Genomic DNA, 72,089 nt, shown 5'->3' on the forward strand with positions numbered 1-72,089 from the left:
TAATAGGACAAGAGAATTGGTGACGCACACTTGTCTCGGAAAAGTGGGAGATTGTTGGAGTATGTGTCCTCGACAATAGTGCGATCACATTATTAAAACTCATAATAAGAATACATAAAGGGATGATTCATTTTTATACATCAAATGATCAACATTAATCGGTAATGATTGGCTAACTAGAGTTTTACATTACTGTCGTTTGACGGTGGTGATCAGTTGATCCCTTAAGGTCACACATAAAGGACAATTCCTTAATAGATAAAATTAATTAGTTGTATAATGATACAGATTAATTAATTCCTTAAAATAGAACATTCACGAATGTGAGTAAGAATATAAATCTTATTGTAATTCGATTTAATGAGATTCGTTTTAGTAATTAAGATGTTATATTACTAAAATTTTGTTTATGAAATAATTAAATTAAGAATGAATAGTTAATTATAATTGAATATGTTGTAGATTATATTAACATGGACCATTTTATTTACATGTAATTGGGAATTACTAGTCAATTATTGTATATAATTGAATTAATATATGTAATGATATTTAATTGTTAAGTATGCATTAATATTATTAATAACATGTGTCACATATTATATGACAAAATGACAAATTGACAAAAATAAAAAGGACTCTATTTTAACTAGGAAAACTGGTTCATGGAGGGTATTAGGAAGAAATGGCTAATTATTTTATTGACCGGAATACACAATGATTACAATTATAGTCTATTCTACACTCTAACAAGTTTTGATAAGGACAATTGCAAGAGAATTTTTTGCATGCATTGGCTCTCCTCCCTCTCTCCTCCCAACCGGTTTTCACACCCCCAATATAATAAGAATTGTTCTTATTTTACATTATATTCATTCTCACACAATTTACTTCTTACTCTTCTCTCCTTATCTCTCTAAAATAAGTTTTAGAAAAGAAAAGAAAATAAATTGTTCTCATCTAATATTATTTAGTTACTAAAGGTAGTAATAAGAAATATTATTAGATTTTTAAGGTTTCTAATTTAATATATCTAGTTAATATTTAAACTAGAATTAAGGGTTTGTCTTGGTGCAATTGAAAGGAGGTTCTCACAATATTGAGACAAGGAGGATCATCTAATTATTTAAGCTCAAGAACAAGTAAGAAAGGAGTTCTTGCTTGTGCCCTATAAACCGTTTTTCCTCAATGTAAGGAACACTTTTCTTAATCTTTGTTTTATTTTGTTATGCATGCATAAGATCATCATATTTAATTAATGAGTAATTAGTTATATAATTAAAGAGTTTAATTTGAGGGTTAATGAATCCTTTCAACCTGTTATTCTAGTTGTCGGTCTCTCTAGTGTGTTATGGAAAGGAAGAGGGATATGAGAGATTAAATTAGAATAACTTAAAAGATGGAATAATTAAAGAAGGGTAGAAATAAGTTGGATTAACCCTTGATAATTTCATATGTAATAATCCATATCTATAAATAATATAAATAGACAATCCAAAGCACCAAAACTCACCATTCTTCTTTTTAATAGAGATTTAGCAAGTCACATAATCACCATCTTTAAAAAAAAAAGTAAAAAGAATTTGGAACATTAAACATAAATGTGTGAGCATAACAAACATTAAATTTTGTCTTCTCATTTTAAGAGTAACTAATTAACAACAATAAAACATAAAAGTAAATGACAAAATTTTAATGTTGAGGTTTTATTTTTTGTTAAAGAATTGAGTTTTAAAATATTCTATTGGTTTTTAAGTTTAGAGTATGTAAATTAAAAATACAATACAAAAGTACAATTATGTTTAGCTAATGTGAATATTGATCCTTGTATTCTCAAGTTTATATAACAATAGTGTTAAAGTTGTTAGACTAAAATTATCAATACAATCACATAATTTCGTACTATTCTTTGTAAAAAAAAAAAAGGACTACAAAAGTGTTGACATTGGCTATACAACTGATGTAGTTAATTTTGTATCACTATTTTAATTTTCAAATAAATAGTTCCATGCAACCCTATATGTAACACCCCCATTTATTTAGGAGCCTTTAGCAAGACATTCCCAATTAAATAGGACTGTTACCATCTCGGTTTCCCGAGGTAGTGAATAACAAAGTACAACAAACCAAAGTACTTTAAATAAAATCTAACGATTACATGTTTATTACAACTTAACTAAACTAAAACTTAATATAATTTAAATACAACTCGCAGCGGAAATAAATAAAGTGATTAATAATTATATGATCTAGACTTCTAGGTAGACTAGCCAAGTCTTCACGCATTCCTATAAGCTCCCCAGTCAGCTAATCTTTAGTACCTATTAAATCTGCTCCCCATTATGGTTCATCACAGGTGTTCACGAATAAACTGTCAACCACGAGGTTGAGTAGGATAAAATACACCATAATAGTAAAGCAACAGTTCAATCTCGCTATAGTCTACATGTCATATCTCGTTATCAACTGTCCACGTTATCCACCAGAGATTAAGCCAGGAGCCTTCTAATCATTCACACACGTTATCCACCAGAGACTAAGCCTGGGGCAGTCCAATAAACCATTCACATTATCCACCAGAGACTAAGCCTAGGGGAGTCCAATAATCACAATCACTCACATGATCCACCAGAGACTAAGCTTGGGGCAGTCGAATACTCATAATTCCATTTCCAGCTCAATATATGCAATACATGAGCTCAATTCAATAATAGTATCTCAACTCAACAATGTTAACTCAAATCATCAATAATATTATAATCCTGAAATAATAGTTCAACTCAACATATGCAACTCAAATCATGATCATCAGAAATCGTCACACAAAGCTTATGTCACAGCACAAACCAACACATTCAAATACCAGTCATATGAGTAGATTATCCTACCTCGTAGCAAATATAAATCCGATAGCAAATCCGAGCAAAACAATCAAAAGTATTCCACCTCGAAACCGTCACCTAAAATGAATAATGATTTATCAAATATTAATTATTTATACTTTATTTATAATTAAATATCAATTATACATTACTTTCTTATTATTAATTATAATATTAAAACCCGAGTCACCCAATCAATATCGTCAACAAAAACCCACAAACACCCATACCCAATCACGGTTTATACCCGTGTCATACACCACGCCAAAACCCGAGTAAAACACCTTCCAATGGCCTCCACTAACACCAACCAGCACAACCACCGCAGCCCTGACCACCTTGCACCCAACTCACCCCCAACCACCAGTCTAACCTGTTAGGATTCATTAATCTCATTTGTTTACATATCCAATATATGAAAGTTTAATTTAGTCATAAAATTAAATCGAATCTTATGCATGCAAAACAATTACAAGTATAAGGAGAAAATCAATTCTTACATTGATGATTTCGGAATATGGGCACTAGTAAGTTCACCTTCTTACTAGTTCTTGAGCTTTCCAAAGGTGGAAGAACAAGATTCAAGTGGAGAATCTCTCCCAAGGAATTATACCCAAAGCAACACCCTTAATAATTATAACTAATATGATCTAGTATTAATTAAAATCTAACTTAAAATTGACACAAAACATTGATTTTGTTCTCTTATATTTCGGTTGAGAGGAGGGGATTTGATGAGTATTTCTTTCTCTAAGTATTTCACAAAATGTAGAGAGTTTTTGTATATCTTTCTAACACTAGAAAAATTGTTACATGAGTGAATAATTATAGAAGAAACCCTTGGCTTCCTCTATATAGAAAAACCGGGTGGGGGTGGGATTTATGGGAGCCAATGCATGCAAAAGTTGCTCTTTTCAAAAGCTATAGGGTTGCATGGTTATAAACAAGAGTAATCATTGTGTTTTCTATTTAAAATAATCAACACAATTAAAAACCCTAACCCTCCCCATTTTCGGTACACACATGTATAAAATGGGGTTCCATTTTATCTTTGTCAATTGTCAATTTTGTCTAATGTCATATGTTACATGACATGTGACAATATTATGTAATTTTTAACATATTAAAAATCAACATATTTAAAATATGTCACATATAAAATTAACTAGTAATTCTTAATTAAATGTACCAAAATGGTTTATATAGTTAAAATCACAACTACTTGTGTTCATAATAAATTATTCATTCTGTTTTAATTGTTTCGTAAACAATAATTTAATCTAAGTAATAAAACGATTCGATTACTTAGACCGTATCTTATTTAATCGAATTAAAATAAGACACGTTAATTTTACTCACAAAATCATCCGTCAATTTTAAGCAATTTAATTAACTCGTATCGGCATACGATTAATTAAATAATCAATTAAGAGCATTACCCTATAGGTATGACCCCAGGGTATCAACTGATCACCGCCGTACGACGGTAATGTCAAAATCTAGTCAGCCAATCATTACCGATATGTGTGGACCAGTTGACAGTAAAGTATTACTTTCCCTCATGTATTCTTAAATATGAGATTTAAACATGTGATCATCATGATCGACAATTGTGATCGCATTATTGTCGGGGACACTTACTCCAACATAACCACCTCCCATGCCCTGCAAAGTCACGCCCTACTCTCACGACACCAACATCAACCCCCTTCAACCCGTGTCCCAAACAGCCCGACACCAACTCTAACCACCTCTAGTCACCACCGTTGTCACCACTGACCCATGGTGGTTCCAGGGGTAGTCCCTCATCCCCTCGACCCAACAATACCACCACAGAAACCTCCCCACATCGGCAGCAACACCAACCACATCTCCTCCCCTGTTTTACGCTAAACGGACCACCACCATCACCAACCACCACCTGCAACCACTAAATCACCTCCACCATGGTCGACCCAAACACTCGGTCCCATTCCCACCATACCCAGGTCAAGCCACGTCCGGTTTAGGGTTTGAATTGGGGTCGAAGTCCCTTGTTCCCCTGTTTCACGTGTTTCCAGCCCTCACCGCCACAAACCACCCTCAACAGCCCCCACGACACCACCACAACGGTCGACCTTCACCCCTGGTCTCAACCCTAGCCTCGGTCAGGTCTGGGTCACACGCAACAAGGGTCAAAAACCCATATAACCTACGGTACAAACACCTTCAAACACCTACACGAAAACCCTTAAAAACACCCCTTCCCTGCCGGTCATTAGTGGTCAAACGGAGGTCCGGCTACTACCTGGTGGTCCACGGTCACATTCACGGTCAAAGAAAGTCCTATAGTGGTCTAAATAACAAGTTATAATGAAGCGAAGTGTATACATGAGACGGTCTTAAGTATTACCTTGAGGCGATAATAAAAGTTAATTCCTTTGCTTTTCTCTTCCTTAATTCTATTCTTCTTTCTTTTAGATCACTTCCTTCTTCTTTTATGAATTATTTTTTAGATATCATGGTATTTATAGTCTAAATTTAGAGAGTATATGAGGCCAATTAGGAAACTATTGCCTTATTCCGATTATTATTAGGAATTACCATATTATTATTATTACCATTATAAATTATATTATTATTATTATTATTATTATTATTATTATTATTATTATTATTATTATTATTATTATTATTATTATTATTATTATTACATATTATATTAGCCTTCCCATAAGTAGAATTACTACATATTTCCTTTACTAATTTTATTATAACCCTAATATTATTTAGGATTATTAATATTATAATTATTATTACCTTTACCTATTATTATTTTCCTCATTAATATTATTATTAAATCCCGAAATAATTCTCGTCCATGCTCATACTAGGCCAAATATAATCGGCCCACTTATCTTATTCACACAGCCCAAGGCCTTATTACTAGCCAAGCCCAATTCTCGACTTGTTTACTTACTTTATTATTCAATTAACGTCTTATTTGCAATTATTATTAGAAATGCCATTAATTAATTATTTAAATTACATAAATTATTCTCATAAATTATTATTAAATTACGGAGTATTATACTATACAATATTATAAAAATTCAAGAATAAATATCTTACTAAGCCATGTGCCATAAAAAAAGTCATTTTCGATTGTCATATGTCACATGAAAATCACAAGTTTGATTGTTTTTGTTCTTTTATTTTTGCTGTATCGTTCATGAATGCGTTATTCGGCTTGTTTGTCTTCTTGCTTATTATCTTGCAAATATGTTGGTAGAATACCTAAGTTAGGCAATAAAGAGGGTCCTGCCACAGTTCCCGAGGATAAGATATATTATATCTAAGGGGGTTTGGTAATTTATTATATTAGAATAGTTGGAACTTGTTGGAAATCGCAAACTCTTTATTGAACAATGACACCAAAACCTATGAATCCCTCATTTTAAAGAACATACAAATGTCCATTCTCTGATTTCGAAGGCTGGTATTACATACTCCCTCCCAGTCACTATATTGTTCCCATTTGATATGGGCACAATACTTAAGGAAAAGTATTAAAATAGGAGTAAAATAGTTGTATGGGGTTGGTGATAGGAGAGATGATGAATTATTAGCAGTTAGATAAAGGATTGTGGGGTCAAAACATAAAGGAAAGTAATAAAATAGGAGTAAAAGAGTTGTGTGGGGTTTGGTGATAGGAGAGAGGAATGAATAAAATAAGAGTAAAAGTTACTAAAAATAGAAAGGGGAATATTAGTTGAATAATCCGTTTCGGGAAAGAGGGAACATTATAGTGACTGGGAGGGAGTATAAATTAAATGGGAAATTGTATTGTCTTGTGTTTCATCAGAGCACTTTAAACAACTTATTCTCAAAGCCTAGAAGCAAAAGTCAACACAAATTATGGGAAAACGTAAAATTACATTCAAACAGTGGAATATTAAGTTTGCAAACTACTCTTATTTTGCTATGGTCCTCATTGTCTTTGTCCTTTTACTGATTGTTGTCTTGTTGTCTTAATCACTGTCGGTCCCCTTTCTGTTTTTGTTCCCAGCTTTTTTTTACGATGTTTAGATTGTCTCTAGAATTCGAGGGCGCTTGGCTTTGTCACGGTGGTTATTCAGTTCATTGAACATTGACGACTTTTGGTATTCTAGTACTTGATATATTGTTTTTAGTGTTGTTTTGGTGCGTTCAAAAAACCTTGGTCCCATTTTTATCCGGCAAAGAAACAAAAGGTTGGACACTTGAACATCTAATTCTATTACTTATTACCTAACGTATTCTAATGAAAAAAGAAGTGTAAAATATAGCAAACGTGTAAAATATATAAATGAATGGATAATAATGATATTTTATAACTGAATTTTACATATTGTCTTTAGTCAATTAGAGACGATATGAATAATGCGTAGAAAGCGCTCTATTAAAATACAACTTATGTTTATCTTACTAATTAGGCTAAAATTACAAGTTTATTTTCTTAAATGCAAAGGAGTTTATTAACCTTTTTCAGCAAATAATACATTTGTAATTCTTGTCGATTTGTCGGTCTTGCAACATCGTCCTTGTAAATTCAATTGATTTCCAACGTATTGGGAAAAATATTATTGAAATGATTTTTGTATAACGAAAGACCTAAGTGATATACTTAAATTATTAGCAAGGAGTTGATGACATGTGACTTATACAAATAAAATATTAGAATAAATACACATTCAATAATATTTAAAATAAATTTTATGTGAGCAATTTCTGAGAGGATACACGAGAAAATGTATCTGTTCAACAATGACATCATTCTAGTTTCATTTCTATATCCGTTGTCAATTAGAGTAATCTCTATATCTCTTGTTTTTGGTGATCTCTTATGTAAGAAGCTTTAACGCCTATCCCAATGAATTCCAAAGAAATAAAGATGCACAATTTGTATTATTATACTTCCATTTTTTTAGTTATCACCTCATTTGCTTGTGCGCAATAATTAAGATTAGGAAAAACTTTGCAATTGGTGGAGTAATGTGATAATTTTACCCTTAAACGATGTCATTTATTTTGTAATTTTTTAAAAAGTTATAAGAAGCATTTGGTAAAAAGCACGCCCCAAAGTATAAATTAAATAAAAAAGAGTGATAATATAAAAATAGACAAAAAAAGAGAGATGGGGTGATAATTAAAAAAATATTCGTAACAATTGATTATGAGAAAAGAAACATATATACAAATCATTACAAAAAAAAATAAACATTTCTTGAACAAATATTGGGAGTGCTAGAATAAAATATTTAATGGAAAACAAAAAATGATTTAAAGACTTGAAAGCATTCAAAGTTGAAACAATGGATTGGAGAATGATCATCGAATTCCAATCAAAACCCATGCAAAATATTTACCTTGATCCGCATTAAAAGATCCAATTTATATCCTTGGAGCATATAACTTCAACACTTCCATTAAGACATTTGATTTTTAATCTGTTTGTCGACTAAGATATTTGATTTATAACCTGATTGGCAAAATACAAGTTGAAGAGTACACGGAAAACTAATAAAGTGCACGAAAGGGTGTAAGACAATTTAGTACAATTTACAAAATTTGTCAATTAATATTCCAAGGGTTGGAATATATAATGTAACAGTCACCAATAATTAGAGATTCATACTAAAATTTGATATTGCGCATACACCATAATACTTAAAAAAAACTCAATAAAAATGAAAAATATATTCAAGTCAAAAGATAATTGCAAAGAAGTTCCATAACCATTATTTCCATACTTCAAACACAACAATAATAATTAAATATGATTCTAACTCTCAATTAATTCAAAACATAATAAGAATAAAAAATTTAAATAATTCGATTGGTTATATATGCTTACTTTACCTACCAACATTTTGGATAAAAATGAAAAAGATGATTGTTGTAATATTTATATAAGAAATTTTTTATAATTAATTAACTAATTAATTTCAAGAATTTATTTGAGAGAAGAAAAATATTTTGTGAACTGGGGGGGGGGGGGATAAATAAAAACATTATGGTGAAATAAATACAAAGTATAATAATAGTGAGAAAAACCAAAAGACCATCTATTAAATAAAAGAAATAAAAATTAAATGAATAGGTAGATTGAAACAAATTTACAGCAACTCTCCTATAGGACCATCTTATAGCATATGATTGACCCAATAGAAGAATAGCCCAAATTTATCATTAGATTATATTTGTATTTTAATTTTATTTTAATAACTCGATATCTTATGAGTAATACTGACACATTTAAATAAGTAAGTTATCAATATAAAATATTAGGTTATCAAAATAAAATATTTTTTAACTAATTTATTAAATAATTTTATTGGGCTTTTTGTAATTGGACTTGTTTTACACATAAAGTGGTCTTATATAATAATTTGTGACAAATTTATTAAAGGAAAATAAAGAGTTTGTATTAATTTTTTTTGTGTTTGCAACTAATATTTTTTAGGGTTATTTAATGGGAATACTCTATACTATGAGTGACCTTCTCAAAATACTCCAAACATCATTTTATTTCAGAATAAAACCAACTATTAACCCGTATTCTCATAATATATCTCGGGTGACCTACTACCTGTTAATCAGGTAATCTTGTAAAACACTCTCTTTAATATCACCTTCATCACCATTAACAACCACACAACATAAAATGGTTTGTAGACCACTAGAGTGTTCTTATCATAATCCCAAAATTAGCAGACAACAATCAATAATGTCATATATTGCACAACTAAAGGCTCAGAACAAAAAAATGGTTTGTAGACCACTAGAGTGTTCTTATCATAATGACATAATCAATACAAAATCATAAGGTTATTATTTGAAGGCTTTGTTTGGTACAATACATATCACGGCTATTAATACAAGTGGCAACAAATTTTGACACCATTATTTGTTCACCATTAACCACCAGTACCAGCAGCACAAAGCCAAAAATCATCAACACCATTACAAATGGCCTATATCGCGACATCCCCGGCTACAGACCAACCTAACATCTTCACCTTGAACCATCTGTTGCGGTGGTGAAGTGGTCAGATCTGGGTTTAGATGAGAAGTAGTTGAAGGGTGGTAGGGTGGGTGCCGTTGGTGGTGGGCTTGGTTTCGGTTGTGGAAATTGAGGGTTAAAAAAAACTACAATTCTATTAGGAGATAAAGGGTGTAATAGTTGAGTATAATGTGAGTTAAATTTTAGTTTGGAGTAATTTGAGAACACCAGCAATACTATGGAGTATTCTCATTAAATAATCATATTTTTAATTTTGTTTGTATTTTATAAGTATGTAACACATGGTATTTAGAGATTACTTTTAGTTAGATAATCAAGTAATTAATATAATTTAATTATTATTAACCAATAGAAAAACTACACGTGGATTAAAATTAAATGCTTTAAGTAGGCTTTTAAGTATATTGTATAGATTTTTTTTTAAAAAAAATATTAGTCGCAACACACACATATTAAACAAAAAAAAAATGGATTATTTAATGGGAATACTCTGAACTATGGGGGTCCTTCTCAAAATACTCTGACCTATGAATTAACTGTACGTGAATATCACCAACTAATGTACCCCTTCCCTTGTAATAGAATTCCCCTATTTTTTACCGGATTCAACAGGTAACCTTTGATGTGAGGTCCAATTTTTTCTTTTTTTTCCCTTTTTATGTGTGTTTTATTTACAGCTCCATCTCCTTCCCCTCACAGCTCCATTTTCTTCCCTATACACAGCTACCTCTTATTTCTCCTCTCTATTTTTTTTATCTTATACAAAATCCCAATTTTGCCTATCTCCTTTTCTCTAAATTCCTTCATAAATTATAACCATCACTCAAATTCCTTCATAAATCAAAGTTTTTTTCCAATTTTCATAACTTATCTGGATTCTCAAAATCTAAATCCAATTTGATTCTATTTCCAAATTAAATCAATGTTTTATCTCAATTCACATACAAACCCATCATTAATTCTAATTAACATTGCAATTAAACTCAATCTTTCACCCCTTACCCTTCATCAATATCAATCTCAAGTACTCCGAACATTCAAAAATTACAATAATTTTCTGAAATTTAATTGATAAAACCCTAAATTTTCAATCTGTATAACTTTTTAAATTGAATTACAAAAAACCCATATCATAAATTCTTCAAACATTCAATTTTTTGTATATTCGAATCGATGATGTCGAATTGTGGCTCGGCAGTTCTGGGTGGCATCAGGTTGCTTGGGTCGGGCCATGGTGGCAGGTCGGAGGTGAGTGTGGGCTTGCCTGGTTATTGTCGCAGCTGTGGTGGTGCGTGAGATGTCGGGTTCGGTTCTGAGCCGAATTTTCAGTGATGCTTGTAGTAATGGTGGTTGGAGGTTGAGGATGGATTGATGAAGCTTCAATTGGTGAATTATGGGTTAGTTTGTGCATCGATGCCGTAACAGAGTCGAAACGTGTATTCCCTGGTGATGATGGCCATGGAGGTTCACGGTTATCCAGGCAGCGACGTGAACAGAGGTAGAAGCTTGGGTGGTTGATTAATTTTGGGCAGAGGAGTCTGACACATGATGGCTAGAAGCAGGTGGTGGTTGACAAGGTGTGGTGAGAGGCAGGATGAATGAGTGAGTGAGTTTGACTGTTTGTGGGAGAAGAGGGTGTTAAATATCTTTTTATATTGATTATATTGTTAATTAAAGTGGCAATAACCTGTGAAGCAGGTAATAGGTCATCTAATTCTATTTTCAGAGAGTATACCCAAAAGTTGGTGATATTCATAGTTAATTCATAGGTCAGAGTATTTTGAGAAGGATCTCCATAGTTCAGAGTATTTCTATTAAATTTTGATGCAAACCTTTTATCTCCCTCTCATAACTTTGGCTATCAGTTTACCTATTTATTTAACTTTATTACCTTTATATAATGATGACCTTTTTGTTTTCTCCTCAGCATTATATAACAATCATAATTCCATTTTAGTAAAAAAAAATTGGTATGCAAAATATACATAGATAAGTAATTAGTTTTTAACTCTTTTTCTTTATTATAGATTGAGTTAATTAGAATCTTATTTATTAGTTTTGTGTTTTTAAATTGCTGGAGGATGAAATATACTCACATATCAATAACACTGCATGAAATTGGTATTAGGGGTATGAATCTTCTTTACATATTTTTGTTTGGTTTGAATGACTTTTTCATTTTTGTCGACTTTTCTTTTTCTATATTGATGTATATGTAATATCAAATGATAGCATGAATTTCAAATAAGTGGTTGACAGTTTACATTATATATTATATATTCTAATCATTGAAATATCAATTGCCAAAAGTTTGTAAATTATACTATATTGTCTTTCACTATTTCACACACTTTAATTCTGTATGTAACACTTCTCTCATATTTTAATTTTGTCTAACAGATTACAAATCAATTTGCTTAGTCAAAGTGTTGAAGTATGATGCAAAGATGATGTCAATTTGACATTTTAATAGTGTTATAAGCGGAGTACATATTTTGCATGATTATTGGTAAAAAAACCGATATTTATTCTCCAATTAGTGTTCCGATTTCCAATGCTTTTAAGCCTTCAAATAATTTTTTGTTTTACATCAAATATATTCTTATGTAATTCACAATAATTCTCAGACAAATGTTTCTTTTAATGATTTGTGTATATTTTCCTTTCTCATTAATTAGGAAATGTAATAGTTCTTACGGAGTATAATAGTATTGTTTTTATTACAATCTCATATTAATAAAGAAGAAACATCTATGTTTGGAATTGTATATGCATAAATCTCTATTTTATTGTAACGTATAGTTAGTTTTGTCCATCTTCTACTACTAATAATAATTACTGGAGTTCCCTTCTAGAATTTTGCTCCTTATAATATAATCTTACTTTTCTCTCAAATCTATTCTTATATGTATCACAGAGTATATTATTAGAACATAAAATGTGACATTTTAAAAATATGTATCCAATTTTCTTGGAATTCATCGGAATAGTTGTTAAAATGGCTCACATAAAAGTTCATCAAGAACATGAGATATATAATTATATTTCATAGTTATATTTATCGAATTCATATTGATTCTAAAAATTTTATTCGTATAAGTCACATGCCCTTAACTCCTTGCTAAGTGTTAAAATATATTATTTAGGTCTTTCGTTATAACCATGTTTTTTTGTATAGAAATGTCGATCCATAAAACTAATAGTGAAGTTGTGAAAATAAACGAGTAAAAGATAAAAGAGCTTGAGAGAGTAACACTATTACTCTCTCCTTATTTTGTTAATGTGCGACACTCGCTTGTGGTAAAACATAATAAGGAGCTAAGTCTGGATACTATAAATTCAATAATGTGTATGTACAAAATTTTAATTTTTATCGACCCTTTTTTAATTCCATAAACAAAAAGGTTGAGACTACATATTTAGCAAATGACATAAATAATTAGAAAATCAAACTTACGAGTAAAGTTGGAACAAAATTAAGATTATAATGGGTATATTACGTGAGTCATTAAGTCGTTAAGTTATATGTAAAATTATGTAATAAAATATCGTTACTATCCATTGATTTAGTTATTACATGACATTATCTTACATTTCTCTTCTCACTAAAGTTGTTATTCAATAAGGAATAGAATTAAATATTCATTCTTTTATTTCTTTGCCAGATAAAATATAAGGCCAAGTATTTTCAAACGCACCAAAACAATATAACATGTACTATAGTAGAAAACTAGCCCGTGCATTGTACGGGTACAAAAACTAGTTTTTACTCCTCCATTCAACTCCACTTTGCAAATTCCTTTTTCGTCCATTCAACTCCACTTTACATGTTTCCTTATTTGGCTAAGAAAATGACCATTATATCCTTATTGAAAATCTATATTTATAAAAAAATGTCATCCATATCCGACACTAATCAACCATAAAACCCCACTTTTATGTTTTTCACAAATTCTCATTATAGATGGACACTATCCGCCTATAATGAAAGTCGGACCAAATACAATATCACTTTCCTAATAAGACAAACAACAAGTGGAGTGGTGGGGGCAAAAAATGTCACCACTTTCATTGTATTTGACCCGTTTATAGCAATAGACGGATATACCCGTCTATAGCAAGACTAATTGTATTTTTTTTTTTTTAATATTTTTAGGGAGTTGATATTTCCTATACAAGCTTTTGCTTAATCTAACACTAATTTTCCGTCTTTCCCAACTTTATCCTTCTTATTTTAACACACAACCAGACAATAATTTAGAATTTAGAATGGAGAGATAAAGAGGACACCATCGTGCGACGATGACAACGCACAGCCACATACCACATGCCTCGGCGCAGGCCCACAGCCCACCGACGACAGCGCCGATCCACGAGACGCGTCGACCTACGAGACACGCCTACCGCAAAACACCAGAGATGGCGATGATATAGGCCTATATACCACAGGCGACGACTAAGGCCGCTGACCACCACCAGTTTGACGCGTGAAATTAGGGAGGGGAGTTTGATCGACGCGTAGGGGCTGGGAACAACGGTGGGTTCGACGATAGTTAGGCCCACAGACCATCGGCGACGACTCGGGTTCGTAGGCCACCGGTTCGACGAGCGAGAATTGCAGAATGAAGTTGGGTAACTGCGCGGGAGTGGGGGGCGACGGTGCGGTCGACGACGCTGGGGTTGAGCACAAGGGCATGGGCCTAGGGGAGGGGTGGTCAGGGGTAGGGCTGAGCAAAAAATCTGATTATTTGAACTGATCCGATATCCGATCTGTTTCCGATCCGAAAAAATGGATATCCGATCCGAAAATGAATTCGGATCGGATATCCGATCCAAAACTTTCGGATACGGATCGGATATCGGATAGTAGGTTGAGAATTTTCGGATTTCCGTATGCGATCCGAAAATCAACAAATATGCATTTTTTAAACATTCTGGACATTGGGCTTGGTTAGCCCATTACATACCCACGTGTTATACATATATATAATGGAAATTTGTTCACTTGAAACCTAAACTTTGCTCATTTCAGCCGCTCCATTATCCTCTTACCTCAACTTCATGGTTTTCTCTCAGTCTCCCATTACATTATACCAAGAATTCTTTTCTTATCTTCATCTCCCCATTTCAAATATTTATATTCGCCATTAGTTTGTTTTTAATCCTAATTTTGTCAGATTATTTGGGTGGGATCTCTTTGATTTCACCATATATTACCAAATTCCAACTCACCTTCTACCCATGAACTCGAAAAAGACAATGGTTAAGACGACGATCTGATAGTGTGTTAAATTTGTTACTTGTGGGCTATGGTCCTTTAAATGTATATTGTAGCTGTAAAAAAAGTATGACAGAAATACAAGATAAACAAACATAAAATAAATAGTTTTTTTTTTTTAAGAAAAACAAGCAATTTATTAAAAACGGGTCGGATAGAGGATATTCGAATATCCGATCCGAAAATTTTGGATACTAAATTTTGGATATCCGAATGATTCGGATCCGATATTGGATAGTGAAAAAATCGAAATTCGGATACGGATATCCGATCCGAAAGTCAGATATCCGATCCGTGCTTTGCCCTAGTCAGGGGAAGGGTGTCGGGGGAAGGGGCTGGGTAATTTTAGGTTTTTTCTTTAAATTTTTTTAAGAGGAAGGGTAGGAATGGAAAAAATTGACAAAGTGTGTAGGATATAGTAAAAGCTTGTGTTAGCAATTACATATTTTTGACCTCTCAATTCACTATTTTTATGTAATTTTAATAGTTTTTTTAATTCGCTCCTTAATACCCCGTATACAAAAATAAACTTGCAAAGTAGAGTTGAATTGAGGGTGTATTTGTTTGGTTATAAATCAAAGCGTTCAACGTTGAGATTTGCACCGGTCAAGTTGTTCCCAAGTGAAGGGAAAACAAATTTTAGTTGCTCATTCATGGACGGGATTTACTCTTTCATGTACTTTTTTTCATTATTTTTCCATAATATGCCTTTTACCTAATTCTCTCTAAGTCTCTAATTCTCCCCTCATGGAATTAATCAAATCTACAAAATTAATTAAATTCCGTCAAATTACACAATTATATATGCTAATTCTCGTACGATCAAATAATAATTCTAATTTATAATTCTAATAATTATATTATATCAAGTTAAGGAATTGTATTTCACTAATTTAATTAGTGTTTGTTTAAATTGGCGTCGACGTTGGGGTGAAGGCTGACGGCCGTTGCCGACGTTGGGTAGAGGCACGACGTCCGTCGTTTGTTGTGGCGGTTACGCTAGTGTTGGCAAGATAGGGGGTAGCGCAGGGATGTACGTTCTTTTTGGTTTGCAGTGACGGACGTCCGACATTGGATTGAGGGGTGGTGTGGCCCGCCGGCAATGGCACCTGGGTTGTAGTCGGCCTGATGGTGGTGGCATGGTAGGGGTGTGGGTAGTGGTTGTAACACCCACGAATTTTCCGTGTTGGCATTTATAATTTAATTAGCCATTTTATTATTTTATTTGTATTTTAAAACCGTTTTTATAAAAATGCGGCTTTACATGTAAAATAATATTAATGTTGATAAAAAAAATATTCGTCTTAAGTTTGTAGTAGGTCCGGGTTGTATTTTAGGGTAAAATCGACTTAAAATGATAGTTTGAACCTAAGATAACTTTGGGCCTTCATCCTACTCTTTTCTCTCCACCCATATAAGAGCTTAAACCCTATCTTCTCCCTCCACCATTCATTTTATTTCAGCAACAAACATACAACTACAACACCATTGTTACACAATTTCCACCTCCTTCACTAAAATGGCCATAAAACCTTCGTTTCTTATCGGTTTTCAACGATTTTTGCGCCTATCTCTTCCTCTCCTCGGCCTCCATCTTCCTAGGTAAGAAAGATCTTGACTTTCCCTCACCCTTGCTGCTGGCCGTGACTTTTGTGGCACGATTTTCGAGGTCTTACTTGGGAACTCGGATCTTGAGCTTCCTTTTGGGCAACCGGCATGGTTTTGAGTCGGAATCTTGCATCTTGAAGAAATAATGTGGTAACGGTGATGGGTTACTCGGTATTATGTCATTTGTATATTTATATGTTATGTTTTGTTGTTATAAGCTAGTAATTGTGATTCTTATGAGATTATATGTGTAGTTGTTTAAGATGGATTTATACAAGGTTTTACTTGCTTAAATTGAGTAAAGATGGTATCTTTGGCTTTCTTATGAGATGGGTAATTAGATGTGGTTGTTGTTATATGTCACTAGTATCATTACTTGCTTAAAGTTTCAGTTTTGAGACGGTTCCATTTAGCTTGCTAAAGTTGCATTTTGAGACTATTTTGGGTGACTCGTGTTGGCCTGGAACCCGTCGTATCTGACCGGTGCGACTTCCAATGCCACTGAAAAATATGACAGATGGACCGGCGTCGAAAAATTAGGTGGTTTAGCCACTTGAATCACTCGATTCGAAGTCCGTATGAGTAAATGGCGCTCGTTTTACCGTTTCAAGTTCTATAAATATATATATATATATCCTTTGTGTATGATGATTGTTTATGTTTTTTATTCGTATCATGACCAAAGTTTTCCCTTGTTGACTCGTATATGATTATGGGTGGTTCGGATTTTGGTTTGTTTACGTTTTGCCTCGTGTTCCGTATTAGTTAATTCATTTGTTATCGGTTATTTATACTTTGTTCAAGTAACATGTAAATGAGAAATGAAACGTTTATTCATTACCGCTCATTATATTTTATAGATTGGGTTCACTATAATTTATATGGGGAATTCACATACTTCCTTCTTTTGAGCTTGTTATGTTTTAAATGTTGGACTTCACATGATTACATGGTTGTTCTTTGCATGATTAACTTGATGGATTTCCTGTGACTTCAAGTATTGGGTTTTTATGACTTGTTTGATGAGCTCATAAATGAGTCGCTTGAGTTGGTCACATTTATCCTGTAGATTTCACATAACGTAAATTAGTCATTATCGCTTATTATATTTTATTTAACCGGCATGTTAAATTATAAAATGAAATATTTATTAACATAATGCAAGTATGAGATATTTATTATAAATAGTTACTTGTAGTGAGTAGTATTCTTAATAATGTCTAGTATTGTTCGGTTGTGTGAGTCTTGGTCCTATCGGACACTAGGGGTGAGCCATAGGCCCTCTAGTTACGATATGATCGTCGGGATTGATGTTCCCATCCGTACTTATGGTGAGACGCAAGCCATTAGTATGAATGTGACGTTAATAATCCCGTCTCTGAGTCTTGGTCTTATCGGATACTAGAGGTGAGCTATAAGCCCTCTAGTTGCGATATGGCCGTCGTCCTACCAGGAGGTTGGAGTCTAGGATGTAGTCTTGTGTGTGGTATCTCGGACATGATTTCAAAGTAGCCTCTGAGTCGGATACTCCGTCTACACTTTGTGTTGGTCTTACACTTGTGAGTCGTATTCTTGTAGAAATGCCATAATACCATCGTATGTGCTTGACATGCATTTACGCCCTACTTGTGCTGTTATGGCAAGTACGGGTTTAGCCTACTTGTGCTGTTCTGGCAAGTGTGGTTTTGGGCCACTTGTGCTGTGCTGGCAAGTGAATCTTATCTTAATCTTTCCGCCACTTTCGTGCTGTTCTGGCGATTGGGGTACTCGGTCTCCATGAGTAGTCGAGTCTTGGGTACGTGCTGTGCTGGCGTACGTAGAATCGGGATGTACACCCGAGAATCTGCAGATTTAGAGTAAGACCATATCATTATCGTAGTCCTACCCGAGGAAATTATAGTCTAAGAGTAGTAAATGTCTTGCATTATTTGGTTGGTTACTTTGGTCATATCTCCTTGAAATACGTGCTCGTGGCTAAGTGGTCGTGTCTGTTTCCTTGTATTTCTTCTCCATTTATTTTGTTGTTGTTTATGCCTTACTTACTTGTTTATTCCATCATTTCTTTTATCCTTGTTGGTTTAAACACGTATGATCCCATGTTTAGTTATAAGTCGATTTACTCATAACTTATCTAATATGATTATCTGTTCATGTTCTTTGTTATGTTTGTTTTGACATAATATGGCTGGGAGAACCCTGAGTTACTCCCCACTGACTGTGGCTTTCATGTTTACATGAATGACGGGTTTGTGAAGATGCATTTGTGGGGTTTAGACGTGTGAGCTAGCGAGCACGTTGGACTAGTAGTCGGTTTGGTAGAATTGCTTATACTCACCTTTTATTATTTGTCATTCGAGGGGTAAATTTTCCTCACCTTGACTACCACGTTTGTATAATTTAAATATTTATTTTCGCATTCTCTAGTTATGTTTTAGGTTTTAATTAAAACGCGCTTTAAACTTTAAAAGTTTCAAAAAAATTCCTAATTTTCGCTTGAATTTATAAGTTATGTTTTCCGCGTTATAGCGGGGGTTCACAATTAGTATCAGAGCCTTTGTTGCTCCCGACGCACACACGTGTACCCAAAATTTAAACTTGAATTTGACCTTGAATAATGAATGAGAGATGGGTAGACTTAAGGACCAAAGTTGGTAGTCTGTAGTGTGTTTGCTCTTTGTTAGGTTCTAACATGTTTGTTCATTGTCATTTAATAATTGTTGCGCCCTTTGATCAATGACCGTGAACTTACCTATGTGGAGATCAAGACTTGGTGCCTAGTGCCGGAAACTGAAGGTTTGTTCAACCTTTGAAGAATGCTTCTTCTTTCTCGAAGATATTCCTCCTCTTTGTGTTCCTTGCCTTATTTTTTACCTCTTGGTGCCTATCTCTCTTCTAAACTCTTTTTTTTCCTTGGAAGCTACTCTTGTACCCTCCTAACTTGTCATTTGTTCCTTGCTTGTCCTCCCTTGACGCCTTTTAGATAGTTCTCTTTCTTTTGTGGGATGTTAATCTTGGTTGGATACTTTGGCTTTGTGGAGTTTGTTTGTATTTGACCCATAACCTTGGTTTAGGGGTTGTGATTTTAGAAGGACTTAGGTAGTGTGATGAGACATACTTAGTGATTCTTATACCTAGTTCCTTGATAAAGGGAGTTTAATTGATTGGTGGATTCTGTGTGTTAAGTGCGAGTTGCCTATGATACTAAGGTTATAGAACTTGGCTTTGTTGTTTATGTTTGAGATTTTAAAGCTTAGTAGGTTGAGCGTTGTTACCTTAGGAGTAAACATGGAGTAATGTTTATGATTTGAGTTTGGAAAGAGATACCTTTAGGATGTTGATAGCCATACATAGATTGTTGTTGCCTTTTGACGTTTGTCGGGTATGAGTATAGCCTTGTTAATAGTTTTGACCTTGTTTTATGGAAGTCGTTGTGAATGTTTAGTGATTGGGAATTGTTGAATCACAAGTGTGGTGAAGTACTTTGTTTCATAGATTAGCTTAGATGTAAAGTAGCGTAAGTTATCTTGAGGAATCCTTGTAGGTAATGTGGTTGTAAGATTAATTTTATTAGGAAGTTTTAGGAACCGTTTAGGATGATGCCGTTATTTGAGTTTTGAGCATCCGACGTTTCCTTGTTGTCTAATTTCCCTTTTTCTTTGACCATAAGCGTTACCGTTCATACCTCTCTTCCTCACTTCGTCGTGCTCCTTATTTAAATTTGATGATGGTAACCTATAACTCTATCTTTGGCATCGTTGTTGGCCTTACCTCGACTCTCGCCCCTTGTTAATGACTCTTGTATCTTTCCTTCCAACTTAGCATTTGTATCTCCCCCTCTTATAATACCCTTTTGAAGGCACTTCCCTTTTTCCTTTGTGAGATGTTCACCTTGGTCGAGTTTTGTTTTGAGGAAAGCGTTTTGTTTTGAACCCCAACCCCTGTGATGAGCGGTTAACTTCTTGGAAAGTGAGTTGGCGTACTTGGGTATTTTAGAGTTTAGATGCTTAATTTGAAATAAGTGTGATTTAACTAAACAATCGATTGCGTAAAGTTTGAGTTATATGTGAGACTAGAGCTTTGAAGTTGTGGTTGACGTTATGGAACATATATGGATTTGAGAGTGTAATTGGGAGAGAACTACCTTGTGAGTAATTCTCTATCTTCTAAAATAATAGACTAGCAAACTAAGTTTTCCCAACAAAATTACATCTTTTTAAATAAGAAAATTATTGACACTTAAGTGTGTTAACTCTATAAGAAATTGGTAATTATAATGTATTTTGGTATATTTTATCTTTCCATTAAAGTTTTCGTTTCATCAAAATAAATCTTTTTATCAAGTTGTATAATTTCCAATTACCTCTAAATTATAATATTTTGATTATAATACAAATAATATGAATAAAATTTTATTGCTAAAACTTTTGTTGATACCATTATTGGGAAATGACTTTACTCATACTACTTTTAAACAAAATTATAAACCGTTTATATTATGAAGGACTTTCATAAGCATGAGCCACCTTAATTGAGTACCATAGAGCCTCTTCTAGCGACTTAGAGGAGTTGTTGGATTATTAGTCGGTGTAAGTGAGTAAATTTGAATACTACTCAAGGTATGAGATGAGAGTGAGACTAAGTTGCGTTATTGGAGAGTCTTAGCGCCTGTTTTGGAAGTCATAAGAGGTAATGGTATAGTTGACACCAATTGTTAAGTGGTGAATATGGTTTCACCTTGTGGTATTAGAGTATAGAGATATGAAGTGATGATGGAGTGTTGTTACAACTAAAGCCTTGAATTCTTGAGAGCTTGATGGTAAGTAATGTCCTAAGATGTGGAATTTGAAAGAAACACTTTGGGGAATGTTGATAACCATAAATAGTTGGAGGATAAGACTTGAAATTTGTTGAATTGGTTCCTAGGAGTTTTGAGTTGAGAGAAATTTAGTATAGAGAAGTCTTTAATGATCCTGTGGTTTCGAAACTTTGAAGTTGTTGGAGTATTTGAGGTAATGAAATGATGTTTCAATTAAGTGTAATTTTGCCTTTGGGAATCCGTTGTGGGAGAAATAATAGAGAGACTTGTTGACTTGACAATTTTGGATGAGGGTGCAACTTTTTCTAAAGTGTTTGTGGTAGTTCTAAGCTCCATAATTTTCTTCTCTGCCTTGACCGTAAGCCTTACCGTTCGTGCCCCCTCTTACGCTTTTCCCTGTGCTTCTCCTTTGGACTTGAAGCTAGTGACTCATGAAACTCTATACCCTTTATCCTTCTCGTTGACTTTTTCCTCAGATTCCTACCCGTAGAAGTTCGACTTAGTCTTTTGGTCTGTTGGGTTTGAACCCCGTTATCGTACTTAATGATTATGATGCCTAACTTGTTTTCCATCTTGTGCAACTTCAACCCGTTTTAAGTTACCCGTTTGAAATTCTCTATTTAAATCTCACATTACTATTGCAAAACTTTACTCATTTTAAGGGCTTGGAAACGAAAGTTCGCTTTTAATTTGTCACGTCTTTAGAAACTTTGAAGTGGATTATCTTTTTAATTTATTTTAATGTTTGATCGGATGTTAGGACTTGTTGTTAGAGACGTCTAATAACGGGTTCTACGCTTATCGACGTACGATTTTGTCTTTTACCTTGTCTTCGATTTGGAATGATGATGTTCTTGAATGCGCAACGAGAACTCTCCCGTTCCTTTGACGAGAAACTTGGGCTTTTAGAAAATTCTTTATGAGACCTTTTTAAGAAACACTAAATTTTTATGGCATAAAATCTTGTAAATGTTTTGGATGGTCGACTTTGAAATATTTGACTACAACTTTGCGGTCTTACTTTTTCAACTTTCAAGTTTCGAGGACGAAACTTTTTAAAAGGTGTGATGATTGTAACACCCACGAATTTTCCGTGTTGGCATTTATAATTTAATTAGCCATTTTATTATTTTATTTGTATTTTAAAACCATTTTTATAAAAATGCGGCTTTACATGTAAAATAATATTAATGTTGATAAAAAAAAATATCCGTCTTAAGTTTGTAGTAGGTCCGGGTTGTATTTTAGGGTAAAATCGACTTAAAATGATAGTTTGAGCCTAAGATAACTTTGGGCCTTCATTCTACTCTTTTCCCTCCACCCATATAAGAGCTTAAACCCTATCTTCTCCCTCCACCATTCATTTTATTTCAGCAACAAACACACAACTACAACACCATTGTTACACAACTTCCACCTCCTTCACTAAAATGGCCATAAAACCTTCGTTTCTTATCGGTTTTCAACGATTTTCGCGCCTATCTCTTCCTCTCCTCGCCCTTCATCTTACTAGGTAAGAAAGATCTTGACTTTCTCTCACCCTTGCTGCTGGCCGTGACTTTATGGCACGATTTTCGAGGTCTTACTTGGGAACTCGTATCTTGAGCTTCCTTTTGGGCAACCGACATGGTTTTGAGTCGGAATCTTGCATTTTGAAGAAATAATGAGGTAACGGTGATGGGTTACTTGGTATTATGTCATTTGTATGTTTATATGTTATGTTTTGTTGTTATAAGCTAGTAATTGTGATTCTTATGAGATTATATGTGTAGTTGTTTAAGATGGATTTATACAAAGTTTTACTTGCTTAAATTGAGTAAAGATGGTATCTTTGGTTTTCTTATGAGACGGGTAATTAGATGTGGTTGTTGTTATATGTCACTAGTATCATTACTTGCTTAAAGTTTCAGTTTTGAGACGGTTCCATTTAGCTTGCTAAAGTTGCATTTCTGAGACTATTTTGGGTGACCCGTGTTGGCCTGGAACCCATCGTATCTGACCAGTGCGACTTCCAATGCCACTGAAAATATGACAGATGGACCGACGTTGAAAAATTAGGTGGTTTAGTCACTTGAATCACTCGATTCGGAGTCCGTATGAGTAAATGGCGCCCGTTTTACCGTTTCAAGTTCTATAAATATATATATCCTTTGTGTATGATGGTTGTTTATGCTTTTTATTCGTATCATGACCAAAGTTTTCCCTTGTTGACTCGTATATGCTTATGGGTGGTTCGGATTTTGGTTTGTTTACGTTTTGCCTCGTGTTCTGTATTAGTTAATTCATTTGTTATCGGTTATTTATACTTTGTTCAAGTAACATGTAAATGAGAAATGAAACGTTTATTCATTACCGTTCATTATATTTTATAGATTGGGTTCACTATAATTTATATGGGGAATTCACATACTTCCTTCTTTTGAGCTTGTTATGTTTTAAATGTTGGATTTCACATGATTACATGGTTGGACTTTGCATGATTAACTTGATGGATTTCCTGTGACTTCAATTATTGGGTTTTTATGACTTGTTTGATGGGCTCATAAATGAGTCGCTTGAGTTGGTCACATTTATCCTGTAGATTTCACATAACGTAAATTAGTCATTATCACTTATTATATTGTATTTAACCGGCATGTTAAATTATAAAATGAAATATTTATTAACATAATTCAAGTATGAGATATTTATTATAAATAGTTACTTGTAGTGAGTCGTATTTTTAATAATGTCTAGTATTGTTCGGTTGTGTGAGTCTTGGTCCTATCGGACACTAGGGGTGAGCCATAGGCCCTCTAGTTACGATATGATCGTCGGGATTGATGTTCCCATCCGTACTTATGGTGAGACGCAAACCATAAGTATGAATGTGACGTTAATAATACCGTCTCTGAGTCTTGGTCCTATCGGATACTAGAGGTGAGCTATAAGCCCTCTAGTTGCGATATGATCGTCGTCCTACCAGGAAGTTGGAGTCTAGGATGTAGTCTTGTGTGTGGTATCTCGGACATGATTTCAAAGTAGCCTCTGAGTCGGATACTCCGTCTACACTTTGTGTTGGTCTTACACTTGTGAGTCGTATTCTTGTAGAAATGCCATAATACCATCATATGTGCTTGACATGCATTTACGCCCTACTTGTCTTTGTTCGCAAGTACGGGTTTGGCCTACTTGTCTTTGTTCGGCAAGTGTGGTTTTGGGCCACTTGTCTTTGTCTTTGGCAAGTGAGTCTTATCTTAGTCTTTCCGCCACTTTCGTGCTGTTCTGGCGATTGGGGTACTCGGTCTCCATGAGTAGTCGAGTCTTGGGTGCGTGTTGTGCTGGCGTACGTCGAATCGGGATGTACATCCGAGAATCTGTAGATTTAGAGTAGGACCGTATCATTATCGTAGTCCTACCCGGGGAAATTATAGTCTAAGAGTAAAAAATGTCTTTCATTATTTGAATGGTTACTTTGGTCATATCTCTTTGAAATATGTGCTCGTGGCTAAGTGGTCGTGTCTGTTTCCTTGTCTTTCTTCTCCATTTATTTTATTGTTGCTTATGCCTTACTTACTTGTTTATTCCATCATTTCTTTTATCCTTGTTGGTTTAAACACGTATGATCCCATGTTTAGTTATAAGTCGATTTACTCATAACTTATCTAATATGATTATCTGTTCATGTTCTTTGTTATGTTCGTTTTGACATAATGTGGCTGGGAGAACCCTGAGTTACTCCCCACTGACTGTGGCTTTCATTTTTACATGAATGACAGGTTTGTGAAGATGCATTTGTGGGGTTTAGACGTGTGAGCTAGCGAGCACCTTGGACTAGTAGTCGGTTTAGTAGAATTGCTTATACTCACCTTTTATCATTTGTCATTCGAGGGGTAAATTTTTCCTCATCTTGACTACCACGTTTGTATAATTTAAATATTTATTTTCGCATTCTCTAGTTATGTTTTAGGTTTTAATGAACCCCCGCTTTAAACGTTAAAAGTTTCAAAAAAATTCCTAATTTCCGCTTGAATTTATAAGTTACATTTTCCGCGTTATAGCGGGGGTTCACAGTGGTGGTGCACTGGTGACTTTCGTAGTATAGGAACTACGCGTTGTGCTGCATTTCACTTGTTTGATTCAATGATTAGGAAGCACTCAACGAATAGATGACTTGATTAGAATTTTCGAAGTTTCAATTGAAAATGGTATCAAGCCAGATGATAGGCTTTGTGGCTGCCTCTTATCTGTTGTGTCCTTCTGGTGTGCCAATATAGAAGATGCTAACAAGGTGTTCTTGGTTGTTTGGAACAATCAAACCCGAAACTAGGTGCATCTATTAGCATGATTAATGCCAAAGGAACTAAATTTGAGACATTGAAGGAAGAGTTCAAGGCTATACTAACCAACACCTAAAGTGATTCTTAAAGACCCTTCTGTAACTGCTTGATTGACATTTGTAGGAAATGGAACCTTGAAGAACGAGCTCACAAGCTTCTGAACTTAGGTGTTGTTTTCGGGTTGTATCCCGGGTTATACAAAAAAGTCGGTAATGAGTGGAGCTTGAATGTTAGGTCGTCACTATCAGTTGATGCATCTCAAACGGCTTTTGAAGAGTGGATGACAAGCCTGTCTAATGTTTTAGAGCGCCAAGAAGCATTGCCGGAGTTATTTTCAGCTTATATAGGTGCAGGAATAACTCATAAATTCTCACAAGGTCGAGCTAGTGCTTTTGCTTCTCATGTAGAGGAGTTGAAAGCACCATTTAGGCTGAGTGAAGATAGAGCATATTGTTTTGTAGCTACTCGAGATGAACTAGTATCATGGGTATAATCTCGGGATTCATCTCTGGCATTAACTGCTTAATCTGTGAATAAGCAGTTGATTATACTTTTGAGATTTTGTAGGGTGCAATATTTTTTCAGCAAGTATTATAGAATGCAAATTGAATGTATCTTATTATAATGTTGTTCAGACTAAAATAGAGTAAAGGGCATTGGATGAACTTTTAAATTGACATTCTGACCTTGTTGCCGCTTGGTTTACTATATGAATTTCTAATGTTCAAGTAGTTTTTTGAATCGACAAAAGTAAGTATGTTTACTGTCAATATATTACTGTTAACGAAAATGACTCGTCTTGAAGTAAATCGTCTAATGATTAAAATAGGATGAGTATTATGCAACCAAAATCATACTATTGAAGTGTCAATGCTACAAATGTTTACAGAATATGAGAATGACAACTTTTTGTCACGTCATTTTTATAGTAACATGCGAGATGTAACTGAATATATTAGATACAATGTCAAAATTGAACAATTTTGATGATTTGTGCATACAACAATCATTAAGGGTGGTGGATGGTGGCTGCCGCCTTCCGCCTTCCAGGTTAATGGTTGTAGTTTGAGAGAGTAAAGTGTAAAAGAAGAAGAGAGAGAGAGACTGAAAAGGGTATTAAAATAAAATCATTAAAATAAAAGAATATTATGATCATTTACGTCCATAAATGAGTAAAACTCGTACATAAATGAGCACCACCCTTTATGTAATTGAAGACGCCTGCAACTCTACAATTCTACAATTCTACAATATCCTCGTATGCTTTTAAAACCAACAGAAATTCACCAAACTATAACCACCTCCAATTCCCCTTTTCAATTATGCAGACAGGAAAAACAAAAACATAACGCACATATTCGGCAATTGTAAATAAATACTTGTGTAACGCGGACTTACAGATTAATTGTTTTGTGATTCAGAGAAACCATGGCATCTCTGAAACAACCACTCTCATCATCTTCGTCATCATCATCATCATCATCATCGTCAACACAATCATTCACCACAAAACTAATCCTCCTTCTGTCACTTCTCCTCTTCACACTTGCAGCTTTTGCATTTGTACTTCAATGGCGTGGTGGTCTTACAGACCCTTCTACTCGTTACTCTTCTCAAGATCATACTTTTCCTGGCATGGAAACCTCTGCTCCTGCAACTACTACTCCTTCTTCTGTACATCGTTCTTCTTCTTCTGATTGTGGGCCCCTTTTCGCACATTCTTCTCCTTCTTTTCCGTATTCTCGTGATTGGAAATTCCAATTTCACTCCGATCTTAAGCCCAAGGTATCATCTTTTTCGAGTGATTTGAAATCTGGGTTTTTGTTTGTTATTATCTCATTCCAAGTGGGTTTTCATGGGTTTGGTTTGTTGTTCAATTAGATAGATCGGTTTGTTTGAATATAATGTTTGAAATTAATTTTGATTTATTCGGTTTTATCGCGAATATATGTAAATGTTAGATGAACAAAGTTTTGGATTGATCATGATACGTGAGAATGCTGTAATGGTCTATAAACCGTCGTTAAGTTCCTATACTTGTGCAATCTATACCATTGTTGATTGTTGCCTGCTATTTTGGGAGTTTGATATTTGTAGCTGTTAACTGTTATAATAATAATATTCTCCATGAATGGGGGGATGCTTGATGGAATCAACAAGTGATATTGACCGCACATCGGCTGTCAGTTATAGAGTAACAGCTCAGGCTATTTTACTTGTTCAGATTGCTATCACTACAAGTACCTCAGCAAGCTTGGATCAGATTCTTCCATGGATGTTTTATCACAAGGTTATTGGGGTTACCACATTTTACCTCTTTGTAGAAGGAAAGGCTGCATCTCCCGAAGTTACAAGAGTCTTGGATTCTATCCCAGTGAGTTTTACCCTCACTTTCATCATTTGTGATGGTGAACATGTAATGATTGTATAATTCTTTTTTTGATGAATAACTTATGCATGTTTGATTTTCAGGGTGTTAAAGTGATATATAGAACAAAGGAGCTTGAGCAGCAACAAGCTAGAAGGTGCTGAAGCCCTTATCTTAGCACCTGCATTTTGTTTTGAATTTAAGCTAATTTCCAATAAATTGACCGTCTTTCTCGTTTTTAACCTGCAGTCGGATATGGAATGAAACATGGCTGGCAAGCTTCTTTTACAAGCCATGCAATTATGAGTTATTTGTGAAGCAGTCACTTAACATGGAGATGGCAATCGTCATGGCAAGGGTAGGAAAATCATTTCTTTCTTAGTACTGGACCTCCTATAATCATATTCTGATTTTGGGTGCTGTATGTGTGTTTTAGAATGATGGCGTGGATTGGATACTTCATCTTGATACAGATGAGCTAATACATCCAGCTGGAACACGGGAGTATTCATTGAGGCAGTTGCTACTTGACGTTCCTTCCAATGTCGACATGGTTGTTTTTCCCAACTATGTGAGTAATGGTTGGATTCTTATAAGGCTTCTTTGACGGCGTCTCCTATGGACATATTGTCTCTTTGATAGGAAGATATATACTTTTTCTTTATACACATCCATACCAATTGGTATTTTTTTTCTTGTTCAGGAAAGTAGTGTAGAGCGTGATGATATCCAAGATCCTTTCAGTGAGGTATATTTAATTGGTTGACTTTTATAATACTACTTTTACTTATTATTTAGTACGGTTTCCCAGAATTTAGAAAGTCAGAAGTAGCTTATGTTAGACTCTAATAAGCCCAGTTATGCATGTTCGGTGTCTAGACTGGATTTGCTTACCTTTTGTCTTACCTGACAGAGTTTTCTGTGTCAAATGCTGCATGCCTTTTTGTTTCATATGAAAGGAACTCTTTTCTGGATTCCTACTATCTGCATTTAGTTGATATTGGCTGAGACTTTGGACTTGGCATTTGGCAGTTGTATATTTCAAAACACTTTCTAACTATTGCCACTTTCTGACATATATAGAGCATTGCCTTCTGCCCCGAGTTTTTATACAACATAGATGCTCTAGAGATGTTACTTTCGATGTTATTTGGATTTTCTAATTTCATGTTGCCCCCTTCCAAAACTATATTTGATCAGTTAAAATTGTATAGAGTAACTACACCAATTCAAACGAAGAAGAGAAATAAAAATACATGGAGTTTTTGGGTATCCAGAAAATGGGTTGTCAACATTGTGACACAGTTTTACTCCTTGTTTCAATACAAAAAAAAGAGGAGGGAAGGATAGGGTAGTGGGATGGATGGGAGGATAGAGGGAATAGAGCAAAGGAGTTTCCTCCCACATCTTTCTGATGTTGGAGGGATTTTAGTTTGGCTACTAGGAAAAAAAATGGATGCGTCCATTTACCTCCCCACCGAAACCCTTCTTTTCAACTTGCTAGACATTGGAATTTGTCCCCGTCTGTCTCCCTCCAAATGTTATTCATCCAAAAAACGGTTAAAGGAACAAGATACAACGACATTACCCTAATGCCTCAAGGACTCCTGTGTTATGCAAGGCAAGGAGGTCGAATGTATGCAATTTTACCCCTATGTTAGAAAACACAAGGACATTTTCGAAGGACCTAGAATGAGATTGCGACGAGAAGTAAATCGTTATGGCCGCTGCTCCACAGTATCAGAAGGATCTAGAATGATAATTCCGTTGTGTTCTAACGCCAAATTATAAAGTGTCTTTGGCTACATCGGATATACAACTTTTAAGCAGTAGGATATTCATTAAAAAGTGAGTAGAGCTACTAATTGTTTCCCTGCTGGTCTGTAAAGGGGAAGGTTGCATTAGTCTCATTTATTTTGCTATGCAATTTGTTGCATATGAATTAACTATTCTTTTGTCTGCTCATGCACTGTGATTGCTCACATTCTGTCTTTTTTGAAAAACAGGTGTCCATGTTTAAGAAGAATTATGACCATCTCCCTAGGGATACATACTTTGGGATGTACAAAGAAGCAACTCGGGGAAATCCAAATTACTTCTTAACATATGGCAACGGGAAATCCATTGCTAGAGTTCAAGACCACCTGCGACCTAATGGTGCGCACAGATGGCACAATTACATGAAGACCCCAAAGTATGATAATGTTGTTTTTTTATTGAAACATTTTTCTTTATATTTTATTTTTGTTAGTATCATGCACTTTGATTTTATGTAAGTTTCATTAATTTATGAGGTGGATCGGTTAAGCACTTAAGCCAACTTTGATACCTCTCCATACCCAACACCTATCAAAGGTCTGAACATTAAACCAATGCTTGCTGGGTTGGTTAATGAGGAAGTTTGGCTTGCTCCGGGTATCAAAACCTTTCTCCAGAAAAGAGGTATCAAGCTGGTAGCATAGACATGTCCCAACAACCAGTCAACCATGAGCTATAATGGATATAGTTAGGAAAAATTTGCTTGTTGAAGTAGCTAATAATCAGCTTGTTGATGATGCGGTATAGTCGTATAGGTTATTGTGAATTTTTCAAAGGGATCAAATTAGATATTATTTGTGTAGGGGTATTTTAGCTTATCTTATTGGGGGAGGTATTTTGTCTTTTTTTTTGTAAGTTTTCTATTTATCTTATTTATGATTTTCTGACATATTTATACTCGTCTCATATGTAGTGAAATAAAATTCGAAGAAGCTGCTGTTTTACATTATACATACTCAAAATTTTCAGACTTGACATCTAGACGTGATCGATGTGGATGCAAGCCCACGAAAGAGGATGTGAAGCGTTGCTTCATGTTGGAATTTGATAGAGCGGTGAGTTTTGAAATAATTTAATCTTTACTATAAATTTACATTTAATATCCCTTTTCTACTAATGCTGCTGTCTATGTGACTGGAAGTATTGTTTCCTGTTGAGAATTCATAGCACTCCTAAAATAATACTACCTCCTATTGAAGGTGAACTTCTCTATTTCATTTTTCGGATTATTCAGGTTTGCTTCCCTATTTCCTTATTTGGAAGCTTTTGTGTGGTCCATATTACTCCCTTAATCCAAGTAGACAAATGAAAGGGGAAGTTCACCTTGAATAAGAGGGAGTATTGATTTCATCCATTTATAACCTACGTTTACAAAGATAATCTAGGATGGTACAAACATTGTAGTACTCAAGTATCTTGGTTGTACGTGTATGTTGGAGAGGACTAATGAAGTACATGTACGAAGAGAATGTACCGGATTTATGGATGTACCATAAGCTCGCAGATTCATTATAGTCAATTCCTTAAAACGGAATATTGATTGATTTTATAGTAGAGAGATCTCTTCAGTCAGAGGGTGTACTCAAGTTCATTGGTTGCTGCTAATTTTGCGGTGAATGTTTGCAAATTCTGCTAAAACCTGTATTTGTAAAACTCTATTCATAACGGAGCTGTTTCGTGATGCGGGTGTATGCCTAAACACCCTTAATGTTCCCTTGCATTTCTCTTTTTTTTATATGTGAGATCTAATTTTTCCAACAGTTACTTCTTCCTAGTGACTGATGTTTTCTTTTACTAATGTGCATACCCCATCTTTTTACTTTTGAAAGACCAAAACTTGAGATTGAAATCAAATAGCCTTCATATTTGACTTTTAATCATCAATCTGTAAATTTCAGCTCCCCAGTCATGCCATATTTGGAATTAGTCAGTTGATATCTCATTATAGATTCTTCTTTGAAACTCCTAGCAAAATAGACAAGCATATTAACATTTCATAAAGGTCAGGATTACATTACCCTATCCTCATTATTTTTACGAATTATTTGGATCCACAGTGGGTATTTTTACTTTTTAGTTAGATTCATAGCAAACTATGTGACTTCGTTTTTCTACATATGTGTATGTATGCACGCAATACAAAACAGGGAGGATAGCGGGCACTTAAATTTCTATCCAAAACCTGTTGAGAATCAAGTTATCATGTCAACCACGTCATTCCATGGAATACCATGATGGTTCTCGAAGCACTTCAGATTTGATAAACTTAGAATGTCCATTTTATTTAAGTGTGTTGATTGAAAATTGAAGTAGACAAATTTAACTTTCAGATTACCTTATTAGCATAAGATTCAAACAATTGTGTAACTTGTTCAGTTTAGTAAGCGTGAGATTGTGCAGTTTTAGTGGTAACTTTGTGAGTTGTATCAGATTATCTCAGGCTTATACTATATTTCGACTTTCGAGTATCTTAGCTGCTTAGCAATACGTTTGAAGTTTACGTGACATAATAACTCCCAAGATTGTACATCCCTGAGATTGAGTTAATTTGTCTTTTTATTAGAATTTCATGATCAATTTGTAACTTATATGCATGGTTTGGAATCTTGGTATCGGTAGTAGTCGCGGTACAAATTGTCTTTAATCGGCGGTCGCGGATGAATCACGGTGAATCACGGTGATTTCTCGGGCGATATCTCGTATCAGTTGAGTGAAAATCCGATACAATAAAACTCGGCCGAGATTTTGAACCATGCTTATGATGAAAGCATCCATTCAGGTTTTAAGTGCTCAATTACGCAACATGTTATCTTCTTGCAATTTTTTGCTGCTGACTTAATTATGTAGCCAGCTAACTATTTAAAAAGATGTACGTTGTAATTGATTCCAGTGATAAAAATAAATCGTTGCTTTCCCATGAAGTTGCCTTTTTAGTAGACATTGTCTCATTCATGGTTTACTTCCTTATGACAGGCATTCATAATTGCTTCAACTGGTACTGAGGAAGAAATGCGGAAGTGGTAAATTTCGAATTACATTCCTTTTTATATGTTGTTACCTAAATGAATATGATGCTGTGTGTCATAACTTATAAATGACTCCTAATTTTGATTGTTGCTAGTTGCTACATCTCATTTGTTTCTCAAGAAATAACTTAAATTGCTTAACATATGGTTGTAGGTACCAAGAGCATGTTGTATGGGGAGACAAAACTCTAAACCTGAAACTTCTAAGGAAGGGCATACTAACTCGCATTTATGCTCCAATGGTACGCTCTCTTATTACTTCCCAATATAATAAGTCGTCTTTTGCAAACATAGACAGACGTTGAAGAAAATCATTTAGACTTTGGAATTTGTTATACTTAATCCGATTATCAGAATTCTTAGGATTTCCTTTTGGGGAAAAAACAGATGGAAGTACTCTACCCTCACACATCAATGACATCATCATCTTTTTTCAAATTCATCACTGTTGATTTTTATTGGCACTTTGGTAATTCGCGAGTTCAAAATTTATTTAAAAAGGAATGGTAAGAAACTAAATTAACGGCCGAATGTGAAAAGCGGTAAAAAATTGTAGAATTGGAGGAAATAGTATTTAGATAAAGCTTAAGGGATAACAACATGATATGCAGCGACCTTTGCTTCCATTCTCCCTAAAAGTGGCAAAATTACTTGAGCACTTGACCAAACCCGAACAGACTTGAAACGACAAACGACTTGTTTGAAGTGATAATGAGTATAGCCACAATCAAATTAACTGAATTGGGTCGTCGCTTTAGTGTCCTATAATCTGAATGCATTTGCCAAGTCTATTCCTTGTTTCCCTTTTGAAGGGAAATTGCAACTTCAAAAAGTTTCCCGTTGTTGGGTGCTGGTTGTATAGTTTTGTTTTGTTTTGTTTTTTTTTTTGTTTTTGTTTTTGTTTTTGTTTTATTATTATTATTATTATTATTTTTTAAATATTGTTTTGTACCTCATCAGGTCATCGTTCAGGGTTTGAGAGAATCAGGTCTTTTCACTTCTGTTATTTCATCTGCATCTACAACTCTCTCATCGAACTTAACCCGATCAGATCAATCTGTTGCTTTGTCAAGAAAAATTGGTAAAATGACAGACTCTGAGGCAACTATGAGGAAAGTTCTGGAGGTTGCTGACCTTGCTGCTCATGGAACAGCAGTCCCACCATTGTCGCCACCTGGTCCAGATGACAATGTTTTACTTGAATTGTGGTAATGTTGGACAGGAGAGATTCTTCACATTACATAACTGATTTTTCCCCATCATTGCCCGAGCGCTTTGTCCAATGGGAGATGGCAAGATACAGGCGACATATTCTTTGTCCCCTTCATTTTCTGGACCCGTGTTGAAGCTTAGTCCAGGATCTGGGTCTGATATTCTGTACAGAAAGGGTTTTTGTTGTACTAGGGGTACACAATGTAGAGTTGGCACCTTTGATATATATATTTAATTCTCTGAACGATTTGGTCCGTGGGCTTTATTGTGCTTCTCTATTTCTGTGCCGGATCCATTATTTAAAATCTCATATCCAAACTCGGTGTTTAAAAATCTGAACATATCCATTATTAGTCCATTCATTCTCGAACTTAATTTGACCTAGTTGTTTAAAAATGTTGGTCTCACTAGACATGAAATTTAAATTTATGCCTAATAAGATACAAGTAACATTTTATCTTTTGGGTTTCAGATAAGGTTGTAGATTGTATGTGGTATGTATTATACAAAACATATAATGGATGCCGTACGAATTACAAAGTTTAGGATATGACTTGAGTTTGGATTTGGGTCATTAAGTCCAGTCTAATGCTATCAATTATCATCTTTAGTTACTTTCTTTGTCTCGGTAAAAAGTTATAGATTTTTGTTTTGAAGTCTATTATTCAATAGTTATCTATTTCCATTTCGGGAGGTTTTTTTGGGTTATCTTGTATGTGTTGGCGGACTCGTCAAACTGTAGACCACGCCACCCACGCGCGCACCCACGACAGCGGTGACACTCGACCAAGGAACTCTCAGGAGGGCACATCATGGGTTTGATATCGATCTGTAAAGCTCAGCAACCGGTGAAAGGTTGAAATGAGCCTTCAATTAGGATTCGCTACTAAATTATTATGGAAATTTGAAAATTGTTCGATCCAACTTTATGTTTTGTCAGAATAAGGACAAACCATAATTGACATGAACATTAAAGATGGAGATTTGTTCCCCATAACATTCTATGTTAGAATGACTTCGTACGCTAATGAAGACGGACATCCAGTATTCAAGAGATTTGAGAAAGGGGTGAGGGTAGTATTGAGAAGCTCATTAATTGAACACCCAACCCCCCGCTCTCTAAAGCACCTTATACTAATTGATTGGGGTTTGAAAGATGTGATTGACTTTATCGATATAATGCATGAATGAAACATCCGCTGTCTTATTCCTAAAATGTGAAAATTACTACGTCGGTAAGAGTTAACCAAGCAGATTAGAGGGTCGAAGTTAAGATTTACACCGATTGCATGCGAATGCAAACAATATACAATAATGATACAATAAATGCATCAATAAATGAAAAGAGGGAAAGGATAGATAAATAATAAGGCTAGTAGCTGCTGATATAAACGATAAATAATAAGTGAATAATAATTAAACTCGCAAAGCGTGACTGAAAACAAAGGAGAAAGGCATAAATAGGCAAGTAGCCTCTTAGAAGAGGCACACCAGATGGTACGTTCCTTCTAAGAGGTGCGACTTTTGCTGCGATTCTTCTAGGCACCTAGCCTTCTTTAATAGCCTACTTAAAATTCGGATCTTAAGATTAGGAAATCGTAGAAGCCATATCTAGACTATATTATATGAAAATGCAATACAAAAATACAAAATATATGACACAAAATATGGGTTAATACACCCACAGACTTACATGTTAGTGTTGCATCGATTTTTAGTTGTTACTCAGTATTTTATGTGGTGAGAGAGTGCCTTTGGTAAACTAAACATTGATTAAATTAGATTAAATAAGTAAGAATGCACTTGGTCAATTGGGTCTCCTGTCCATGCATGATGACGGTTCCTAATATGAATCAGATTTACGTGGTCGAATGATCGAAGCACGTAGTGTCGGTGAGCTAGGTAGCACGGACAATTCTCCTAATCAGCCGTCCCGTGTCCGACACCGTGTCAGACACCGACACTCCTCGGACACACGTCGAAACGTGTCGGACACCTATAAAGCCGTGTCTAACTTTCTACATTTATTCGGCCACGTGTCCGACGCGTGTCCATGGTATTTTGGCCGTATCCGACGCGTGTCCATGATATTTGGACATCATTTGGGGTGAATGATGTTCTTAAGCGTGAAATGAGCTGTCGAAAGAGATTTATTAGAAGATTCGTTTGGATGGTAAGTGAAAATGAGTTATAATCAAGGGCAAGTTTTACCTTCACTTATTTAAATTTAATATCAAATACTTTTATAAAAATAAAATCGAACGTTTATAATTATAAAATATATATTTTATTAAATTTAAATAACGTGTCTCATGTCCTAAATTTCATGAGATGCCGTGTCACGTGTTTGTGTCGTGTCCGTATCCTTTTTGGTGCTACCTAGTTGGTGAGTAAGAACACAGTTTAGAATGGAGAGAGAGAGAGAGAGAGAGGGGATAAGAGGATTCGGTGTGTCTTGAATGTGAGACCCAACACCTCTATTTATTACATAAAAGAGGAGCTAAGGACGAGAAATAAAGCGTAACTGGCTGTGCGCTCCTTTAAAAAGCCGCAGTCCTTGTTGCGTCTTTTTGTTAGAGGCGTTCTCCTGTAATCAGAAAACGTGTGTTTGGGGATACTGAGGAGAAGTGGATGAATGTTTATCTTTGTAAATCTATTAAAGGAAATGACGTAATTGGTAGTAACATGATTAGTGTGTTGATGATTATATTAGTCCCATGCTTATTTAGTATGATAATACCTCACATGATTAATACTACCTCCAATTCCATATTTTTTCCCCTTGTTTGTAGGCACGGGAATTAAGGAGAGGAATAAAATAAGAGTAAAAAGTTGGGTGGGGTTTGGTGGTTGAAGAGAGGAATGAATAATTATGAGTTAAATAAGGTACTGTGGGGCCAAAACGTTAAGGAAAGTAATAAAATATGGGTAAAAGAGTTGAGTGAGGTTTGGTGATAGGAGAGAGGGATGAATAAAATAAGAGTAAAAGTTTCCAAAATAAGAAAGGAGAAGAAAACCTGAATAATCCGTTTTAGGAAATAGGGAAGAAAATAAAGAATAAGAGGGAGTATGTTTATTTATTGTCTGATGAACTCACATGACTTAATTACTCACTTCATCTACAATCAACATTATATACATGCTGATATTATAATTTTTTTTCTTTTTTTTTTTTGGCACGATGCTGATACTTTTGTTCTGCATAACCTAGGTCGTTGATAGAGGGTCGTTCGGTTATCCCACTAAATTAGGCTTGTTTATTAATGGTGTTACAGGAGACTTGATGTCATACCCCGTGTTTTCTAGTAGTGCACTCGGCCGAGTACAACAGAATACGCGACCGAGTGGCACTCTACTGGACCAAGTATAGCGACCAAGTGCCCTATGGGAGTTAACCATCTTCTGATTGTGTACCACTCGGCCGAGTGGCTGGTGCACTTGATCGAGTGCCACCAAGCACTCGACCGAGTGTACGGGCTCAGACGCAGTTTTGGCGAGTTGGGCTCCGTTGTTGGGCTAGGTATAAATAGCTTCTTTGTCAGATTTCCTTCATTTCCACAAACCTAAACACCTCTCCTCTTATCCGAACCAACCTAAAAATCCCTCAAAATCCTCCACAACCTTATCCTTAAAGATTATAACCATACCTTTGAAGATTTGGTGTTCAAGCCCTCACCTTTCATTTCTTTACATTTGTAAGTCATTAATTATACTTTTCCTTTATTTATTTTGTTAGTAAACCCTAGATTTTGGGAGAGCTGTCTTATAGGGATTTATTTAGGATTTTGGTTAATTAAGTGGGTTAATTAAGGGTTAATTAGTATTACTAATATTGTAGGATGTATTTGTGATAGTTATTATATTAATTGTTGTAGGAGGAGACTTCCTAGAAGAGCCCTTTTAGCGTGCTTGCCTTGTTGATTGGAGATTTGCAAGAGGTAGGGTTTTGTTACTCCGTTTTAGTAATATGGTTGTTTATATTTGTGTTATTTACCATGAATTCCATAATACATGTCACAATTGCATTATAATATATATTAGTTAGGAATTTAATGTTGGTTGCATACTAGTATTGGAGATTTATCATGATATGTTGGTGAGTAAGTGGTATTAACTTCATATTGTCATTTGGGGTTGTATTATAACATGCAAAAGAGGGAATTGTTGATTAGCGAGTTGGCTTAATGATGAACATGTGCATTCATGTCATATTATGATTCATGATTATTTGGAAAGGTAAAATTGGCATTTACTGTATGCATTGATTACTTATGTGGTGATATGAGGAGATTGGTGGTCGAGTATTGGTATGTTGTGTTGGGTTGTTGAGGAGACGTAAGACAGATCGGGAGACCATCTTATACGTGGGTCGCCTCAGAGTTTCCCACTCCAAGAGGGACGTGCACGTTTATGACTTGAGTATGGAGGGACTGTGTAGTGTCACAACGTCTGGCACGGGTCCGATTAGCGCCCGGGCACAACACTGTGGGCGTGTCCCTAGTGTCTTTTACGGACCGCGGTCCGGATATTGGTGGCACCGTTACGATGCCGTCACCGGGTTTGTTTGGAGGTGTGGTGATTGGAGGACACTTATGTTATCATATTTCATTTATGTATATCATACTTACATTTCATATTGCATACACTTATATTCATAAGCACTCATATTATTGAGACTGACCGTAAATGTTCTCAAATATATGTGGTGAACCATATGATATTTTCGATCATATGGGGAGCAGTGGCTTGACATATAGTTTGAGCATGTTGATTAGTCGGGGATTAGAGCTGTAACACCCCCATATACCAAGGAGTCTTAACAAGACCTTCCCTAGCATATAAGGGCGTTACCATCTCGGTTGCCCGAGGACAGTAATAATCAAATGTCGATAAAAGAACAATTAATTTATATTACAAGTGATTACTAACAACAGACGATATGAAAAGATACAACTCAAAACCACTATCTACTATGTGAACTACTTCTGTTGTGACTCGTGATAGACTCGTCCCTTCAAGCACCCAACTATGATCCAAACGACAACCTGCTCACCATAGTGGATCACGGCAGACACAATAGAAACAAACAACAAACAAAAGCACACAAGGTCAGTAACTGAAATAACGAACATACAAAACAGACACACACAAGCACAACAACACACACCACATCTCCTCCAACCAACCACCATCACCAACTGTCCACTGGACCAGCCCTGCCAGTGGGGGACCGCATCCGTTCCCACCTAAGCCCCGCTTATCAATCCGAGCGATAAACCCATGTCCATTAATGTGCACATCCCCTTCCGTGGCGGGTTCCCACAACAACAATTATCAAAACAACACACGTCCAACCAGTTACCATAATCAACCAAGAATACTGACGCTAAACCAACCAAACAACATTAACAGACTCTCTAGATAAACAACAGTACTGAGTAGGCGAACCTACTTTAGCAAACCGCCGCGATTCCGCGTCCGATCACATGGTACCAACCAACCAAGCAACACACCTATACAAACAGTACAACCATCTATCACTACCACTACAAACCTAACTGAAAACAACGATGACGATGATGGTGATGATAATATACCTACGCATAGCAATCCGGCGTCAAGACCGCTACCCGACTCAAGCAACCCATCCCCATGGTGTAAGCATCCTCAAAGAACCCCAAGGAAAGGATTAAGTTGAAGGAGAAAGAGGGTTACGGCATCTAGGTTTAGGAGAAGAAGTGCGGAAATGATTTGGGGTTTCACGATTATCGATTTATAATTCCCCGCTGCAAATCCGTTACTCGATCGAGAACTACTACAATTATAGGCAATAACAACGCCCCATTAACAACGTATATTAACGCGTTAAACGAATTAACGTTGTTAATTGGATTTTCTAATTGCCGGGATGGGTACGAAATGTTTTAACAACGGGTATTTAATCAAAACCGTTGTCGTAAGTTATAACAACGGCTGTATTTTAAACACCGTTGTCATATGTTTTATACTAAAACAACGGTTTATGGATTTTTACCCGTTGTTATATCTATAACAACTAGTGTTTAACCAAAATCGTTGTCGTAAGTTATAACAACGGCTCTATTTTAAAAACCGTTGTCATATGTTTTATACTATGACAACGGTTACTGTGTTTATACCCGTTGTTATAGATAAAACAACGGTTATTTAACATTAACATCATAAAAAGCGTTGTTAATAGTTTCCATGTATAGAAAACATAATATAGCTAGAAACACAAAACCTTTTGTATTCCCTTTTACTTTAAACACAAACTGTTAATCTCCTCCCCGTCCAAACTCTCCCTCGCCATCGACAATCGTCCTCCTCGTCGTCAACATCGTCTTTCCCTCGCCGCCCTGCCTCGTTGTCGCATCTATTTATCTGCAGGTATATATCTGATATTATAATTCAATTTTTTTTTGCTTTGTTCGATGATTGAATTCAATTTGAATGTTATAATTCAATTTTTTGATGGTTTTATGATGGTTGAATTGATTGGTATAATTCAATTTTTTTGGTTGTTCTTCCTGATTAGGGTTTTAGGATTTATGATCATTTACGGTTGTTCTTCCTTATTGAAAGTACTGCTAAATCACCTCTGGTTGTTCTTATTTACTTCATCTATTTACTTGCTCCATCTGCTATTTCATTCATATGGCTAAATCTGCTATTTCATTCATATATGGCTGTGCGTGTAATGCTCTGTATAAATTACAATCAAAATAACAAATAGACAGAGTCTAAATTACTATCCATCATGCATGTGCGTGTAATGCTCTGTATCCAGTTGCTATTCTTTGCTGACAGTATAGTTGCTGATTTATCTTTGCTGACAGTATAGTTGCTGATTTATCTTTGGTAATAAGGATCTCAACCTTATATATATATATATATATATATATATATATATATATATATATATATATATATATATATATATATATATATATATATATATATATATATATATATATAGAGGCCGGATCCGGTGAGGCCGTTAATTATGGTGAGGCGGCCGGCCTCACCAAATTCCTTCAGTAAACTTGGGGTGGACTGATTCTTCGTGGAAAATTCGAATACAATTCCTTCAGCCCAATACTTACCCCCCTCTCTCTATCAAAATATGACAACGAACACATCACCATATCTCATTTTCCTTGAAAATTGTTCATAGATTTCGTCGATTTCCGGGAAAATTCGAATCAACAACAACAATTGCAACGATTTCCTGGAAAATTATTCATACATTTTATCAAAACAACATACAACAACGCCATTCAAACAATTTCAGAAGAAGATTTTGATTAATTTCGAAGTAAGTTCTCGAAATTAATGCTTGAATTTGATGCTTTTAGCTTCCATTAGCTAGAGTGAGTAGATTCGATGTCATAGATTTGATTTTAGTTGATTTAGCTAAATAGAGCAAAACATTTGTCAATTTGATGAGAAAATGGAAAAATTTCATATATGTTTGTATTATTATTGATTGATTTTGCTAGAGGAGGTAATTTGATTGAAATATGATGCTTTTAGCTTGGATTAGCTACAGTGTGTAGATTTGATGTTGTAGTTGTGGGATTTAGCTCAGCAGAAGAAAACTTGAGCATAATCCAAATTTCATCTCTTTTTTTGTATGTTGAGATGTTGACTACAACGTGACCGCTTAGTTAGCGACCCAAAGAAGTTGTTTTCAGATGACGTAAACATCAAAAGTGCATCGATTGACGGTTATTTTACCATTAAAAGAAGCTCAGTCAGCTCAGTAACTTATTTTGCTTTCTTTCTTTCTTTCTATCATATTCTACCACCGAAGATTAGTGAATAGGGAGTCTTTGGCTCTATTCGAAATGGAAAGTGAGTTGAGATGTTACAAGGTAGGGAAATATAGTTGAAGGTTGGTAGGTTTTGGTTTAACTGTTTGACTGTTCAGAGTTTCAGATATGGTTGGAAATTTGGAATTTCTATCAGCAGGGCGAAACAGTCTGCTAGCTAGATCAATAAAGTAGCCAAATTAGATGCATTTGATTTGTGTGAATAACCAGATACGAATAGAACATTTGAGTGGCATTTGTAGCATTAATAATGTATAACTTGATGGCGAGATTATGTACGATTATAGGGATGAAGCTCTACGGTTCTCCAACTAAAGTGACGGCATTTTGGACTTCGCGGATATTGATACGAATAGAACAACTCCAATCTATTTGTATTCGTCGATTGATGATGAATTGGTGATTGCTTGCGAAGCACAGAAGGGAAATCCAGGAATAATGGATAATGAAAACCATCTCAAGCGTAAGAATGCCCACCAAGTGTTTGTTCAAATGCCGCTAAGAGGTTAGTATGTCAGTTTTTATAGCATTTTTTTTGTGAATCTTATACCTTATTTTGTGAATCCTAGACCTTATTTTGTGAATCTTAGAGCTTGTTTTGTGAAACTAAAAGGCAATATTGTGAAATTGGGTCATAAAATGGTCGAAATCACCTATGTTGCTCTTTTTTTTTTTTATGAATCCTAGACTTTGTTTTGTGAATCCTAAAGCTTGTTTTGTAAAGCTAGAAGACAATATTGTGAAAAATTTGATCATTTTTTATTTTGTGAATCCTAGACCTTATTTTGTAAATCTTAGAGCTTATATTGTGAATGTTAGAAGACAATGTTGTGAAACTTGGTCATAAATGGTCTAAAATCACCTATTTTCCTCCTTTTCTTATTTTGTGAATCTTATGCCCTATTTTGTGAATCCTAAAACTTGTTTTGTGAAACTAGAAGACAATATTTTGAAACTTGGTTATAAATGATCAAAATCACCTATTTTCTCCTTGTCTTATTTTGTGAATCTTATACCTTATTTTGTGAATCCTAGACCTTGTTTTGTGAATCTTAGACCTTGTTTTGTGAAATTAGAAGGTAATATTGTGAAACTTAGTCATAATTGGTTCAAATCACCTATTTTGCTCTTGTTCTTATTTTGTGAATTCTAGAGCCTGTTTTGTGAATCTTAGAGCTTATATTGTGAAACTAAAAGGTAATATTGTGAAACATGGTCATAAATGGTTGAAATTATCTATTTTGCTCTTCTTCTTATTTTGTGAATCTCATACCTTATTTTGTGAATCTCATACCTTATTTTGTGAATCTCAGAGCTTGTTTTGTGAAATTTGGTCATCATAAGTGGTTAAAATCACTTATTTTGCTCTTTTTTTTATTCGGTGAATCTCAGACTTTGTTTTGTGAATCTCAGACCTTGTTCAGTGAATCTTAGGGCTTGTTTTGTGAAACTTGGTAATCATAAGTGGTTAAAATCACCTTTTTTGGTCTTTTCCTTATTTGGTGAATCTCAGACCTTATTTTATAAAACTCATACTTTATTAAGTGAATCTTAGGGCTTGTTTTGTGAAACTTGATCATCATAAGTGGTTAAAATCACCTATTTTGCTCTTTTCTTTATTCGGTGAATCTCAGACTTTGTTTTGTGAATCTCAGACCTTGTTCAGTGAATCTTAGAGCTTGTTTTGTGAAACTTGGTCATACAATCACTTTTTTTGCTCTTTTCCTTATTTGGTGAATCTCAGACCTTATTTTGTGAATCTCATACCTTATTCAGTGAATCCTAGGGCTTGTTTTGTGAAACTTGATCATTATAGGTGGTTAAAATCACCTATTTTGCTCTTTTCTTTATTCGGTGAATCTCATACGTTGTTTTGTTCCTCAACATGAAGGTGGGAAAAGATCAGAAGCTATATACACAACTATACTAGTACAAATCAAAATAACAAAGTGACAACTATTTCTTTTCAGCGTAGCAGCTAACCAAAAAACGGAAAGTTCCAAGGTAAGGACTAGAGCACACCTCGAGAATCAATTTCTTCAGTCGTTCCTCTAATGGCAGGGGGAGCAGAGATAAGGGAACAACTCACATGATGAAAACTAGTGGAATGATTTAATTATTTTAAAACCAATTAGCTCAAATGGCAGAGCGTTGTGCAATGCACAAGGTGTGGGTTCGACTCTCATGTTGGTTATTTACTGCTATTGTTACTTCAAAGCCTAATAGGTATTTCTCTAGTGGACTTTTGGGTTTTGGCCTTTTCTGTCATGTCCAATTGCACCCAATTTAGATAATTTCTAATATTGACTTTACAAAGGACTCAAAATTGTAATCCTTTGCTCCTTTAGTGGCTCTGCACGCCGTTTTGGCTTATGCACGCCGTTTGTGGACATCTAAGTTTGAGCTTCTTCTACTCATCCTCAATTTTGCACATTTGAGTACGGATTTGGCTAACTCATCCTCAATGTTATTTTATTTAAGTTTAATACACTAGATTCTTAAATTAACTAGGCTATATGAGATTCGAACTCATACCTTTGTGCAAGATTTGCACATTGCTCTCCCATTTGAGCTAATAGCCGTTAAGATATACGAGTACATAACAAAGATTAAATAAGGGGAACCTTAAGCTAATAGCCTTTAGATATGAAACAATGAAAAGCCTAACCTGCGATTGAGTGTCAATGTGATGAACAGCCCTAGATTCATTACCATATGACTCCGTGATTGTAGAACGGGCATCGAGAACGAACTTCGAAAGTCTCTCTCACAAATGCTCAAGTGAGATTCTTGTTACTTTCATTGACAGCCATACAATTATTGCTCCGTCCATAAACGTCTTGTTGTTCGATTCTGAGAATTTAGGCCACATGGATCGCAACTAGGAAAGTCAAAACCACAATTGAATTCATCATAAAACACCAAATATTTGACGACTCATCTTAAATTCGACCTCTTATACTGCCATACGTAGGAACTGTTGAGGCACTTATCACTGGATTAATGTTGTAAGATTCCAAAAGAGTGTTTTAGACGGAAACCTGAATTAGGATTAGGTAATTCAGTTGGCTCTGCTTGACTCCAGGTATGTCCTTAGTCTAGAGATTCTGACATACAGACTCGTCCGATAACTAATCGCAGTAAAACTAGTAGATTCCCATTCTCTGTCTTGTAAGGTACCGGCTGAATCATACTCATATCCTCATTAGGAATGTATATTGGACCATATTTTCTCCAAGTTTCACCTAAATTTGAGGTTACCTGAACAAAGGTTCAGGGAAAAAATTGACAAAAAACAAAAAAAGGCAGAACGATTTTTATCTTGTGAATTGCTGCCTTAGGCACGCCGATATATACAACATTACCCAAGGCTGTTTCCGGAACAAATAATGAAACTTGCGTTGTTGCATTAAATGACTGCTACTTAACAATAAAAATAATCTGCAACAACCATTTAATGAATCATTCTCCGACCTTTTGTGCTAACAACCATTTTAAAATACTTGTGTTTGTGTCCATTAAGAAAGACTTATTCATAGGAAAATTACACACCTGATTTCTGTAGGGATGCACAAACTCTGATGTCAGTTCAACATATTTACATTTCATGACTCCAGCTGGGCCACCTTTAAACCCATACATTGTGCTTCCTTTTGTCCTAGGCTCTGCAAGTAATCAAAGGCCAAAAGAAAAGAAGCGAATAATAACTTTTCGGCCCCAATCCCAAAGTCTTTAAGTGTACCCAAATGCATCATAAAACACCGAGTATCTGTGAGACCGTTGTACAGAGTACAACAGGGTTTTATAATACTAACTTTTACATCTCATTTATTGATAGCAATAAAAACGTTGTATGGGCTTACAAGGCCGTTGTACATTGTACATCTCTCTAACAGGATAATTTGTGATCATGAACATATGAATGTTCATGACCACAAATTGCATGTGATGAAAGATACAAAAATTGCAGTGGGAAGGTTGTAGATATAATCACCAAAAATTCCGCAAATGACATTGTGACCACCAGGAGCCTGTCCACCAGAAAGCACGACTCCAATTTTCAAACTTTGATCTGCCTTAATTTTTGACGACCCACTAGGCACCAGAGAAGCTGAAGGCTGCCCAAACAGATTCAGGAAAAGTTTTGCAATCTCATCCGAGATCGCGAGAATCGGAATCGGGATATAGTCATTGATCATTCACTAAGTATCCATTTCAATTCATATAGAATGAAAAGCAAGAATTATTTGGAAGTCAAATGAACTTTCACAAAGAGAACACAAGGATCTGATAAACTCAATACTTGGTCACTATGATAGACTTATGTTCGAAGGGTCAGGCATGAGTAGTGCATACAGCTTACCCAAGTGTCAGACTTCGTTATTTTATGAAAAATTGTGAAGTTTTTTTGATGTACATTTGAAAACATCTTTGTAAACATTTACAATAACACAAGAAACAAAAATAATCACAAATAAAGTTGAACCTACTAATTTTGTGAACCATTGATCTAATTCTTAAGCTACGGCTTGTAAGGCTGTTTGATTTATCTAAGCTTGGGCATGATTTTGTGAACCTTGTGCATGTTTTTTGTGAATCTTGGACCTTATTTTGTGAATCTAAGACTTGATTATTTTAAAAATATATAAAAAAAAAGCAGAAAATATGGGAAGTATTGTTTGAGACTTTAATGCACTACACCACTACGCCCCATGGAAATGATACATGTGGCGACGTAGCAGGAGTGCATTACCCGTGCTTGTTCCTCACAAGGGGCAAAAGAATCGCCAGCTCTGTAAAAAGGAACCCGAACCCTTGACATCCTGTTGTTACGAATAGGTCTGCTTGAGACAGTTGACATCCTGTTGTTACGAATAGGTCTGCTTGAGACAGTTGATTCAAGACGAGGCTCATCTGTTGAAGGTAGTGGGCCGATAAAGCTCTGGAATTCATACAATATATTACCATCATTATCATATCATCATTAATTCATTATCATCACCACCAATAGTAGTAGTATATGAGTTACCTGAGGAGTTGCAACTTCAGGCCCAAATTCTGCAACAGGTCCTGTTTCCTACATCACCAATATATTACCATTTGTACCAAAAAAAAGAAAAAGAATATATTACCATCATTATCGCTATCGCATGTGTTAGTATATGGATAAGCTAATATATACTCCGTACAATAAAGATAAGAAAGATATGGGAATGAAGTAGGACTCATCAGTAGCAACTAAAGGAAGTTTTGAATCTGAGATCTTACCCAGAAATGAAGAGATGAAGAACAGGTCAACTTTGCTTGTGCATAATCACTCTCATTCTCGAATATGAGCTTTGCAGTCCATTGGCCAACCTTTATAATTTCCACGCTGCACATCCAGAAACATCAAAGATAAAAGCACCAAAATGATACTTAAACGAATTTCATTATTAAATGGACTTACTAAAGCCACCAACTACTTCATTAGCACCAAGTTTCGATCATTCTGAAACCAGATACTAAATCGATCCATTGAGATTGCTAACTCCATGTCACGGATTGTAACAGTTAAGCAGTGGTATCAAGTGAACTTTTATCAACTATGATTACTGAGAATGAATTTAATCCGCAAAGAATCAGGAGCATAATAACTTTCATTCAGGCATGAGCAAAGAATCGGTTGAGTACGGATATCCCAATCAAGCTTGCTAGTGACACTCTACTAGTGTTACTACTTGAGTCGATTTAATGCGAGGGGAATAGAGAGGTCACAAGATGAACACTTTTGCCGACATCTTCTTCCTGGGGAATAGGAGTACGCTGTTGACTATCGAGATAACCATAAGAGCCTTCTGTGAAACATGATGTGCTTCGTTCTTTGGAACTTTCAAAAAATGCACACCAAAATAATCGGCCAGAAAAGACACCTTCGTCATTAATCCTGTATAACTCCAACTGAATGACAGCCAGAAAAGACGCCTTTAAACCATGGTGTAGAATGGCAGATAAAATAATTCAGAGCTACATGAAAGGATGAATCTCACTCAATGAACACACTATATCAAAGGATTCAATATCAACCAACGAAGCAATAAAGGATCTAACTCAATCACACATTGACGTTACAATAAACATAAAAATTACTTGCCGGGAGGAAAATAGAAGTAACTTGTAGAAGATCTCATGGACTCGTCAGCAACTAGTATGTAGCCAAAATAAATTCAAGACTCCAAGAATCAGGAGAATAGTTTGTTTGGTTGGCTTAATCTAAAATAAAGTTCAAAAATCCATTGTGCAAGTGAGTACTAACCGTGTACTAATATACCTATTGTTGCGACTAATACTCTACTATTGTTACTACTGAGTCCAGTTACTGCTGGAAGAAGATGGGGGTATCATGAACCCTTTTTTCAGACATTTCAATATTTCATCTGATCGCTTCCTGTTCCCGTCAGTACGCTGTTGAATATCAGGGACCACCAAAAGAGCCTTCTTCATGAACCCCAAGTCACCTAATTCTCCCATGCAGAACTGAAACATGATATACTCCTTAGGAACTTTGGCAAAGTGCATACGAAATTCATCAGCCAGAAAGGACGCCTTTTTCATTAATCTTGTATAGCTCAAATTGAACATTGTCTTGTGGATTTGTCTGTCTTTCACCCCCTTTAGTCCTCGCATCTGCTCAAATTCAAACGCATTTTTGTTCATTCAATCTCCCATCACTAAAAAACGGGTTATAATGTTAGACACATAGTAGTAACTAGTAACTACCCGATTGTCGCTATTGTCATACTCCCATTTTTTCTTGCTTCCAATTTCAAACTTGACAAAGTTGTGCTTCATTTCAACCAAAACCGAAACCGAAACACAAATAACAGAAAGAAATTACATGGACAGAAAATCAACTCAAGATGCCATTTATTCATTTCAAATCTATTGTTAATGAATACGGGGTAATAAGAGATCATTAAAGAACCTGTTCCATCACAAACACCTTGTTCCTGCAACACACAATCAATCATCTCTCTCATGTCAATAAGTGGTAAAATAGTCCTAAATAGGAACTTGGCTGGGTAAAACAAATTAACTGGAGGAATTACCACAAATTTAGCCCAAATACCAGTTCGGCGAATAGTTCCTGCTGAAAACCAAAATAGAGAACAGGAAAAAAAAAACAAACAAGAAGCTCTCAGGAACAAAAACAGCAAAATTGTGCGAAAATAGGAGCACAGTAGGAATGCATAAAATTTACTGAAGTCGAGTGAATAGAAAGAGTAGAACAAGAGTGAAATTGAGTAATTAAAGTAATTTCATAACAGATTAACCAACGAAAATCGAAATCGAGGTAGTAAATAGTTAAGAAAGGGAAATGAACATACGAAGAAGCGGAGAAATCGACTTCAATTGATTTTATGCGTTCCTACTGCGCTCGATTATGCTTACAAAATGATCAAAACCCGCATAAGAACAGTGATAATAAGTAATGAAAGTAGTTTAGCGAAAATTTATCAAATTAAGTCAGTAATTTATCAAATTATATAAGTAATGAACAGCGATAATAAGTAATCGAAATGAAAAAATAGATGATCGAAATTACCGGATCATAATAGCGGTGGAGAAGCTTAGTGATAATGGCGGTCGAAAAGCTCGGTGATAATGGCGAAGATGGAGTGAAGATGGAGCTCAGTGAAGATGAGTTAGAAGAGAGAGAGAAAGGGCGTAAATGAAATGTGTGCGTTGGTTAGGATAATATAGAGGGACATGTGGCATCATCTCGTGAGTTTATAATTTTTAGATCGACGGTTTAGGATGGGTCCACCGCCTCACCCTAAGAAGGGTGCCTCACATGATTCAATCTCTCTCTCTCTCTCTCTCTCTCTATATATATATATATATATATATATATATATATATATATATATATATATATATATATATATATATATATATATATATATAGTTAATAGTTAATTAATTAGAGTTTGTTTAATTAATGTAGATATATGGCTCGACCTTGGATGGTTTATGGAAATAAGGGTGACCCAAATTATGAGGCTGGTATAGTTGAATTTTACGAAATTGTAGCGAAAAAATTTAAAAGTTCTTCTAGTATTCCGTGCCCATGTGAAAGATGTGGTAATATTAAGTATATGACTTTTCCGGACGTCAAAATTCACTTAGAGAAGTTTAGTTTTACTCGATCTTATACCCGTTGAATTTTTCATGGGGAGTCATTGGAGGAAGATGATAGCTTTGAAAAAGATAATGGTGATGAGATACGTGGGGAATACGATAGGGTGAGTGACGCCGAGTTTGTTGATTTAGAAGCAGACATTGGTAATGCATCTGAGGCTGGTTTTGATACGGGGGACGAGTTGAATGTTGAGTCTAGAGATAAGGAAGAAAAAGATGATGAGTCGAATGCTTTTGAAGATGTAAGTGATGACACTACTTTGGATGACCTAAACCAAATACATGAGAAGTTGCGTGAGTCCGAAACACCTCTATACCCCGGTTGTAAGTACACAAAAATGGTGGCTGTGATGAAGTTGTATAATATCAAGGGGGCAAATGGGGTGAGCGACACGTGTTTCACTAGTTTATTAGCCTTGATAAGCGACTTGCTTCCGGATGGTAATGTTCTTCCTCTTAGGACATATGAGGCTAAGAAACTGATTAGAGGGATGAGTATGAAGTATGAAAAAATACATGCATGTCCACATGACTGCATATTGTACCGAAAAGTGTTTAAAGACTTAACGCACTGTCCGGTTTGTAATGAGTGGCGTTATAAGGATAAGGAAGGGATCCCGGCTAACGTGTTGTGGTATTTTCCAATAATACCAAGATTCATAAGAATTTATTCGAATGAAAAAAATGCAAAAATGATGACTTGGCATAAAACTGGAAGAATAAATGATGGAAAGCTAAGACACCCGGCAGATGATATGCAATGGAAAGATTTTGATGCCAAGTATCCCGAGTTCGACAATGAACCTAGAAACTTACGTCCAGCACTGTCCACTGATGGAATGAACCCTCATGAAAATATGAGTAGCCAACATAGTACTTGGCCAGTTGTGTTGGCTATTTATAACTTACCTCCATATGTGTGCATGAAGAGAAAGTATTTGATGTTGTCGTTGTTAATTTTCGGCCCTAAACAACCTGGCAACGATATCGATGTCTATTAGGAACCTCTTCTAGATAATTTGCAAACTTTGTGGGATAGTGGGTGTGGACAAGGCCCTCGGGAACTGCGTCCACGGGATCCACACCAGGCATAATCGACTCGAGGTTCTTTCGAATCGAATTAAGACCAATTAGAGTCGCCACCAAGTTTTTTGGGAACTTGGAACCGTTCAAGTCAACTTTACACCTTTCATCGAAAAGCATAAAGCCAATCGACTACGAGTGATTAAAGATAAAGACTTGTACCCTATATCACTCGATTTGAATGACTCTCGTAATCCAATGGTATTTAGACGGATCCACAAACCATAGATCTTGAGTAAGGGGTGAGGGTACGTGTTAGGAAGCCCATAAGGACACCCAACCCCGCCCGTCAATAACGGCCTCTACTAAGTCAAGCGTCGGATTTCAAACAAGGTCATAGCTACTGCGATGTATGATATGCAAACGTTGTTTTAAACCCTAACATGTGACAACAATTTCTATGTCGTTTTAAATGCAACTAAACTAACTTTGTCAAAGTTGTAATTTAGCATGTGGGTTGATTGATCTAACAACATACAAACAAAGCAAACAAGGCTTAAAGGGGGAATGGGGGAGCCGTTGGGATCTACCTATTACAAACCAGGCATTTCATGCCGACACAACAACAAATTAAAGATACAACTCGATCTAAATACAAGTGTTACATACAAAACAATACGCGACAACACACACGGCCGTTTGGCCTAGAAAACCGTGCACATGAGGGGTGGCCCACGGCTCACATGACCCACGGCCTTGGGTCACTCCTCGTAATGCGTGCTCGCGCTTAATCTCATCGAATTAGACATAGGGCTACGCACCAAAGCATGCATTAGCATAAACCGGGCCATGTTGCTTTAAACAACATGCGGTTTACTACGCTCCTACAAGCATTGGGGAACAACCGTCTAACCAAATAAGACTAAGGTTTTTTGAAAAGGTTTTGACTCAATAAAAGAAAAACTAACTCGAAAGATTACAACTCGATAAACAAACGATAAATTACAAGCTATCAAACGACAAAGAACAAAAGACTTAAAACAAACGAGACAAAGAGAAGCATGACCAACCCCACGGCCTAAAGCCACGGCCACAGACACGGCTACCCTAGTTCCTAGGTCGGGTTCATTAGTTAGATGGATTTGCAAAGCGATACGGGAGATACATTAGAAAACGATGATAAAAAAAGGTCAGAAAGCTTCGCTTAAGATCGAGTGTTCCACGCGGCCCCAAAGGGGTTGAATTAGGTCAAGTTTGCAAATTAAGTTAACTCATCGAGTGTTAATAAGAAGGTGCTAATCACGCACTCTTATACTAGCGAGAAATTAGGTGAAAGAGAAAGATGCGTTCAATTATTTACAGAATTGTTAGTTGATTTTTAAAGCTATGTCGATGCACCCTAATGTGTCTAATTAGGTTATTAAATTAATTTAAAGTCATCTAAATACGTCATAGGTTAACAATCAGAGGTTAAACTAACATACAACGGGTCCTAGGGTATGTCGAATTGGCCGAAATAACAAAGGGGTCAAAAGCGAAGAGCGAAGTTAGAAACTCGTTTTATTTATGCCCTACCTTGAACACGAGGATATGTAAATGAGACGGGGGTGTACGACCGACAGAAGGAGCGGTTTCTTTTCCCATCTCAAGTCAACGCGGGTGTTCATGGTGGTACTTTAACTCGTACTCGGACTAACTAGTTTCATAATTAATTAAAACAAACGATAAACAAACGAAAACAAACAAAAATAAGACAACAATAAAAAAACAAGCATAAAACAAAAGAAATAAAAGGGAAAAGAAGAGGATTTGATGCACCCTCAACCTACATGTATCGTTGACACCGTCTTGGGTCGTAATCGATGGTAGATTTTATCTCGAGAGGCCGTCGTCGACGAAGAATAAAGCAAACACGCGTTTTGGAAACTTTCTGGACAGCGATTTTCAAACGATGATATCTCCCTCGTTTCACGACGAAAATTCGATCTAAAAGATGTTTTGAAAACTAGAAAGAGAGGAGAACAGGAATCTTAAAGCAACCCCTGCTCATTTTGGGTTATTGGGCACGAAAAACGAGCACAAACAGAACTGGACAGACAAGAATAAACCGCGAAAACAGTGTTATTTCACTGCTTTTTTTTCGGGATTTCGTGTACTCTCAAGGGCAATTTGGCTCGTAAATCTTTTTCTAATGTGTAGATGGATGTTATGTGGTTAATTAGGAACAAGAAAATCGAGTTTTGATGGAGATTTGATGGAGGAACGAATGGGTTTTCGAAGGGGACACACAAACAGTTTCAGTTTGTGTGTCGGTTTGGTTTAGGGTTTTTGAAGGATGTTTAGGGTTTGTTTCTGAGGTTTAAGGCTTGTAAGTGATGGTTGTATCTATGGAGAACTTAGAGGAATGAATGTATGGTGAAGGGGTGGTATTTATAAGGAGTTAAAGTAGGTTAAAAGAGAGGGAGGGGCAATCGGGCTTGCTCACGGATGGCTGCTGTCCATCGGTTTTTGGTAGGATACTAGGGTATGGGTTAGGGTTAATGGGTACGGGTTTTGGTAGTGTTTGGAGCGGGTTTGGGCTCGCGAATTGGCTGCCAAAACAGGGGGGCTCGGTTTATGCGGGCTGCTTGTGAGGGGTTTGGGACGAGAATTTGGGCCATGGTATGGGGGTTCGAACAAGGGTGGATGGGTATTGGTCTAGGTGGGTTAGCATACTCGAGATTCGTGCCAATTCGTAAAAGAAACGGGCTCAAAAATCGAGCTAAAATCGAGCTCAAAAACACATGGTAAAATGAGTTTTCTTCGCTTTTAAAATCGATTTTTCAAATCAAATAATCCATTAAAATAAATGACTTTTCAAATCAAATATACTCATAAAATGATTTTTCAAATCAATTATTTATTTTATTTTCAATAAAATAAACTTGGGAAAATAAATTCAAAATAAAATAAAATAAATTGAATTTACCTAAAAAGCCATAATTTAAATATCATTTAAATTAACAAAATGAACCCACTTAAAAAAACATTAATTTAAAAATCATTTAAATTAATAAAATGAACTCACTAAGAAAACACTAATTTAAATATCATTTAAATTAATAAAATACTTCATCGACGACGCCCATTCTACATCGTAAACGAACCCAAATAAATGACAGTGACAACTAAAGAATACATGTGTCCTATCATCATCGGGTGTTTGTCGGGTTCTCTATAAATTCCAATATCGACGGATACGGGTATCTACAGAGCCCCCACTTTGACTGAGGCTTGGACAAGGCGAAAGTCAAAGTACACCCCAGGTCCCTCTCGACCTGAGGATTCTTCGGGTCGTTTATAGTCCATTAGACTTGCGTATATAAGCTCGCCAGCCATAAGAAGAGATCATACCTGAAACCTCGTTGAGGATTGGCTCTTGCTTCTGTTGTGTCAAATTATCATCGTCGGTCATCGACCCATAAATTGCATAAATGGTGGGTTGAGCCTTATCCTTAGGCGCCTACGTATCCGTTTCTGACGGAATCAAACCCGCGTCGTTGTTCGGCAGCTGCTGACACATGCCCAAAGTTTATCATCTGCTGGCATTTGTCCAAAATTCATCATCTGCTGACATTTGCCCAAAACTTATCATCTGCTGGCACTTGTCCGAATGGGACGGGACTTTCCAAGGAGGTTGCCGCCGCTTTCATCATTTGCTTTCAGCTACGGAATTCTTCCGTTTCATACTCTTGTATTGAATTGAATTCTTGGTGGATATCATCCTTTACATCTTGGTAATGGTCTCTGAAACCCACGGCTTCAGAGCCCCCAGTTTGCAATGGCTCTAAAGTCGAAGACTTTAGAGCCCCCAGTTGAAGCATATCCTGCTATATTTGAAACACAGAAAATGTACAAGCAATAATCATCACATAAGCACATTTGTATTATCGATCCTAAAATTAGATCATTTGAAAGATTGGGTCATCGACCCGAAAATTGAATTTGAAAATTTTGAATAATTGGGTCATCGACCCGAGTTTTGAATTTGACATCACTTGGAATGTTGGGTCATCGACCCGAAATTTGAGTTTGAAAGACTGGGTCATCGACCCGTAATTTGAACATGTTGAAAATTTTGAATAATTGGGCTATCGACCCAAATTTTGAATTTGAAATGAATTACTTGGATGTTGGGTCGTCGACCCAAAAGGTTTTGAAATTTCGGAATTCTGAAATCTTTGGCATTTTGAAATCGAACCTTGACGGGTGAGCACGAAATACGACTCAGACACTCCGTATGACCCGTAAACAAACGTGGGCGTAGCCCGCTACCGTAAAACAAAAGAGGAAAATAAAACCGCAAGTGTGCACGGGTTTTAATTCAATTATTGACTCTTTGGGGGTAGAAATGTAAATTGGCCATTCTGGCGCCAAAAGATGGCAAATGGGAATCACAAGGCCACCGGACTTGAGACAGAGATATCGTATGGCATGGGCGTGCTCCCAAGGGCACATGGGATACAAGATCACTTGGCATTGACAAGGTGGATTAAACTCATGGAGCAACAACGTTAGCTTCGCCTAGACACTAAACACAGACTGATTTTATGAGAACAGTTGGACATCACACATAACTCTTGTTGGGAACATTCTGTCACTCTTCTCCTCGCCTCCTTTCTTTTCAGCGAGTTTCATCATTTCTTGCCACCGCCTTCTTTCTTTTCAGCGGGCTTTTACTATTTTTCTTCCACGCCTTCATTCTTTTCAGCGGGTTTTTCGTATTTTCCGTTCCCAACACAAACCCACATCTATGTGACTCAGCATCTTTGCCTACATCGTTAAATAAAGCTCATTCCGAGACTTGACACTACTCATCTGAACCTATATCCTTATCCTAGCCTACATCGAGTGCTAAGACTGACTCAAACAAAGGTGGCTTCATTTGGACTTGGTTAAGACCCGTAAGAAACCGATAAGATGACAACTTGGTTGATGAGTGGATTGAATCCCTTATTCTGAAGGACTGCCTACGTATTCGCGTGGAGCGAAATCAAATCCGACGTAGTTCGATCATGGTGCATAAACATGGCATTTTGATTGTGTGTACACACTCGAAGGTTTCACCTAAGGTATCATGTCGTATCCCATTCTAGCCTATAAGGTACCGTTAAATCCCGTGTCTGGGGTTAAGGTGTAAAAGGCTTGGATCTTTTGGGATGTGGAGCTTGGTAAAAACAAGTTGGAATGGTTAACCATCATTCTGAAGGTTTGTTTTGTGGTGCTAAGGCCAAGGGCTATGGCTGCTGATGTGGTTGGAATGGGTGTCTCGGGTTTGATGAACCACGAGTGCAAATGGGTTGAAAAATGATGTGGGTTCAAATTTCCATGTCTGGACCCTAAAGGCTGGGTGTAACAACACAAGCGGAATGATTCTCAAAATTCCCGACTATCCCTTTGTAACTGTCTCCGGAAGGACTTAGGGGGTAAAGAGGTCACTACTTACGCTTTTGGGCTTCGCCCATTGAACTTCAACTATGGGTACTTGACTTGACTTCTGGCTTCCGTAACTTCGACATTCAACCAAAAGCGTTCTGCAATTACTTCAACATCTTTTTTTCTTCTTTTTTTTTCTTTCATCTCTTTTTTTTTTTTTTTTTTTTTTTTTCATTTTTCATTTTTTTTCATTTTCTCATTTTTCATTCTTTTTCATCTTTTTTCTCTCTTTGAAAATGATCTTCTATTCATTCTCTTAGTCATAAATGGATACACCTTGAAAACTGGGCTTCGCCAACTAATTTGGGTAAGAACTAACAATTCCTTGTTAGAACGGGTTGATATCTTCTCTCTTCGAGATGGGATGATTTTTTTTTTTTTTTTGGGGATGGGCTTGCCTTCCATCATCGATAGGGAAGCCATGAGCTAGTCCGGGTTCATCATAGAATCATCTAAAGGCTTGTGTTAAGCATTGGTTTTGATGGAGGTTTTCTACCGCCAGACATGGAATAGGTAAAGGAATCAAACACGGAATCCTATTGTACCTTACGTTGTGAGACGGGACATATTTCTACCCCAGAGATGCCTTTGAGTGTGTTGTGCATTTTATCATGCTTTCAGAATGATTGAGGATTGAAAACAAGACAAATTAGGAAACGAAACTGCAACCTTTTATTGGAATGGCAAAAGCTTAACAGACTTGAAAGAACGATTCCTAGGACACAACCTAGGTCATCGCGGAACAAACGACTCAAATTCAAGAAAAGAAAATCCTAGACTCGACTCGACTAAGATAAGAAAACAGATCCCGACTCATAATTTTCAAATCTGGTCATGAGCTTTCCCTTGTTGAGCTGTCAACTTAGATGCTTGGCTCTGGTCCTTGATCCCTTTGATGGCCTGCCTCCATCCCGAGGTAATCCTCTGAGGATCTACGCCAGTGATGAAGGTTGGTGAATCGAATTGTCTTTTATTAACTTCGTTAATGAGAGGAGTACATTCTAGAGCAAGACTCCCGACTTGAATTTCATTCTTCGGGTTTGGCAAGAATTCAAAGCAATCCACAAATATGTTCCCGATAAACACCCCTTTCAAGTGACATGGGCGGATAAGATGGGAATAATCGACATTGTCTTCGACAGAAACAAAATTGGTGTGATCGCCAAATGGATTGGTGATGTTATTAGGTTTAACAGCTGGGATCGGGAGCGTTCCGTTCTCAATCATGTCTTGAATTTCGTGCTTCAGTCGATAGCACCTTTCAGTATCATGGCCTTTCCCTTGATGAAAGGCACAATAGGCATTTAGTTTATACCATTTACCTTGTTGCTCAGCGGGTGGGTCCGGAGTTGGACCAATAGGCTTCAGCTTCCCTTGGGCTATGAGCCTTTGGAGAGCATATGTATAAGTGCATCCGATATCGGTGAATGTCCTAAGTGTTTGGCGCTGCGACTTCTTTGATGGCCCTTCTAAGAGATTGATGGCTTCATCAATATGGGCCGTTGCTGGGGCCTTGCCCTTAGACGATGAGGCCCCTTGGTACCCTTTCGGCTTCTCAGCTTCAGCAATTCAGACATCGTCCTCTACCTTTATCCCGATCCTTATCAATTCTTTGAAAGAACCAAAATTTTGGTATTTCAGAGCATTACGGTAAACAGGTCGTAAATTATTCACGAACTTATCTACCATTTCAACTTCATCAGGCTTCTTAGCTAACTTCACGCTTTCAAATAAGCGCCATCTTGCGAGGAATTCAATAAAGCCCTCTTTCTCCTTTTGTGTCATAACCTCCAAAGTTCTTATGTTGGTTTGAATCTCAACATTGTCAAAGATAGTGCTTACGAACTCCACCGTAATATCTTCGAAAGTGGGGAAGTTCTTGAGGTCAAGATTGTAGAACCACGCCTTCGGGTGTTCTCCCGGAGATTGGGCAAAAATTTCGAGAGCATATCAAAGGGTACTCCCTTCATGCTAAGTACCCTTTATAGGCCTTAACATGGTGGACCGGATCTTCGGTGCCCTTGAACTTTGGGATGTCGGTGAGTACCATGTTCGTGGGCAACTTATCTGAATCGGGGCATAGGCCCTAGCATTCTCATAGTGAATGTTCTTCCCCTTGGAGAGTTTCAAACGGTCTTCGATGAACTTGAACCGTTTCTCCGGATCGATCGGTGGTGGAGGGGGTGGAGGTGAATCTTCACTCGCTTTAGATTCGATTGCATCCATTCGGGTCATCATGAGGTTCACGGCCTCGGTAAGCTTGTTAACATCTTCCATTGCTTGACGTCGGGTTTTTGGCGGCCTTTCTACAAGAAAATCCCGTCATCGAGTCAATATTTAAAGTAAGAGCCCCCGCACACTTAAGGACACGACCCCAACTTGACTCAAACAAAGACTCGACTTGAGATTGACTAACCAGAGGTTCGACTCACGGTTTGATTTAGACATCGGTTCATTTTAGACTTGACAAAACGACATGACTCGAACTGTCATAACTCGATTCTAAACTGGACTTGGTGTGACTAAACCCGTGATTGGGCTAACATAGCCCATGGGTTCGAGTGAAAACGTCCTAAAGGGCCTAGCTTGGACGTTTTTTGTGGACTATCCTAGACCAAAAGGTCGACCAACATGACTCGAAGCCCAAGAGGTGAGCTTGAGTGACCCAACAAGGTCGTGTTCTAGACTCTTAGAACGAAACAAACCCAGCATAACACGGCCATGACCCGGACACGACTCGGCGCATTTCATGCTTGGTTGAGGTTCGAGAAACATTTTGGATTGATTTTGGAAAATGAAGGATTGATTTGAAAATGAGATTTGAAATGGGCGACAAGATGCCGGCTATAAAAGCTCATTTTGGGCCGAAAATTCTAGTCCTATTTGGGCAATTCCGCGTTTTAAAACCATGCTATTTCGAAAATATGTTGTTCAAAAGTTCGGTTTTGAAAAGGACATGGGAATTTTCGAAAATAAAGACTCGGGAAAACATATTGCACATTGTCATTCTCATGTTATAAGGATGTATGCTCCTAGACATCTCTAAGTCTCGGCAAGTCTTCTACAAGAAGGTCTATGCCCTCCATCCTTTTACGGTCTTATAGAGCAAGGTGTCTTAAGGTAAAGTACCTAGAAGATCGTCCCCACTCCCAAGAACCACGCGAGGCGAAGTGGAAGCGAGCAATGTGCAGCTTCCTGGCATAGTGGGACGTCGCCCCCCACGCATCACGAAGAAACGCTGGGACGGCCCGGGCAAGTCCTTAAGGGTTTATGCATGAATCGTAGCACTATGAGTAATGTTTTACTTTCCAACACTTTCTTTTCAAGTTTCACCTCGGAGGAAAAGACCCTAGAAACACAAAGTGTAACTAGTCCTCTTTTCCCAAATGAGTCGCCAAATCAGTGGACAAGGCCCTCGGGAACTGCGTCCGGGATCCACACTGCATAATCGACTCGAGGTTCTTTCGAATCGAATTAAGACAAATTAGAGTCGCCACCAAGTTTTTTGGGAACTTGGAACCGTTCAAGTCAACTTTACACCTTTCATCGAAAAGCATAAAGCCAATCGACTACGAGTGATTAAAGATAAAGACTTGTACCCTATATCACTCGATTTGAATGACTCTCGTAATCCAATGGTATTTAGACGGATCCACAAACCATAGATCTTGAGTAAGGGGTGAGGGTACGTGTTAGGAAGCCCATAAGGACACCCAACCCCGCCCGTCAATAACGGCCTCTACTAAGTCAAGCGTCGGATTTCAAACAAGGTCATAGCTACTGCGATGTATGATATGCAAACGTTGTTTTAAACCCTAACATGTGACAACAATTTCTATGTCGTTTTAAATGCAACTAAACTAACTTTGTCAAAGTTGTAATTTAGCATGTGGGTTGATTGATCTAACAACATACAAACAAAGCAAACAAGGCTTAAAGGGGGAATGGGGGAGCCGTTGGGATCTACCTATTACAAACCAGGCATTTCATACCGACACAACAACAAATTAAAGATACAACTCGATCTAAATACAAGTGTTACATACAAAACAATACGCGACAACACACACGACCGTTTGGCCTAGAAAACCGTGCACATGAGGGGTGGCCCACGGCTCACATGACCCACGGCCTTGGGTCACTCCTCGTAATGCGTGCTCGCGCTTAATCTCATCGAATTAGACATAGGGCTACGCACCAAAGCATGCATTAGCATAAACCGGGCCATGTTGCTTTAAACAACATGCGGTTTACTACGCTCCTACAAGCATTGGGGAACAACCGTCTAACCAAATAAGACTAAGGTTTTTTGAAAAGGTTTTGACTCAATAAAAGAAAAACTAACTCGAAAGATTACAACTCGATAAACAAACGATAAATTACAAGCTATCAAACGACAAAGAACAAAAGACTTAAAACAAACGAGACAAAGAGAAGCATGACCAACCCCACGGCCTAAAGCCACGGCCACAGACACGGCTACCCTAGTTCCTAGGTCGGGTTCATTAGTTAGATGGATTTGCAAAGCGATACGGGAGATACATTAGAAAACGATGATAAAAAAAGGTCAGAAAGCTTCGCTTAAGATCGAGTGTTCCACGCGGCCCCAAAGGGGTTGAATTAGGTCAAGTTTGCAAATTAAGTTAACTCATCGAGTGTTAATAAGAAGGTGCTAATCACACACTCTTATACTAGCGAGAAATTAGGTGAAAGAGAAAGATGCGTTCAATTATTTACAGAATTGTTAGTTGATTTTTAAAGCTATGTCGATGCACCCTAATGTGTCTAATTAGGTTATTAAATTAATTTAAAGTCATCTAAATACGTCATAGGTTAACAATCAGAGGTTAAACTAACATACAACGGGTCCTAGGGTTTGTCGAATTGGCCGAAATAACAAAGGGGTCAAAAGCGAAGAGCGAAGTTAGAAACTCGTTTTATTTATGCCCTACCTTGAACACGAGGATATGTAAATGAGACGGGGGTGTACGACCGACAGAAGGAGCGGTTTCTTTTCCCATCTCAAGTCAACGCGGGTGTTCATGGTGGTACTTTAACTCGTACTCGGACTAACTAGTTTCATAATTAATTAAAACAAACGATAAACAAACGAAAACAAACAAAAATAAGACAACAATAATAAAACAAGCATAAAACAAAAGAAATAAAAGGGAAAAGAAGAGGATTTGATGCACCCTCAACCTACATGTATCGTTGACACCGTCTTGGGTCGTAATCGATGGTAGATTTTATCTCGAGAGGCCGTCGTCGACGAAGAATAAAGCAAACACGCGTTTTGGAAACTTTATGGACAGCGATTTTCAAACGATGATATCTCCCTCGTTTCACGACGAAAATTCGATCTAAAAGATGTTTTGAAAACTAGAAAGAGAGGAGAACAGGAATCTTAAAGCAACCCCTGCTCGTTTTGGGTTATTGGGCACGAAAAACGAGCACAAACAGAACTGGACAGACAAGAATAAACCGCGAAAACAGAGTGTTATTTCACTCTGTTTTTCGAGGGATTTCGTGTACTCTCAAGGGCAATTTGGCTCGTAAATCTTTTTCTAATGTGTAGATGGATGTTATGTGGTTAATTAGGAACAAGAAAATCGAGTTTTGATGGAGATTTGATGGAGGAACGAATGGGTTTTCGAAGGGGACACACAAACAGTTTCAGTTTGTGTGTCGGTTTGGTTTAGGGTTTTTGAAGGATGTTTAGGGTTTGTTTCTGAGGTTTAAGGCTTGTAAGTGATGGTTGTATCTATGGAGAACTTAGAGGAATGAATGTATGGTGAAGGGGTGGTATTTATAAGGAGTTAAAGTAGGTTAAAAGAGAGGGAGGGGCAATCGGGCTTGCTCACGGATGGCTGCTGTCCATCGGTTTTTGGTAGGATACTAGGGTATGGGTTAGGGTTAATGGGTACGGGTTTTGGTAGTGTTTGGAGCGGGTTTGGGCTCGCGAATTGGCTGCCAAAACAGGGGGGGCTCGATTTATGCGGGCTGCTTGTGAGGGGTTTGGGACGAGGATTTGGGCTGTGGTATGGGGGGTTCGAACAAGGGTGGATGGGTATTGGTCTAGGTGGGTTAGCATACTCGAGATTCGTGCCAATTCGTAAAAGAAACGGGCTCAAAAATCGAGCTAAAATCGAGCTCAAAAACACATGGTAAAACGAGTTTTCTTCGCTTTTAAAATCGATTTTTCAAATCAAATAATCCATTAAAATAAATGACTTTTCAAATCAAATATACTCATAAAATGATTTTTCAAATCAATTATTTATTTTATTTTCAATAAAATAAACTTGGGAAAATAAATTCAAAATAAAATAAAATAAATTGAATTTACCTAAAAAGCCATAATTTAAATATCATTTAAATTAACAAAATGAACCCACTTAAAAAAACATTAATTTAAAAATCATTTAAATTAATAAAATGAACTCACTAAGAAAACACTAATTTAAATATCATTTAAATTAATAAAATACTTCATCGACGACGCCCATTCTACATCGTAAACGAACCCAAATAAATGACAGTGACAACTAAAGAATACATGTGTCCTATCATCATCGGGTGTTTGTCGGGTTCTCTATAAATTCCAATATCGACGGATACGGGTATCTACAGTGGGATAGAAGTCTTTGATGCATATAAGAAAGAGACTTTCAATTTGAGAGCGATGTTGTTGTGTACAATATCCGACTATCCGGCTTATGGCGACCTTTCTGGACATACTGTGCATGGAAAAGAGGCTTGTCCATTGTGTGGGGAGGATATCGTGTCTGAATATTTGAAGTTTTCTCGTAAGTATGTGTATCTGGGAGGTCGGAGGTTCTTGGCCCATGATCATTGTTATCGTAAGCAATAGAAAGGATTTAATGGAAGTCAAGAACTTCGTCAACCTCCTATAATTTTGAGTGGGCGTGAAATTTATCAGAAAGTTAAGGATATTGAGATAAAATATGGGAAGAAGGGCGGCTCTAAATTGTCTACTCGTGGGTATAAGAAAAAATCCATACTCTTTGATAAACTTCCATACTGGCCGGACCTAGAGGTGAGGCATTGCCTCGATTTCATGCACATTGAGAAAAATTTCTGTGATAATATTACAAATACCCTCCTAAATGTTCCCGGTAGAACAAAGGATAACAAAGCAGCTAGGGAAGATATGAAATTGATGGGTATTAGGCTCGAGTTGGCACCACAGAAGAGAGGTAATGGTACATTTTTGCCGCCAGCAGCTTATACCCTTTCAAGGAAACAGAAAAAAGAGTTATGTGCATGCTTGAATGGAATTAAGGTGCCACATGGTTGTTCGTCGAACATTAGAAGCCTTGTGTCGATGCAAGATCTAAAACTGACCGGGTTAAAGTCATATGATTGTCACACTTTGATGCAACAATTATTAGCCGTGGCTATTCGTTCCATCTTACCTGAAAAGGTACGATATGCTTTAACTAGATTCTGTGTCTTCTTCCAGTCCATATGCGAGAAAGTCATTTATACCGATGACGCTGAGTCTTTGCAGAACCTCGTTGTCACTTCTCTATGTCAGTTGGAAATGTATTTTACACCCTCCTTTTTCACTATTATGGTTCACTTGACTGTTCACTTGGTTAGGGAGATTTTGTATCTTGGGCCCTTGTACTTAAGATACCAGTATCCTTTCGAAAGATTGATGAAAGTCTACAAAGACTACACATCTAATCGGTATCGTCCAGAAGGTTGTATTGCTGAGCGCGCTATTATTGATGAAGCTCTTTCATATTGTTATGCGCATCTCTCCCATGAGGAGTTAATTGGCGTTCCTAAGAATCGGCATAGTGACTGGATGACCGGAAAAGGTATTAGGGGTCGTGTTGAAAAAATTGTGACACGTGACACGTTGCATTTAGCACATACATACGTGCCGCACAACGATGATGAGGTCCAACCTTATATTCAACAACACCAAGTTGAGCTCAAAGACGCTCACCCAAACAAGAGCGAGATGTGTATTGGAAACGAGCATAACAAGAGGTTTGGAGAGTGGTTTAGGAATGTTGTCTTAGAGTATAAAAATCAGTATGGTGATGACATATCTTCTAGGTTACTACGTCTCGGTTTAGGTCCAAATGCTAGAGCCACATTTTACAGTGGTTTTGCCATTAATGGATATACTTTTTATACCCGCGAGCAAGATGAGTTGAGCACAATGCAAAATAGCGGTGTTTGTTCTGAATTTGAGGCAATGCACTTTGCTAGTTCAAAAGATAAAAACTCTATTTGGGGAAAAATGCATTATTATGGTGTAATTCAAGAAATATTGGTATTAGATTACAGTGATTTCACAATACCTCTATTTCGATGTAAGTGGGTTGATAACAACAATGGTGTTCGAAAGGATAAAATGGGATTTATGCTGGTGAATCTTGATAAGGTTGGCAATAAGGATGATCCGTTCATCATGGCATCACAAGCTAAACAAGTGTTTTATGTCACCGACCCTGTGGATAATAAGTGGTCAGTTGTACTATCTATAAGGAGTAGACGGGGTGCACCCGGCAATGGTGATGATGAGGATGTCGTTTTTGAGGGGCTGGATCACCATGTTGTATCAAATTTTGATGATGTTGACAATAATGACACTCTAAGCATCTATTTGCGTGAAGACCATGCTGAAGGTATTTGGGTTAACGAAGAAACTTTGCCATCCAAAAAACGTCCCCGAACTGAGAGGGCACATACATAAGTGACTATATATATTTACTTAAATATTTTTAATTTTTTGGTGAAATGTGAATCTTATATAGCATAAAATAATGCTTTTTTTTTGCTAAAATGTAAGAATTTCATTGATAATAGCAATGTACATCACAAGATATTTTTCCTACATTAATTGCATCTTTTGCAACCATTCCCTATCCTTGTTTGAGATAGCTAATGGTAAGCAATTCCTTACTCGAAGTCTAATTATACGCTGCACCTCATGAGCAACCAAAGCAGGTCTGGGAACATGAGAATGCAGTCTGGCCTCATTCCTATACTGCCAAATCAGGTACCAGCAGGCCTGAATAACAGCATTCACAACTCTCTTTCGAATTCTGGACCATCTTCTGTTGGCAATCTGTTGAAGACACTCATGCAGCTGTCCTATTTATGATCCCAACCACGTTTCAACTTCTTGAATAACCCTCTGGCTGAAAAAACACCCCTGAAAAAACACCCCTGTACAGTCTAGACTTTAGCATCAGAGCTTCATGAGACACCATCCAGGCTACAAAAGTATGCTTGGGTAATGCCATTTGATTCAAATCTACCTTAGGGCTCTGAACTCTAATCCAGTTGTAGCAACTCTTCACTGCATATCCACCATCACCAATGATCCAATCCTGATCATCAAATAATGATGCACCCATCACTGTATATCCTGATCATCAAATAATGATTCACTCATCCAGGCTACCCCTGTACAGTCTAGACTTTAAGTACATATGATGCACCCATCCCTGATTTCACTCCTAGTGACAGGCTTTAACAGGATCACAGATGATCCATTGAACAGGTACCACCCCTTCTAATAATTTTAACATTAACTGCATCTGTTGGTTTCTCAGTGCCCAGCAGTTTAATGTAGTAATTGAGGAAATCATTTTGAATTCCGTGCTGATCAGAATATTCAACACCAGAGCTATCAGAGATGCTGAGGACCTGATTTCTTAAAAAATTTCTTTGTTGCTAATTTTTCTTTGTCCAACCAAAAGCCATCAGTAGTTATACAAATTTTATAAATAACTGTATGAATTTCATATAATTGTATGAATTTCTTATGGGATTTTTTTTTTCATAGACCAGCTATACAAATTTTATAAATAATTTTGTTTGTTTAGCTATACAAATTTAATTATAAACAGTGTGTGAATTTTTTATATGTAGGTTATCATACATGGGTGAAAAGCGGAAAAGAAATGATAAGGAGGACAAGGATAAGCCTGGAGAGAGGGGTGCTACGAAGTGTCCTGCAGCTCTTGCAGCTATAGCGGCCAAAGAACCACTTAAAATAAAATGGTCTGCCAAGGGTTTGCCTACTAGTTCTAATGTGGGTAGATTTTCTACTTGGAGTGGAGTTACGACGAGACAGTATGCGCCTATCGACTTAGAGGATTTCAGAAAATTGAACCCTATTTTGACGAAGTTGCTCTTAGATTGTATAAGGGTACGACTTGTTTTATCCGTTTTTAAGGCAATTTTTTAATAGTAACAACACTCTTAAGACTTTTTAGTAGGTTATTTTTAACCCTATTTGTGTATACATATGCAGGAAGCCTTCGACATTCCCAAATGCCATGATAAATATCTATTAAAGAAGGCAGCAGGTTGCTTGAGGCAGTGGAAGTGTGACCTTGCTGTTGATCACTTGTATGTCAACAAGGAGACGGGGGAGATGAAAAAGAGTCCACCTTTAGAGAAGCATCCCAACATCACTCAGAAATAATGGGATAATTACAAGGCGCTTCGATCTAGTGAGAGATTTAAGGTTACTAATCTTCATTTCTTGTTTTTTTTTGGTTGAATGTTTTTTTTTTGGTAAAAATGTAAGTAATATTATACCAAAGTGATCACCAACCAATTACATCATTCTCGTTTTCAAACATAAAGTAACAGGCTATAAACATAAGCAGTCTAATCTAACCATGCTTTACATCTATCCTTATCAATTCCTTGACAAATCATCTGTAGCCTAAGTCTGATTTCCTCCTTCACAAATTGAATAAGTCTGTCAGGCCTGATCAGTCTTTGTTCTAATATGCAAATGTTTCGTGCTTCCCATATTCTATAAATTAAGGCCTGAATACAAGCAGCAAGAACCTTCTTGTAAAGCAAGCTCTTCATTCTTCTGCTACCCCACCATCTGATAAAGTCATTAGCAGAAACATTCACCTGCAGCCAAGCATTTAGCAGCTACAAACATTTGCTGCTATATACACAATCAAAGAATAAATGACTATCAGACTCATCTGTCACTTCACACAAGACACATGTCATATCCTGACATATGTGCATTCTATAAAGTCTATCCCGAGTAAGAAGCCTTCCATGAACAGCAATCCAACCAATAAAAGAATGCTTAGGTATACTAAGTCTGTTCCACACAAAATGAGACCAGTCCAATTGGACAAACCATTACATCAGCTTCCATTTTCAAGTTTCTGACTTCAAGAAAATATAGGCTAAAAACTAGCATACATACTATTTTAAACACTCAAGCCTATGACATTACACCACTGACTATCAATTGACTTCATCACTCCTTGCTGCAACAGTTTTGCAGGTTGGTGCACATAGCCATCAACCCTGCACTGGTTCCTGTTCTGCCAGATTCCATAGACAATCCCAACTACAGCTGATTGAATAACTTGCTTACTCAGTAGGGAGAAACTTCTCATTTTCATTATCCTAGACCATTGATAGCCACCTTTGTTTATTATTTTTTTGGGGTAAATGTGAGCATATTGGTAACAACCCTTAATTACCTATGTTAATTATTTGGTTGATTATCTTTTATTTCTCTGATCGATCTACTCCTGTATTTATTGGAAGACTCTTAGCACTAGAAACCGTTAAAACATTGCAAAGAGGGAGTCGATATATTATGGTTCTCGAGGCGGTTACAGATTGATAGAAGACCTTCTAGTAAGAAGCATTGTCGACATATATATCTTTTTATTTATTTTTATCATACTCAGATCGATCACATATATATATATATATATACACACAACTTTTTTTAACAGCTAATCAATTTCTGGTGAATGTATAGGCGAAACAGGTAGTGACAGACTTGGATCGGCACATAACTTATAAAGCAGGCCACACACCTAAAGGAGCCCGTGTGAGTAGCAAATTTGATCAGAATGTCATGGCCAACATTGTAAGTGTTTCAATAAAATGAGTCTACTGGTTTATACTCTCTCCGTCTCGGTCAATAGTTATCTATTTCCATTTTGGGGTGTATCATTGAATTGTTATCTATTTCTATCTTTGACAACCTTTTATGGATCTCATTTCATTGTATGTGGCCCTATGTGATTTGTGTGGTCCAAATTCATTGATATTTATTTCCTTAATCTTTGTGCCAGAAGCAATAGATAACAATTGACTAGGACGGAGGGAGTATATTCTTTATTTATAGGAGTATAATTATTGTTTGCATATATATAGTACATACTTTATATAGGAGAATGTATTGAAGGAGGTTGAAGAAGGGAATTTTGTTCCTAATGGAAGTGATGACGTTCTAGCTAGAGCGATTGGCCGCCCAGAACATCCAGGTCGATTGAGGGGCGTCCCATTATATGTTGGAGTCACAAAATATTATGATCAGACAAAACAGAAGAAGAAGAAGAAGCAAGAAAAGGGTGGCAAATATACGGATCAGATGGTGAAAATATATAGTATAATTTTTACAATATTATATTTTGACATTCCTGCTCAATGATGTCTTAAACCTATGTACTGTACGCATGCAGGTTCAGTAATTGGTATCAGTGATACTAAAAATGAATGCGGGAGGCAAGCCTGATGAAGATGAGTTAAAGATGATGGAGGATATCATTAAAGAGGGTAAGGAGCAAGGGAAAATCATGGTACGTGCTGATGGAGAGGCAAACAAGGACATGGCAGAACACAAGGAGGAGGGAGTAGTCAATGAGAAAGGGGTAAGTGAGAAAGAGGTCGTTGTAGCTGCTGCTGCTGCTGAAGGTTCTGTTTTGGAACCTGATGAGGAGGTGACACATATGGAGGAGGTGCCAAATATGGAGGAGGCTACTGATACCCGGGTTTACACATCGCCTGCAAACCAGTTCTCGATTTTCAGCACGGTAGTAGCTAACTAGAGCGTTTAATTATGCATATATATATATGTGTGTGTTTTGTGTGTGTGTGTGTGTCTCTGTGTGTATATATATGGTTTCCAGCAGCTAATAATAATTTTTAATGACGATTAGGTTCAAAAGAAGGGTGCCATTCTAACTGACCCTTCAAGCGATAAAATTGTGCGTGTTGCCCGGGCTTTCGTATACATGAACGACCGCAATTCATCAGAAACAATCACGGTTCATGGTGTACCGCTTATGATGAATCATAGAAAAGTGATTATAAGCCAAATCTTCAACGGTTATGAAAATGTTGAACTACCAGTCCCAGTAGGTGACGAGCTCACCATTTTGAAAGATGCAGTTCAAAGTTATGTCCAATGGCCTTCTAAACACATTTTCTTGGCTCGTTCTTCTCCATAGCTACCGAAAGATCAAGTTGGGGTTAGAAAAATACATTTCCCTTTGTCATTTTTTCGCCTATATAATTAGTAATAAAGCTAAGAATTTCCCAACGTAAATATTTTTTGTAGGGCAGAGAAAAGGCGGGTAAGCCTGACTCAAAAGACATGCCTACTACCTCATCTACTACTTCTTTGAAAAACCATGTTGAGGTATTTAAGCAATTTCTTACTTTTTTTTTATTGACACTGGTCTTTTTTCGCCTATATAATTAGTAAAGCTAAGAATTACCCAACGTAAATATTTTTTGTAGGGCAGAGAAAATGCGGGTAAGCCTGACTCAAAAGACATGCCTACTACCTCATCTACTACTTCTTTGAAAAACCATGTTGAGGTATTTAAGCAATTTCTTACTTTTTTTTATTGATGCTGGTCTTTTTTCGCCTGTATAATTAGTAAAACTAAGAATTTCCCAACGTAAATATTTTTTGTAGGGCAGAGAAAAGGCGGGTAAGCCTGGCTCAAAAGACATGCCTCCTACCTCATCTACTACTTCTTTGAAAAACCATGTTGAGGTATTTAAGCAATTTCTTAATTTTTTTATTGACGCGGTTGTTTTCTATAATTTAAAAAAATGGGGAATTTAATCTGCTAATGATATGCTCCCTTGGTGTTCTTAACATATATATACAGGATGTTGGAGTAAGCATTAAAACGAACTCCCATATATTCCACAAACTGAAAGATGTTAGAAGTCTATCAAGTAAACCTACTTATACAGGGAATGAATACTTGCAAAAAGTGAGGACATTGACGATGAGGGCCTTGTATATGGAGGCTGATCGTCGGGTAGCGAGTGAGCAATTGATTCTTATTCCGCTCGAGGAGGATATCATTGGTCAAGAAAGCGAAGCAGTTGTGTCATGGGAGATCCTAACCATATGGGTTGGCTTTCTTGAGATTGATATCCAACACTTTTATGCTTGGATGAAGTAAGTTTCTTAAACTCTTTACTTAAATAATAAGACAACTAATTAGCTACTATATATCATTTAGTTTTTTGGTTTTTTTTTAAAAACTGTTATTATTTAATTAGATACTTGAAGACGAGAGTGATGATTGAGAACAAGATTCCAAATGACCAATACGGATTCATGTGTCCCTATATCTTATCTATGCATATCACATTGATTCCGTATGAAGATCGTATAGACTACCTTGCTCGAGAATTAGCTAAGAACAAAAAGCTTGTTTTTGCCCCTTATAATTAAAACGGGTACGTAAACTATAATTTATATTTAAATTTCAGATGACGATTGATTTATTAATTGAGTGTTCTTATAGCATGGGCTTTTTTGTTCAAAATGTCGTCTTCAGGAGGCATTGGGTGCTAGGAGCAATTATGCCGTCCACGAAAAAAGTTTTTTGGTTGGACTCTTTAAAGAGAGAACCTACCAAGAATTTTAAGGAGTTGATTACCAACTTTGGATGAAGAAGTGGTTGTTAAAAAGGCTAAGCTTGGGGGAGATGACAAAAAGAAGGCTAGTGAAGAGCCTCTTGTTAAGGACCGTGTACCATTTCCCCACCGGTTGTTGATGCTAAAGAGGAAGAGCAAGCTTAATGCCAAGAATGTTGAGCCCTCATTGCCCGAAGATAATGACAAGGTGATTGTTGAAGAAGTCTCTCCTAATGCTAAGGAGAGCAATGCCGGTTCAAAGATAGTGAGTGTTCCCAATGAGAATGACCATGATAAAGAAGTGGAGGATGCTCCTCCAAAAGAAGTTGTTCAAGTACCATTTCCCCATCGTCTAGCAAAGCACAATGAAGAAGGTAAGTTCGGTAAGTTCATGGAAATGTGTAAAAATTTACAAGTCACCGTCCCATTTATGGAATTGCTTACCCAAGTCCCATCTTATGCAAAGT

General features: G+C 36.5%; 1 protein-coding gene and 1 long non-coding RNA gene across 2 annotated transcripts; both read left to right on the forward strand.

The window, feature by feature from the left end:
- The first annotated feature begins 23,004 nt into the window (after nucleotides 1–23,004).
- Nucleotides 23,005–26,614, forward strand: LOC141605476 (uncharacterized). Its single transcript, XR_012526370.1, has 2 exons — nucleotides 23,005–23,297; nucleotides 25,388–26,614. It is a non-coding gene; the product is annotated as an uncharacterized LOC141605476 (long non-coding RNA).
- Nucleotides 26,615–27,183: 569 nt separating this feature from the next.
- Nucleotides 27,184–34,626, forward strand: LOC141609787 (glycosyltransferase-like At2g41451). The gene is made up of 11 exons (XM_074428583.1): nucleotides 27,184–27,733; nucleotides 28,173–28,322; nucleotides 28,421–28,473; nucleotides 28,566–28,674; nucleotides 28,753–28,887; nucleotides 29,020–29,064; nucleotides 30,323–30,510; nucleotides 31,048–31,189; nucleotides 33,108–33,154; nucleotides 33,315–33,402; nucleotides 34,121–34,626. Exons 1-11 carry the CDS (start codon nucleotides 27,377–27,379, stop codon nucleotides 34,370–34,372), a joined length of 1,566 nt encoding a protein of 521 aa, XP_074284684.1. The 5' UTR covers nucleotides 27,184–27,376; the 3' UTR covers nucleotides 34,373–34,626.
- The last annotated feature ends 37,463 nt before the right edge of the window (nucleotides 34,627–72,089 follow it).

This window comes from Silene latifolia, chromosome 1 (assembly GCF_048544455.1).
Source record: "Silene latifolia isolate original U9 population chromosome 1, ASM4854445v1, whole genome shotgun sequence".
In the NCBI taxonomy this organism is placed as follows: domain Eukaryota; kingdom Viridiplantae; phylum Streptophyta; class Magnoliopsida; order Caryophyllales; family Caryophyllaceae; genus Silene; species Silene latifolia.

Excerpts from the sequence above, each read along its gene's own strand:
- LOC141609787 (XM_074428583.1), top strand. The coding sequence starts at position 27,377 with ATGGCATCTCTGAAACAACCACTCTCATCATCTTCGTCATCATCATCA. Across the intron at positions 33,155-33,314 it reads GAGGAAGAAATGCGGAAGTG|GTACCAAGAGCATGTTGTAT; the intron begins GTAAATTTCGAA and ends ATATGGTTGTAG. Across the intron at positions 33,403-34,120 it reads CTCGCATTTATGCTCCAATG|GTCATCGTTCAGGGTTTGAG; the intron begins GTACGCTCTCTT and ends GTACCTCATCAG.